Raw genomic sequence first — 72,089 nt, forward strand, 5'->3', positions numbered from 1 at the left:
TTAATGATTCATTTAATATGCATTAAAAAGATAAAGCAAAGATTAATAAAAGATAATTTTGGAGTTAACTCAGTTGAGCAAAGAGTCTTCTCGGGTGAACGCACAATTAGTGCCCCGATTTGAGGAGAAAACTCTTTATCACACTTTGGGGCTTCATTTTTAGGGGACACAAAAATTTGGACAAGGAATTGGGGGGGAGACAGAAATTTTGGGAGACACCTTTTGGAAGCAAATTTTAGAAGGCGAATTCTAAAGAAGATTTTAAGAAGAAAGGTTATCGAAGAGGAGCGAATTCTCTTACAGTTTTGGAGATTGCAAGATAGCATCAGGTTGAGGTAGGGTCTTGTGTTTGATCACGGGTTGAATTATGCAAGTTGTTATTCTTGTCTTCTTCGTGCCTGTGGATTATAAATCCGAATTGTCTGGATTCCACTGTTTGATCCTTTTGCTCTCTTGTTCTGAACCTTATGATACTATATTGTATTTCATCTATATAATAGAATTGGAAGAATAAATCAATTTGAAAACCCTCGTTCTAGATGATAGAATTTTATAAATTAAACTAGGGAGAGCTTTTGATAGAAAAGAAAATCTTGATTGGAAAATTTTATTAAAATAAAAGAGAAGAAATTTGTTATATAAATTTTATATTGAAAAGAGATGATATTCTTTTAAGGAATATTTTAATTTAGAGATCTGAGTGGTTAGTTCTATCAGATTAAAATTTCAATCATATATATATATAATGGAAAAAGAAGATTGTTTAAAACGATGTTTATAAAATTAAATATATATATTTGAAAAGTATTAATATAAATTTTTAAAAAAATAAAAATATTGTTTTTAAAAAAAAAAAAAAAAATTAATTAATTATAAAAAAAAAAATGATTGGGCAGGGATTAACCCGTACCCCGTCCCCACTCACCTCTGTTAGCGCCACTGCTGACGCAGGCTGCGACAGCAGTGGTACAGCGTACCGCTGCTGGCGCAGACCTGCGGCAGCAGGGTACGCCTTCGGCAGTCCCTTTAAGGGAAGGCCATCGGCCCCTTTACCTTATTTTATTTATTTTTTTACTTTTATTAAAATTAAAATTTTATTAAAAGTTTTAAATGCTATTAAAATTAATATTATTTAAAGTTCTAATGTTATAATTTACTTTTAAATATTATTTGTTTCAATTCAATTTATTAAAAGTTTGAAATTTATTATAATTAATTAATAAATTTATATAATTAATTTAATAAATATAATAATAATTATTATTATTATAATAAAATAGAATTTAATGGATATTAGTTTGCTTAAACTAAAATGAAATTTAATAATTATAAGCATTAGTTAGTAGGATAGGAGATCTTTTTCTTAAAAGATTATTCAAATTTCGATTCTAATAGAATTACAATTATTTTTATTGAGAATCAATAAGAATTTATCTTAGTAAATTTAAGCATATATTTATAATTTACCCTTAGAATATTTTAGAAAATCGATTTCAAGAATTATGGGAATAAATCCTTATTTTCATTCAACAAATATATGGGTTAACTATAGGGTAATAAGAGAATCTTCTTACTTAAAACATACTTTGAAACGCAGACTAAAACTTTACTTTTAACCTTACTGTGTATTTGAAATCAAATCCAAGATAGGAACTGTACTGTTTTATTGTTTTGTATGTGCTTTTGGAGTTTTGGGGATTGTTCTAGTGTTGACCAGTTTAGGTTGTTACCAGAGGCTCGGGGATTATGTGAATGTGATGTTATGATGATTTGGTCTCGATCTTTCTTAACCCAACCATGGTAGTGTGATTGAGTGCTCTATGACATGATTGTATTTATTGTTTGTTATTGCTTCCAGTTTCCTGGTGTGAAGCTGAAGTGTATGTATATAAGATACCTGACTTAACCATTTTTGAGTCATCGATCAGTTATATTGGATAACCATTTTTGAGTCATCGATCAGTTATATTTGATAACCATTTTTGAGTCTCGATCAGTTACACTTGGATTGCTTTCGGTCGCTTGAGAGGACTGAAGTGTTTGTTAAGTTCTTGATGATGTCATGTGTTGACTTGACCATTTTGGAATCTTTGATCAGTATTGTGATTTATCATTGATGCCTTCAGTTGCTGATAGAGAACTGTTGTGATCATATGATTATTATTTGATGCTTACCTGTTGCTCATGAGAAACTGATGTAATTTTTGTGGCTTATCTTTTATGATGTTTTTCAGTTGCTTGTATAGGACTGAGGTGATTTTATTATGATTCTTTGATTTGTGACTTCATGAGCTTAGGGTAGGTTATCTATGTGTAGTGTCGGGAAGTGGCTTGCAATGGGGATCGGGGCCCTAAGAGGCTGCCTGGAGTAACCCATTGTAAGTTGTGTTAACAAGTGAAAACATCTCACCTAAATACTGACTTAAATGAACCTAATAAGATAATTGTATGTTCTCTCCCATGCCATGAGTGCTAGTACAGGCTAGGATGGGGTAGAGAGAACGCTTGGTTACGACCTTGCATTCCGCAGTATGCCTCGTCAGTACGAGAGGATACTAGTGGCCGCAGGATCACTAGGGACCCGAGATTCCTAAGGGATTGCTCGGGTAACTTCTACGTGACTTTTGTGATGACACTTTCCCGCTTGCATAGCAGGTTTCCTACGTGTCTTTGTGGTGCCTCTGGGTCTAGATGTCTATCTATGTTGGAGCCTTTGCGTTAGTGTACTTTTAGGATTTCCTAGACTTAGAGAGTACTTGTGTTTTGTGTTTGATACCTTGTTTGGGACTTGAGACTATCTCCTCAGCGCGGTGGGAGTGGACCATTTAGGTTCCACGCGGTCGGGTGGTAGTGCTTTTTACTCTTACCATTGAGATCCATCCGTGGTCACCATGGCTGGAGCTTTCTTGGTTGGCATTTACCTTCACTATGTTCTTGGATTACTATGATGGATGGTTAGATTTTATGATAGATGTTTTATCATTATGGATGTATGGATGTATCAGGTATGTTATTAGTTCCATTTATTTTACTGTACTTTGTATCATGGATTTGAAGATGATGTATCTTTATCTTTACATATGTATATTCTTTTAAGCCTTCCATACCCTGTGACATGTACAGTGGATGATTGAGCATTCCGAATTAAATTGCCAAGAGGCATTCGGAGCAAATGTATATTATGGACATTGGACTTTCTGATTATTCTTTCATATGTATGTGGTAGTTGTTAGACTTAGAATTAATTAAATTTAAATGTGACTCAACGTCTTGGGATCCTTAAGGAATGTAACTTGTGATGTATGTTTGTTGATGATTACATGTTATTGCTTCCGCTACTATGTGTTTGATGTGTAAGTTATACATTCTTACTTTAAAAAAAAAAAAAAAAATGTTTAGCAAACTTAGTGAAACTCTAGGTTAATTCTTTTGGATCCCTTGGCGGGGCGTTACATCTGGTATCAGAGCCCGAGTTTCTACATTGGGAGCTCTGGGTATATTGGAACGCCACTAGTGTTAACTAGTTGAACAAAAATGAAAACTTTAAACTATTATGTGTATCTCTTTCAAAATGAAACTTGAAACTAGTTGAACTAAAACATAACTTAAATTGTTAGTTGCATATTTTTCATACTTCAACACTTAGACTTCAAACTGAAATTATACTTAAACCAAAATTATAGACAAACTGAAAATTGAAACTAGCTTGTTTGTAAAACATGTATCTGTTGTCTATGTTTTAAAGTAGTGTTCTTTTGATTATCCTTGGGAGTATTATGTTGATTTTTTTTAGAGAGTTTAGGTGATCGATTTCAATATTTTTTTAGGAAGGATGCATGTTGGATCAATATGGTTTTTGGTTTATTATTAAACCAGAATTATATTGCTCTAAGTGATTTAAAGTTATATATGTATGCTTATGATACCATCTTGTATCTGGATATTATTGTAGGATGATATCTGGGGCGAGATCTTCTGTTATAAGCCATAGCCCAGACCATGGTGAAGGCCATGGACGAGACAGAGCTATCAGTTTCCATGAGTCTATCCATGAAGAACCTATCCAAGATGGGAATAGGGAAGAGCATGTCCGTGAACATCAGGAAGAGTACTGTAGAGAGCAACAAGTTGTCTCTGAGGAGGTTGAGCTGAGGCAAATGTTACAGACCATCATTGATCGCCTACCTCCTGTTCATGACCATGATAGAGCACCTCGGGCAGGACTTGAGCATAGACCTAAGAGCATGAACTCTCGTCAAGCTTGTAATGCATGGCATAGTTAGCGCCACCAGCGTTACCAACCATATCTGGGTAATCAAGGTGTAGGTGGCAATAGGAAACCTCCTTCTGGGGGTAACCAACGGCAGGAAGGTACTTATCCTCCAGCACAGTGTGGTGGCGATGGTTCCAATGCTAGGAACTATCACAAGGTTCATCGCAACAAGCCCAACCAGCATGATCGACAGTCTCAGAGTGTTCAGCCTTATCCTAGTGGGGGTAGTTTCTTGCAGTCTAGTGCACCTAAAGTTCAGAGGAGCTTCGAGGGAGAGTGTTTCATATGTAGACAACGGGGACACGAGGTGTCTCATTGTCCTCAAAAGAAACCTCAACCCTTGGATCAGAGACCCGCAGCTTCAGAACCTACGGTTGGTGATATGGGTAGATCCCAAAGAGTGTTCTCAGTGGAGACATATCCTCCTGCAGGGGAAAGGTTTCCATTGGACCCACACAGCGAGACCCTTAGTTTTATCATTCATGTACGCTTCCAGGAGTAAGCTTAAGTCTAGGGGGGGTGGATGTAGTGCCTACCCCTAGTTCACATTTTTTTTTAATTGCCAAACTCTTTTAGGCCAGTTTTATACTTGATGTTTAGTAGCATTACTTTCAGATTATCAGATGTTGTTTTACACTCAATTTATTATATGATGAGATGACTTGGTACTCTATATTTCATGCATGTATGATGATTATTCATGTTTTCAATTATCGATGATGATTAGTTAGATGGTTTATTCTCACATGTGCTTTCTTATGGATACTTACCCCATACTGCATGTGTATGGTGTGCGTGTTTGTTTTCTTTATGTATGGTGTTTCTGATGTGGTTAAGGAAGGGAGTCGTAGTCACCTGCTAGTTGGGATCTACACGATGCACCACTTCCTGCCATTGTCTGTTTAGCTTAGAATATTGTGTCTGTACATGCGTGGATTTTATGCAGGTTGCAGGTACCGGGTATCGACTTCCCTGAATTGCCAGGATGAGCGTACCCTATCGCATTATCTCAATGGTAAGAGAGGGGAGATAAACTCTTAAGTCCAATTCCTAAACCCTTTAGCCAATTGTCCTAATTGATAATTAGGGCAAGTATCTGAGTTAAGTACCCTCCGAATACATCAAATGATGTTATTTCGTGATTATAACCCTTTTGTTTGATTTAGTATGTATTTTTCTATGATGGGTTTTCGTATGTTGCTTTATGAGTCCTTGATGTATTTTCTATTAATTAAGTTTAATTAAAAGGATTAATTAATGATTTAATTTAATAGAAGATTATTATGATATTTTAATATTTGATTATATTTAATTAATTGAGAAATTAACTAAATAAAAAGAATTAAATTTGGAAATAAAAATTTTAAGTATAATTTAGAACATTATAATATTTATTTAATTTAATTTAATAATATATTTAGAGTTCATTTTTAAATAAATGCTAAATATTATTGTTATTTAAGTTAATTAAATATTTTATCAATTAAGTTCTAAAATAAAGTAAAAAGTGAAAATATATTAATTATTAAAAGTTGTAAGATTGCATGATGTGAGCATGTGTTGAAAATAAAGAAATTAATTAAAAAGATAAAATAAGAAGAAATTATAATATTATTTTAATCTCATAAAGTGCGCATGGGTTTAAAAGTAATAAAGATTAAAAATAGAAGTCAAGTGGAATATTAAATAAAGTTATTTAATGATTCATTTAATATGCATTAAAAAGATAAAGCAAAGATTAATAAAAGATAATTTTGGAGTTAACTCAGTTGAGCAAAGAGTCTTCTCGGGTGAACGCACAATTAGTGCCCCGATTTGAGGAGAAAACTCTTTATCACACTTTGGGGCTTCATTTTTAGGGGACACAAAAATTTGGACAAGGAATTGGGGGGGAGACAGAAATTTTGGGAGACACCTTTTGGAAGCAAATTTTAGAAGGCGAATTCTAAAGAAGATTTTCAGAAGAAAGGTTATCGAAGAGGAGCGAATTCTCTTACAGTTTTGGAGATTGCAAGATAGCATCAGGTTGAGGTAGGGTCTTGTGTTTGATCACGGGTTGAATTATGCAAGTTGTTATTCTTGTCTTCTTCGTGCCTGTGGATTATAAATCCGAATTGTCTGGATTCCACTGTTTGATCCTTTTGCTCTCTTGTTCTGAACCTTATGATACTATATTGTATTTCATCTATATAATAGAATTGGAAGAATAAATCAATTTGAAAACCCTCGTTCTAGATGATAGAATTTTATAAATTAAACTAGGGAGAGCTTTTGATAGAAAAGAAAATCTTGATTGGAAAATTTTATTAAAATAAAAGAGAAGAAATTTGTTATATAAATTTTATATTGAAAAGAGATGATATTCTTTTAAGGAATATTTTAATTTAGAGATCTGAGTGGTTAGTTCTATCAGATTAAAATTTCAATCATATATATATATAATGGAAAAAGAAGATTGTTTAAAAAGATGTTTATAAAATTAAATATATATATTTGAAAAGTATTAATATAAATTTTTAAACAAATAAAAATATTGTTTTTAAAAAAAAAATAATAATTAATTAATTATAAAAAAAAAAATGATTGGGCAGGGATTAACCCGTACCCCATCCCCACTCACCTCTGTTAGCGCCACTGCTGACGCAGGCTGCGACAGCAGTGGTACAGCGTACCGCTGCTAGCGCAGACCTGCGGCAGCAGGGTACGCCTTCGGCAGTCCCTTTAAGGGAAGGCCGTCGGCCCCTTTACCTTATTTTATTTATTTTTTTACTTTTATTAAAATTAAAATTTTATTAAAAGTTTTAAATGCTATTAAAATTAATATTATTTAAAGTTCTAATGTTATAATTTACTTTTAAATATTATTTGTTTCAATTCAATTTATTAAAAGTTTGAAATTTATTATAATTAATTAATAAATTTATATAATTAATTTAATAAATATAATAATAATTATTATTATTATAATAAAATAGAATTTAATGGATATTAGTTTGCTTAAACTAAAATGAAATTTAATAATTATAAGCATTAGTTAGTAGGATAGGAGATCTTTTTCTTAAAAGATTATTCAAATTTCGATTCTAATAGAATTACGATTATTTTTATTGAGAATCAATAAGAATTTATCTTAGTAAATTTAAGCATATATTTATAATTTACCCTTAGAATATTTTAGAAAATCGATTTCAAGAATTATGGGAATAAATCCTTATTTTCATTCAACAAATATATGGGTTAACTATAGGGTAATAAGAGAATCTTCTTACTTAAAACATACTTTGAAACGCAGACTAAAACTTTACTTTTAACCTTACTGTGTATTTGAAATCAAATCCAAGATAGGAACTGTACTGTTTTATTGTTTTGTATGTGCTTTTGGAGTTTTGGGGATTGTTCTAGTGTTGACCAGTTTAGGTTGTTACCAGAGGCTCGGGGATTATGTGAATGTGATGTTATGATGATTTGGTCTCGATCTTTCTTAACCCAACCATGGTAGTGTGATTGAGTGCTCTATGACATGATTGTATTTATTGTTTGTTATTGCTTCCAGTTTCCTGGTGTGAAGCTGAAGTGTATGTATATAAGATACCTGACTTAACCATTTTTGAGTCATCGATCAGTTATATTGGATAACCATTTTTGAGTCATCGATCAGTTATATTTGATAACCATTTTTGAGTCTCGATCAGTTACACTTGGATTGCTTTCAGTCGCTTGAGAGGACTGAAGTGTTTGTTAAGTTCTTGATGATGTCATGTGTTGACTTGACCATTTTGGAATCTTTGATCAGTATTGTGATTTATCATTGATGCCTTCAGTTGCTGATAGAGAACTGTTGTGATCATATGATTATTATTTGATGCTTACCTGTTGCTCATGAGAAACTGATGTAATTTTTGTGGCTTATCTTTTATGATGTTTTTCAGTTGCTTGTATAGGACTGAGGTGATTTTATTATGATTCTTTGATTTGTGACTTCATGAGCTTAGGGTAGGTTATCTATGTGTAGTGTCGGGAAGTGGCTTGCAATGGGGATCGGGGCCCTAAGAGGCTGCCTGGAGTAACCCATTTTAAGTTGTGTTAATAAGTGAAAACATCTCACCTAAATACTGACTTAAATGAACCTAATAAGATAATTGTATGTTCTCTCCCATGCCATGAGTGCTAGTACAGGCTAGGATGGGGTAGAGAGAACGCTTGGTTACGACCTTGCATTCCGCAGTATGCCTCGTCAGTACGAGAGGATACTAGTGGCCGCAGGATCACTAGGGACCCGAGATTCCTAAGGGATTGCTCGGGTAACTTCTACGTGACTTTTGTGATGACACTTTCCCGCTTGCATAGCAGGTTTCCTACGTGTCTTTGTGGTGCCTCTGGGTCTAGATGTCTATCTATGTTGGAGCCTTTGCGTTAGTGTACTTTTAGGATTTCCTAGACTTAGAGAGTACTTGTGTTTTGTGTTTGATACCTTGTTTGGGACTTGAGACTATCTCCTCAGCGCGGTGGGAGTGGACCATTTAGGTTCCACGCGATCGGGTGGTAGTGCTTTTTACTCTTACCATTGAGATCCATCCGTGGTCACCGTGGCTGGAGCTTTCTTGGTTGGCATTTACCTTCACTATGTTCTTGGATTACTATGATGGATGGTTAGATTTTATGATAGATGTTTTATCATTATGGATGTATAGATGTATCAGGTATGTTATTAGTTCCATTTATTTTACTGTACTTTGTATCATGGATTTGAAGATGATGTATCTTTATCTTTACATATGTATATTCTTTTAAGCCTTCCATACCCTGTGACATGTACAGTGGATGATTGAGCATTCCGAATTAAATTGCCAAGAGGCATTCGGAGCAAATGTATATTATGGACATTGGACTTTCTGATTATTCTTTCATATGTATGTGGTAGTTGTTAGACTTAGAATTAATTAAATTTAAATGTGACTCAACGTCTTGGGATCCTTAAGGAATGTAACTTGTGATGTATGTTTGTTGATGATTACATGTTATTGCTTCCGCTACTATGTGTTTGATGTGTAAGTTATACATTCTTACTTTAAAAAAAAAAAAAAAAATGTTTAGCAAACTTAGTGAAACTCTAGGTTAATTCTTTTGGATCCCTTGGCGGGGCGTTACAGCCATCACAACTTGCAACAACAAAAGTTTGATGCTCATCTAACGGGAGCTAATTCCTCTTGATGTCAGTTGGGCAATGGGTTACTATCATAATTTTGATGATGTGTTGTCACAATTCAGGCCCAAATATAGTACTAGACCACACCAACATGCAATTCTATATCGCTCGAATGAATTAACTAACCAACCCCTTTATCCAATTTGGAAAAATGGAGTCAACCTTGCATGTACGTATTATCAATCTCTTACAGAGATGGTTGGCCACACCATCAACTACTGGATAGAGAACTTTATTAAACATGAAACCCTAATCTAATGAATTTAGCCCCAACTAAAGGAAATCAATTAGCTAGATACAATATGAAAATATCTAATAATAGAGAGTGTTCATGAAGTTCGATCTATCTAATAGTTGGATCCAAAAGGACAATATAGTAGGCAAGTATTGAAAAACCATCTAACCAAATTGAGAAATAACAAGCATCTTTTATTGATTCAAAAAAGGAAGTACAATTGAGTCGTGTTCAAGTTGCATTACCTAATCAAATTGCTATAAGCATCCATCCAGTGTGTGATAAAGTATGATATTTATCTATGTAACTATCTATATCTAATGTGAATAATCCTAGTATCCTTTATAGAAATCCAAAGGATGCATACAAGTTTCAGATCATCGCAACGCTTCCTAAGTAAAACCTAAAATGTAATTGAACACTTTAATTATAATCTAATACAAATATTTAAATAATTAATCAAAGAATTTGGCATTGTCTCCAACTTCATGAAAGGTCACATCCTTTGGATTGAAAATTAATCTTTTGATTAAAAAATGCATCATAATGCTCCCTTTGATCTTTCTCCATACTTTTGATTAAATAAATCTTTTTATGCTCATGATATTGTTCACATAAAATAATTCAACGAGATACTTTATCTTTAAGAATTAAATAAATTAAAGGTGTACCTTTGATTTTGATTTTCGTGCAATAATCCTTATCCTTTTTTGTTTCCAATCACTAGCTAAAAAATATTTCATTTATGATAGAGATATTCAATTCAACATATCATACTTTATCAATTTAGAGTAAATATACAATATCTTTATGCCCAAAATATACTTTAATATACTTTTTAATTCTATATAACTTTTGTAAGTTCTTATAATATGAAAAAGATAAAATATATTTTCTAGCTGAAGATCGATTATACGTTGTTCATATTTGTTCATATTGAAGAGATCATTTAAACAAAGATTCAGTGTAAGATTAGGGTAAAAAGTAAATAAATCAAAATACTTACCCTTTGGAAAGATATACATTTGCTTCAAATGTGATAAGGATCGGGAGCAAAGAGTAACCATTTTAATATAAAATATTTCTATCGAGACTTATTTCATCACGTTAGGACAAGTAATTCAAGATTAAATGAATATAATACTTACCCATCATCAAATATATGCATATGTCTTTAATTTAATTAAAAACTACATTCTCAAAGTAAAGATAAAATATTTAAATTAGAAAATTATTTTGGAAAAGTGATATCATTTACTGATTTGTAATCTCAATAGACAAGAGCCTACAACACAACAATAAATTGTGAGCCTTTAATAGAGATCTTGAGTTTGAATCTAATCAAGCTTAACCAATACTTAAAATAATTAATTACAACAAATAATAATAATTATAATTAAAAATTACCTTATCAACTTGGAAACATGCAAAAACAAAATGTTGTTTAATCAATAAAAGTTTATTAATACTTTTTCTTTAAACTTACCTTTCGCTATTACCTTTTGCAAATTCGAAGTGCTTTTTTCTCATGCCCTCCGATTTTGTGACTTTGGAGGGATTATAGAGTTTTCCTTACAGTATCATAATTTTGCATATCATTCTAATATGCTCTTTTGATTTGACGATAGCATTAGGGTTAGGGTTTCACAAAACACAATAAACTTGAGAAAAAACATTCATCTGAAGACCCGATTGATAATACATTTTCACTGCTCGATAATCTAGTGGTTCGAATATTTATTTGTGTGGAATTTGAGACACATGAGTTGGGGTGGCTCAATGTATAATTTAAAGGTAGATTTGAAAAGTCTAATGATGAACTAAGACTTACGAGCAACTCTCCTATGTCTTCATTGTCAATCTACTCTAGTTGAACAAAGTAGGCTTTAAACTCAAAGCTTTGCACACAGTAATCATCAATACTGTACAAAGCCACTTCAAAAATCCTCTTCATTAAATTCTTACTCCATCAGGATACCAGATCATATCATTTTCTTAATCCTTTGAACATATTGATTGCTGTTTTAAGTCTTGATGCATTCATTCTCCTTGTGCAGAAGATGGATGATTTCAATCTCCATATATAGTAACACTCCAACTCATCCTTGACGATGCATTATCATTTTTTATTCCGAACAATATCGTTTCAGAGAATATGCATTCCAAAATTGATTGCCCATTTCAAGGTTGATGTCGCTCATTAGATTGATGTACAATTGTTTTATAATATCAGCAAATTGAAGACCTAGCTCGAAACCCTCTACAAAACAGTGAGCCCAATATATATCATATTTAACTTCATGTTTCATTAAATCACATATATTAGAGACTTCTATAAATTGATTAATGATATATTTGAGATATGAATGTAAATTTAAAGCTATTTTACTATATTAAATACAATCAAAGTTTTTGCGTTCATGTTTTTATGGTTGACTGAAGTAGTGGAAATTAAATTCGTTACAATTTTTCGAAAGAAGGAAAATATAGATTTATAGATAAGAAGGAAGCAAAATATAGATTTATAAAAGAAAGGTAAAAAAGAGAATGATATGTTATTATATGGACAAGTAAAGGTAGAATAATAGCAAGAGTTGAAAAGAATTTCAAAAATATTTATTATTTTATTATTTTAAAAAATATATAAATAAGAATAAAAATTATATTATATAAATGAACTACTCATTGCTACCAATTCAATTATAAGTTGAAATATTTAATTAAAAAAATTGTTGATTACTTATATTAAAATATCAAAATATGTAGTAAGTTTAAGGGGTAGTATTAATGGTATAAAAAAATTGATTAAAATTGTAAAATAGCAAAAAAACATTTTACAATTATCAAAAATAAACATCAATGTAAAACTAATAAGATATGAACTAATAAGATATATGTGTGTGTGTGTGTGTGTGTGTGTGTGTGTGTGTGTGTGTGTGTGTGTGTAAAGTAAGAAATAAAAAGTATTTAATTCTATATTTGAACTTGGTAAGATAGCTAGTAAAATATAGTATAAATTTAAAGAAAATATATTTTACAAATTACAAAAATAAACATCAATGTAAAACTAATAATAAAAATATTTAAAATAAGAAATATAAAATATTTAACTCTATATTTGATTAAAATATTCAAATTATACAACTTAAAAAACATTTAACTCTATAAATTCATATGACTTATTTTTCATAAACTATCTTAAATAATAAATATAAAACATTTAACTCTATATTTGATTAAAATATCTATATTTGAACTTGGTAAGAAAAATAGATAGTGATAATTAATTGTGAGGCCTCACCTCGACCCGTCATAACATGGATATTTTATTTACATTTTGGATATTCATGGTCTAGATATTATGACAGTTATCTGAGACTTGATGGATTATGGATTATTTATTTACGCGCCTTGATACTTAGTAGTAGTGGTTTACATTATTGTATGCACTTAGAACCTACTATTGTGCAGGAAATGGTTGAAATATGTGGATGCAATTTCATGAATTCATATTATTAGAACTTTGATGTGATGTTAAATGATAAGATAATTATGGATAGATGTTAATTTGGTTATGATGCTTTATGAGATGGATGATGATGATAGTCAGAGAAGCAGTTATGATAATTCATGATACACTAGTAAATGATAAATTGATTTTAATATGCACATAGATGTTTAACTGATGATTTATGTTATGTAGATTTGTTATTCTAACATCTTGGATGATTTAAATAGGAAAATAAAAAAAAATTAAAAAAATTTCCCGAATTATGACTATCACTACACACTTATATGTGATATGACTCCTTGGACTACTGATGCTCGGGTTTATTGTGCAGGAAGAGGAACCATGGAAATTCTTGGGGGAAACAAGTTCCAAACCCTGTGACATAGTTTAACCAAGGCGAATCTTTGGAAGATTCAAAAGCCTCATTGTGAAAGTAATTTTCTTCGTAATTGCATGATTGCTTGCTTGTGAACATGTTTAATCATAACCTAGGTGCATTAAGGGCATGTCAAGGGAAAAGTAATGTATTTATTTTTATGAGTGTATCACTTGACACTTATACAGTCTATGTGTTGATGACATGTCACCTATAGTGTTGATCTCAAGGTTGTCCAATCTTGGTCCTCTCCTTTCTTTTCAAATTAATGCTTAAGTACTCCCATTTGGGAGAGAGTGTATGGATGGGTCACATCATGTAGGAATTCGAATTCAAACTTGACAAGGAGTTTAGGGGACCTAAATGGGACCCTAAAGTGTTATCTTAGTGTTAAAAAGCCACCCTAATGGTAGTATAGTAGGTTAGGGGCCTAAATTTAATTATTTTGATGTTTTCCTAGTTTTGGGAACCCCCTTAAACAAGCTTACTTAGACCAATTCGAAATTTGGAGTTTTTCCATGATAGAACCCTCACAACCCCACTTGGTCAATCTTCTTATTTTGGAGGAGCAGCAATGTAAGGAAGGGAGGCTTGATGTTCTTACTAAGAATGGTTAGTGGAGAGTCTTTTAGGGGGGGGAGTGACAAGTTAGAGGGGGGTTCAACCACACTCTAATTTTAGAGACAGCTAAGTTTTGGGAGGAAGATTAAGGGAGCTTTTCTACAACTATCCTTGCCCTAGCTTGGACCAAGGTTGGTGACTTGAACATGTTCTTTTATCCTCCTTTTCTTTAGTATGAATAAGAGAGTCTACAAGTGTGGAAAGTTATCAATGGGGAATGCATTGCATTGTCAATCTTATGATAGGAGCTTGTTATTGTGTTGGGAAGAAATGAATGTGTCTTGTGCTGATGATTCCTTCTTAGTTTTATTTTCTTTTGTTCTTCCTTTGTTGTTGTTGTTTCTTGTTGAATGTGAATGTTGAATTGTGAATATGGGTGTGAAGGCTTCACTCACCCTTGGGAGGGCAGAGAAGCCTTGGGTGAAGGGCACAAGTTGGGCTTGACATTGCAAGTGAGAAAAGAAATCTTGTTCTTATACCTCATGATGAGGTTTGTTATCATCATGGAGCTTGGGCTCCATCATGGCCATGAATCTTGTTGTTTGGGAGGTACAAGGAGGTTTGGTGGAGGAGGAGAATATGGTTATTTTGAAGACCTTGAGAGGCAAAGTGCATTGGTAACATGATATGTATATTGTTAGAATTTCTCCTCCTTGAAGAGCCCACCTTCACCCAACGTTTTATGATTCCAATGGTGAATCATTGTGCAAGCCATGGAAGGGTGTTGTCTGTGTTTGTGTTGTATATTCATGCAAAAGCTTTTGGTGAATGTGTGTAACCTGTTTAGACCTTGTTTCCCCTACTCGGTGGGTGGTTTCAAAGAAGCCTAGGTTGGGAGGTGAGCCTCCATGGTTCCTATTTGTGTGTGTTATGTGCAGGTTTCGTGAAGATGTATGTTATGAAGTGATGGGGTTTCACCCTTGTCAAAAGGAGAAGACCCACAAAAGAGAAATAGGCTGATTGTTCATGTTCTCAATGCTTATGATTTTGAAGGACTTTTGTGTTGGCTCATTATGATGTAGAGTGAATGTACCCTTGTTACCATGGAAACTATGTAAGGGAGAAAGATTTGGGAGTGTTGTACATGTATGTATGTATCCTTGTTAAGAAATGATCATTTGAAGTTTTATGAGTTATGGAAGAGTTAGTTCATGATGTACAAGATATTTGTATCAGAGTTTATCACTGTAAGTTGTAGAAGGAAAGTTGAAGAAAATAAAAATTGTATGCTCATACCTTTATTGTAATGAAGTTCTTTATGTTAAATTTCATATGTCATGAAGAAAGACTGCAGTTAATTCTTCTCTTTGATGTATCATAGATGTGTATTTCTTTTTTAGTGACATGAAGATTTATGATTAGGAATATAGCTGTTAAGTATAAGAGAAAAAAAAAATTGTAGGTTGTGCACACTATAACTTAGGAATCATTTTGCTTAATAGTTCATTATGTATGTATAATCTTCATTCATGTTGAATTTTCCCTTGAAGATCAAATAAAATTGCTATTAGACAATACTATTCTACTATCCACTTAGAACCTTACATAATACAACCTTCATACTCAAAAAAAAAGTTGGCTGAAAGAAGTAGCATTTAATCAATTCAAATTAGACTTGCTGTAGACCCACATTTTCCTATCTGGAAAATGTATGGAGGAAGGAAAAATAATGCCCCTAGAATACAGACTAATAAAATAATGTGGACATGTACTTAAAACTCCTAGCTAGACTTACAAATTTTTAAACAATGACTTAAGCCTAGTATTACTAATACTAGTAGAACACTCAAATTCTTGACAAGTTCCTCTCATTGACAGTGACCAATATTCAAGACAATCTAGGAAACAAGATAATAATATTGATGGAAAATCAAATAAATAAATTAAATAAACTATCCTATGGTTTTCACCTATTTTTTATGCTCCTATGTTAACCCAATTTAAAAAGTTGAGTCCCATGTATTGGGTGCTCAAACTCACCAAGGCCTAGGAAAGCTTTTGGGGTGGGCCTACTTTATGAAGTGACATGAGGGCCCACTAAAACTGCCGCCCATGTCTACTTCCCATCAAAAAGGCGCTTGGGAGGCATGTAGCTAGGCAGCCCATGTTAACAAAATTTTGTTATTAAAAAAAACTTAACCTGCACCTAGCGCCAAGATAAGACACATCAATGTCTTTGGATGTGATGGGGGGAAAAAAAGGTACCTCTGACTTCATGTCAGATTTCCCATTTTTTTTGTGTTTTTTTTTAGCGCCTCACCACCGTAGGTTGGAAGGGAGCGCATGGGGTTTTGGGGACGTGTTCCAAGAGCCTAGGATGGTAGCATTAACCTTTTTGGTATTAAATTCATGTTTAATACTTAACCTCATTATTATAAATTATCAGGTAACAAACTTAGTGTTAATATATTTGCAATTTGATCCTTTGGTTTACAAGAAAATAATAACCTAGTAGGGTTTAAATTCTTTTTTAAATATTAAGTCATGTTGTTAAGGAATATAAGTGTCAGATTTTATGTGACAATAATATTGATCTTATGGAAATAATGTAAGATTCTAAATTTACATTATCGTTACAGAAAGGAAATTAAAATATATAACAAATGTAAGCTCTTGTTATTATTCTTAATAATAATGTTATAATAAATCAAAACACTAAACCAATTGTCAATAATGAAGCTTTAGTAAACTCGATTAAAGAATACCTAGTCAGGTAAGTTGAAACACTAGCTTTCGACGATGCTAAGATGTATTTAAATTATCATTGACAAGTTCTACGTCACAAGGATACATGTATAAAACAATGGCAATATGGTAACAAGTAAATAATAGCGAATCTAATAATTATATATATATCACTAACTCATGAGATAACCTAGTCTTGCACTATAAAGATAAATTAGTAATAATAATATTTGCGATAAATAGAAAATAAATGAATAAATAAACAAAAAAATAAAATTTGTTGTAATTTTGCTTAGCAATTTTTTTATGGGCATGACATTAATATTGATTAGACATTCATTTGTGAGGTGGAAGATAAAATGATTTTTTTTTTTTTAAAGTTAATCCACTTGTCACAAATGTGGAAAAGATAAAGTTGTAATTAATGCATTCATTAATAGATAGAGATGTTAGAAAATATTTGTATCTTTGTTGGAGAAAATTGAAATTTTTCATTGGCAAAAATAGAATGGTCCAATAGAATGAATGAAAAATGTGATTTATAAAATAATGAAAAATTAGAAAAAGATATAAACATTTGAAATTTCCTTTAATCTTTCAGATCCTATGAATTGATTGGTCAGTTAAATTGAAAAATTGAATTGAATGAAAACAATAGTATCCTGCCAAAGGCAGGAACTAATAACTTTTCCTTTAAAAAATATTTTAAATATAAGCATATCAATTAAGGGTATACACTATTTAATTCCTCTCAGTCTATTATGGCTCAAATATTTATATATCAGAACACCTATGAATATCATTTAATGCATTACTGAAAAATATTTTAAATTTAAAAAAACATAAATACATTAAGTTATATGTTATTTAAGCCATCAAAATACATCTTTTATAGATCCTATGAGATCAAAAAGATATTAGAGAAGGTTATTATGAATAGTGAACGATCCAAATATATGATCATCCTCATCTCATTTTGTGATAGTCGGGTAAAATTGACATAAAATAATCATATAAGAATATGAAATACTCAAACATAAAGAAATTATGGCTCAAGGGTGTATACCTTGGTGATTTCCTTTTACAAATATAGATACCTGAGAGATGACTCCCCAACAAATGTATCTAGAACTATTTAAAATTGCAAGGATATCACATGATTGAAATGGAAAGAACACTATCACTTAAAGGGGGAGTTTAAGACAAATTTCAATACAATTTTTATATGAATCGTCTTATTTCAAGACAAGCAAAAAGTTGCATATAATCTCAAAAATTGTCTCCAGACTAGTGTCTCAATAGATTGTCTTAGAAACTTGTCTTGTAAAGACAATATGAAAAATGAATATTTTTGTCTCTATAAGACAATTTTTCTTGTCTCCTTAGAGACAGTATTTCTTAAATCTAACTATTGTCTCTCTAAAAAGATGATATATGTTTAAAATGCAACTATTGTCTCTATAAAGACAACATGAAAAAATATAGTACAAAAAATTAACAATTTTTTAAAAGTGTGATTTTCAACTATCAATATTCTCAAATAGAAATAATACAATATTTTATATGCATGGATCATACACACTCTTAGTCATGAGTATGTTTTATTATCATGATTATTCTGTCATTTAAATCTAGCTTGCATAAAATTGATAGAAATTCTATATTTTACCCCAGACAAAGTTGCATCATTATATTACCAAACCAATTTATAATTTCAAAAAAAAAAAAAACAAATCTAATATTCATCATCTTTTCATAAAGTATAAAACATAAGAATATGTAAGCTTAGCTTACACAAATTTCCTCTTTCTTGTATGCACAATGAAATGGGTCCATGGATTGTTGTAGATGTTTTACTACCAATATAACCTATGAGAAGAGTATCTTAATAACCATAGTAATATTTTCTAAACTTTTTCGAGAAGAGTATCTTAATAACCATAGTAAGTTTTTCTAAACTTTTTCACTAAATAGTAGAGATGATTAAGCATTAGATTCCATAAAACATTTGCAACCTGAAATCTAAACTTTTTTTAGAAGAGTATCTTAATAACCATAGTAAGCTTTTCTAAACTTTTTCATTAAATAATAGAAATCATTAAGCATTAGATTCCATAAAACATTTGCAACCTGAAATGAATATTTTGTGTCGAAAACATAAAAAAGTGTTGTTCTAGATAATTTGATGAGAGTAACTAATAATAAATAAGTTGAAAATATACATCATAGTGATGAGAGTGACTAATAATAGATAAGCTGAAAATATACATTGTAGTGATCTACATTTAGAATTTAATAAAACTCATTGACCTCCATTGTATGTTGAAGAGTTTAACAAGTTGTTCTCTAGACTATACTTTCCATGAATGTTGACAAGGATTACTATTGCTCCGTCTTCAAGCTATAATAAACAAGGGTTGAATTAGGTATGGGAGTAGGAAAAAGTGTTGATTTGGCTAAGCATTGTATTTTTTATAAGAATAATTTAAGTTATAAAAGTAGTCCAATTCAAGAGAAGAAATACATGAGAAGATGACAATGGTTGATAAGAGAAAATTATGTTATAAAAGTAGTTTGATTCAAGAGAAGGAAGACATGAGACATGAGAAGATGATAACTATGGATAAGAAAAAATTAAGTTGTAAAAGTGGTTCAATTAAAGAGGAAGGAGACATGAGAAACAATAATCATGTTGTCACAATTAATTGTCAAGACAATCAATAATGCTAGTTATAAAGTAGAGATACCAAGGAGAACATGAAGAGTCGCATCATTTCCAAATCCTAAATTTTACTTAATCATTCAAAACATAATGTGTGGATGGGAATGATAAATTCATAATATACCTACCATAATTTGATCTCGATTCAGTTGGAAGCATTATAGATGTTTTTTGTGACAAATACGCACATCAAAAACACATGTTGTCCTCCCATCATTTCTAAGCCCTTCAATACTGATGTCAATTACACAAACTAAGCATTACCATTAGAATAAACTATTTACTAAACATTTATTAATCTCAAAGAAGATGTAAATTATTACCTATTTTAAATTTCAATTTGATAATTCAATGATAAATCATTGGACATGTTCCTAAATATTAAAATAATTAAAAGTAAATAATGTGCAATTATTCTAAATCATGGAATTGACCTAGGTAATAGTAGATAGCATGCACATTAATACATATGCTTCTTTTTTGAATGGGCATAGAGTTGTAACCTATAAAAAATTACAACAAAAAACTCTATACCACGATAAAAAATTATAACATATTTGAATGAATACAAAGTCATAACCTATAAATATTCTTATGCTATTAAAATATTTAAATTTTTCATGCATCAAATCTGTATGCTTATTTATAATATTATGATAATATAAAGGATGTACTAAAATAATACATATCTCAAAATTGAAATCGTATTTAAAATCCACATGCATCAAACAACACAACTATGATGTATCATTGAACAAGTATGATGATAGATGAAGTAGGTTTATAATAAAAATGAAAATTACATAAGAGTTGACTAAAAAAAAAATTTTTGTTCATTTGTTTCTATCAATTATATTCCTTTGTGTCCTCTTTCTCCATGGCACTAGTTGAACCAAGGGTTTTTATTGTTCATCACTTTGAGCACCCTCTTTGTTGTTCTTCTTTCTCAATTGTTGATATTCGAGGATGATTTCTTGTTAAGGTTTAGGAATGATAATTAAATCATTGTGTGCATCAAATAATTCATTATTTTCCTCTTAGTCCTCTTCATGGGCTTCCTATACACAACATTGATTAACTGATTAAAAAATATAATACCTATAATAAGATGTTTTCATGAACCATACAAGATTCTAATAAAATTACCTCAGATTCATGACCACTAACTAATTTCTCTCCTATATCTAGTATATTTTTTCTAAGTGATGCAAGGAAAGGATGAATAACTAGGGCCAAAGGCTCACCCAGCTATCCAAACCACCCTACAAGAGTTAACACAACAGAAGCAAACACAAAAAAATAGCAACCAAGGGAGGAGGAAGAGTGAAATACTTTTATTGATTCATCAAAATGTCTTCATACATGCCCAGCTGTAAGGCCTTCTGGGTTACAGCCAAATACAAATACATTCACATAGAAAGATCCAATAGAAAATTCACATTTTTAGTTTTGCTCTCCATCCTCTTTGAAAAATTGCTTAACTCTAAGCCTACACACTCTATATATACTTGCAAAAATTTCTTATAGATCATTCTAGAACATTACATAAGAGGAAGGTCAACCCAACAATAGTTTGGACACATCCCAAGAAAAGATCTTAACATAAATATTGCGATCGAAATAAATCTCACAAGTCGGCCTGTAGAAATTACGTCCAAATTCTAACACTTGGCATAAATAGGAAAACTCAACATATGAAGGGTCACTTGGCATACATTGGGTAACTCAGCACATGAAGAGTCACTCAACATACACTAGGTAACTCGATAGCAACTAGAACTCGGTAGCAACTGGCACTCGGAAGCAACTGGAACTCGGTAGCAACTGGAACTTATTAACAACTAGAAACTGGATCTTAGTAGTAACTAGAACTCAACAACAATTGGCACTTAGTAGTAACTAGAACTCGACAGTAACTAGCACTCGGTAGTAACTGGAACTCGAAAGTAACTGCCACTCGGCAGTAACTAGAACTTGGCAACAATTGGAAGAATGAACAAAAGAGTACAGGATAACAAGGAAACTCAGGATGCTCTTGCATCACTAAGGCCTTGGAAACCATGTGGTAAGGCATATTTTAAATCCTCATCTAATGCTTCTTTTTGGAATTGGTGCACCTACATGAATGAATAAAATTGAATTCATAAGGTATATATAAATGACTTGTGAGATACAATTAATTCATAAGTTTTTCATGACTCTGTTTTAAGAAATCAAAAATACTATACATGAAAATTTTCACTTACCAAGCCACCACGAATGCTATTGTACCCACCAAATCCTAATTTGTGGGATCAAATGCTTGACACCCTAGCTCAGGTTGTGTTTCTGTATCTCGAACATGTCTTTTAGTTCCTCCTTGTGTAGATGACAAATAATTTGGATTATTATAGGTTTTTCTCTTAAATTTGGCATCTTTCACAAGTTCATCCCATGTCATTTGGTCTATGATCCAAGCTAGACATGGGTATTTCAAATCTTTTGTCAACTTTGACCTTAAGTTGTATCTTTTAGAGTGGATATATTTTTGTGTGATATCTATGCATTCCTTATGAAATCTAGGATCTTCAAATTCTAGTATGACATCTTTAAATAGTTGATCTTTCTTAGAGTTGGACTATTTCCTCCAATCTACTTGAATAGTATTGCCAAATATTTCTTCTGCATGACGAAAAATGAAATGATAGAATTTTAGCCCCATTTCATCCTACAAGACTTCTCCTTCTGAGGTGAGCAAGATTGTAACTTCTTTCATTCCTTTTTTAGTTAGTGAGGATTTTTTTTGGTCTTAGTTGTTGAGGTAGATGCCCCTATAGGTAAATTAGTTACTTTTTCATTGACTTCCTATATTTTACAATGAGATTGTGAATTTTTTGAAAATTCCATTTAGCTATAAGCACTTAAGAGGTTCACATAATAAATAAATAAAAGATCAACATGGTGTTGAAGAGAGATAAAAATGATAAAATATGGCAACTACATAACAATGAATGATATTTCTTGGTGTGTTCTATAAGATAATGAACAACTACAAGCAAGGAAAAGAGGCTTGTGGGGTCTTTATAAATAAGGATGATGAAATGGACTTTTACATGGAGCTAAATGTGCATAGTTATATTAAGATAATAGGGGAAAAAATCATAATCAACAATGAGAGATCCTTTTTACTGAGAACATAAGAAGGGTGGCATTTGGATATGAACTGTTAAGCTAAATCATATGCAATATTAGAAGTGTACATAATTCAAAAGGATCCTTTATTCCAAGTTGTATAAGATTTTCATTAAAAACTTGTCTTCTATGTTTGACTTGTGGATTATTATATAAAAATGGTTTTCGTAATAAAATATCTCACAATATATTACAAGTTGAAAATGCTTTGTTCTTTATACTTGTCAAAATTACTACATATGCTAAATAAGGAAGTACTTTATTTTTTATGAATATTTGTGCTGAGAAGAATATGTTTTATTAAAAAGCCTATGAAGGTTGGGTAGTATATTAAAGGAAGGTCTACAAGTGGACTAGGTCGTTAGTAGGGAAGGAATCCCAAGGAAAGGGCTTATGAAGAAAAGAAAAAAAGTTAAGTAATGAGTATTATGTGAAGACAACCAGATGATAGTTTTCAATACTTAATACCTCTTGTTACTGTGTTATATTTAACTATAACAGTAATTGGTAAGATGATCATTTTGTAGTTATAAGGTCAATATTCAAAATTAAAACATATCTACTATATAAATAGTTAAAAATTTAATGTAAAAACTAATCCATTGTATTAACCGATAATATGATAATATTTTTAGGTAGCTTTACTTGTTCATTTGAAATACTCCCTGAAATCCCTAGCAATGTCCTCTTGTATAACTCTATTTTCTTAAGTATCTATTTTCTAGTTTCAACAACTTCAATCGTATCTAGTAGGAGCCTTAATATTCTTGATCGAGATTCTATAACATTCCTCAAGGTAACTTGCTCAACTGTTGGTGGGAGAATTCTAATTGAACCCATTTTTTATGGATTAGATGACTTCTCACAGGGGAATGGATTTCTATTATAGTAGGAACATAGGGAGAATCCATGCTTGATGTAAAGTGTGTGCCAATAGGTATTGTGATTAATGCCATTCTTGTGATAGTTGTTTCTAGGGTAGATGTAGATGACATGACACATCTTATTGAAGTATCCTATAAGGAAAAACTATAAGAGGTGTACTCAAGGAAATAAGAAAATCAAACCTATAAAAACATAAGATTGAAATATTACCTTCTGCATAATATTGGGGGCATCGGATGACATATTTGGATCTTTCATTCCTACAAGTTGTGTGCTTTGCACCGAGTTGCATTAGATATGTCCTCCATTCCACAAACATAAATTAACATAATATAGTAGAGATGATAAGATAATTGAACCTATTAAATAAAATTTTCAAACTTACCTCATGCACCATCTCAATAATATTTTTCCCTTTTCTATTCCTTAAAATCTCAATCAAAGCATTTACAATCAATGAATTCCCCATGGTAGAATCTTGGGCACCCATAGGAACATTCTTAAAGAAAACACATAGTGACATAAAATGATAAAATATAGATTAGAGAACATATCCAATTGATTAGTAACATCTAACACGTGAACAATAACATACATATTTTTCATTATGTTTTAATATATAAAAAAACAAAAAATAACGTTCAACTTCCAAATTTTTTAGCTTTATGATATGGTCTTTCGCTTGCCTATTTGTTCATTGTATAAAGTACCTAGGTGTTGATAGTGCTAAGTCTCAAAACACAAAAGTACCTTTCAAGTTAGTTTCTAAAGAATTAATAAAATGAAACAACTTATCCAATTGGCAAAAAATGCCACCCACCTCATCAAAAGTAGAGAATCCAAGAATTAGATTAATGTTGCAGCATACCAATCACTTAAAACATTCAAATTACTTAATTTCCATTACATGTTATCTATATTAAAAAAATAATAATAATTAAGCTATAAAGATTTAATTATATTGGATTGAATCTTCATAACCATGTTCATATGAATATGATGATCAAATAATGTCATTCTCACATAAAATATCCTCATCGGATGACATAAAGGGACCATCATAGATAGGCCTAAATCCACAAATAAATTAATGTCATTATTTCCATCGTAGTCTTCACCTTCAACTATAGGTAAATGAAAATCAATAAAATCATCATCTTCATGGACTTGATGCTCATGCGGTTACTCATATCCTTCATATAATTCAATAGTCTCATCATGATCTTCCTCTTGGTCATATACATCATTGACACTAAAGTTTCCATCATCACCATCTTGGTCATCTATGTATTCAAGGAGAACTTCTACATCTCCAAGTAAATCACAGTCCTCTTCATCTTGAATAAATGTTACTCTTCGTCCTCTTGGATCATAATCAATCACAAATGACCAACTAGGTTGTTCTAAATTTGGAATGAGAAACATCTAGTCACATTAATTTGGAAAGACATAACTTGGCTCAGACATGGCTTCAAACCTAGATGTATTAATCATATGGAATCCATTATTGTGCAAGATGATAGTTTTTTCTTCACCCACTTTTATAAGCTTGTATTTCTCAACACGAAAAAGAACTTTCATGAAAGATATAAAATCAAGCTCTATGATATCCTCCAATACTCCATAATAGCAAAGTGTTATTGTGATCGGTTTCCTATCATTTACATGTGAATGACATTCCACCTCAAATGATGTTGAAACTCCACAATCATAAGTTTTTCTCTTATCATCAACCTTTTTATTGCAAAAATGATGACCAAAATTCCACATTCCTTTGTAATATGTTACCTAAATTCACATGTATAATAACTTATTAGATTGAAGAATATAAAAGTTAAAAATAAAATGACTAAATAACTCAAATATGTTAATATAAATGTATCGCCTCCCCATGTCTAGATCCTTCAACAAAATCCATTTGTAGTTGTGTCACTCTATTCTTCCTCTTTGTTGTTTCATCATGCTCAATATAGGTCTTTAGCCAATGTCATGATCATCTATTAGGCCATTTTCTTTTATGGCTTCCTAGAATTCCTCGAGAAGTATTTGGACCATGCCTATTATATATATTCGCCCATGCAATTTCATCCTCTAATTTCTTTTGTTTAGTATACTTCTCCATCCATTCCAACATAAAGTTGGAATTGTATGGAACATACAAATGCAATGAGTCCCACACCTCAACATCTATGATGGAAAATAGGATGATTCAATATATTAATAATAATTTAAAGTTGTATTATAAAAAATAAGATAAAAATAATTACTTCCAAAATTTTCATGTACCTTGTATCCTCTTTGAAGTCTCTTGACCCTCTTATTTTTCTCCATCAAATGATTGAGGTTGTTAATAATCCCATAATCATGGTTCTTCAAGATGCAATTTGGGTAAGTACTCACTCAAATGAACCATTATCTGGAAAACCATGTACCCCTCAACCATGGAACCTTTGGATTGAGCATTTTGCCTCACAAATTATTTTAAAACCTTCATATATCTCTCCATGAGCCACATTGTCTGAATATGAATAAGACCACATAGTTCAATCTACTCTACTAGGTGTACAAGGTAGTGTTCTTAAGAATTGAAGATGCTTGGAGAGAACAACATTTATCACACATCAAAAGTGGGACATTGCTCTTCCAATAATTCAATTCATCTTTATGTATCTCTTTAGATGAAATCCACCTACAAATATTATTTAGTGTGTTATAAGGAAGACTTATTATTTGTTAAAAAATAATAGTATAAATATATATATTAAGATATTACAAATATCACACTTCAAAGGATAAGAGTCATGAGAGAGTATGCATAGGATGGATTCAAAATACCTCAAATATTTGGATAGCTTGTAACTGGTTAACGTGACATCAGGATCAATGGTGCTTGGTATTGTTGTAAGCAACGCATACTAGAAGACCATTTACCAAAACCAAGTTAAATTATGCCTGAATTTATTCTATCACTAAGATAAATAAATTTCTAGTTATGTTATAAATAACTAGAACATTCTACAAAGTTACCTTTATCTAGTTGTACTAGTCATGTGTTTTTAGCCCTAAGAACTCTAATCCATCTCTTGTGAATAATTCTTTAATGTTACACCAAAACCTGAAGGAAACCTTGTTCTTTTTATTGTATCAATGATGTTTTTTTTCTCATTTAATGTAAAAATCCATGGAACAACATCAAATGAGTTGTTTTCATGCAACCACATGTTTGGCATAATATTGGCAACTTGGAGATTTGTTGATAACTTTATTTGTGCTTCAAGATTGGTTCCATTAAGATGTTTCCACAAACACTCTGTCACATTTTTTCCAATGTGCATAGTATCAAATAGGTGGACTATTGACAAGTTCTCATAATATGGTAATTTGTACAAAATAGATAGTCTTTTCATTCCTAGTGGAAAACATGTCCCTTCTTTTTGTCATATAGTGTTTTCCACGTAGCAAGGGTCACCCTTCTCAGCTTCCTCATTTCCACTTCTTTTTTATTGAGCTTGTTTTTCTTGCACACTTGATAGTGATGATTTTGTGATAGAAATTGTCTATACTCATCATAAATAGTTTTACTAAGATCTTTTGACTGCCTATACCAAGTCTTTGACTCACATGATGGATAACCATGTTTCCCCTTTGTTTGCAAACCTAAAGTAAATATGGAAACCATGGTTATTGAATAGTAAAATGAGAAAATTAATTACAAATATAATTTATAATATACTACCACAACAATTTGAGAGCCTTTGGGCATCATGAATTGTCCAAATAAGGATTGCATGAAAAATGAAGTTTCCATCATTAATAGGTCTTGATACATCATGTATATTTACACCATCCCATAATTCATGAAGCTCATCAATAAGGAGCTCCATGTATACATCCATATCTTTCACTTGATACTTCCCTACGCAAACAAAAAATTTATAATAAGAAATTAATTGAACTAAAATATTCTTATATTATAATCCTCAAGAAAACACTTAACTTATAAGTTATAGTACCTAGTATGATAAGGGTTAACATTACGTGTTCCTTTTTCATAGCCATCCAAGGAGGAAGATTTTTGTTAAATATTAGAATTTTTCAAATAGAATATGTTGTTCTAAGATCTCAAAAAGGATTGACACCATCCATTGCTAGAAAAATTCTTGCATTCCTTGATTCATTTCTTAAATATTGTCATTTTTCTTCAATCTCTTTCCAATGTTTTTAATTGGTGGTTATACACATGACACCGTCTTGGCTTCTCACTTGTACATGATCATTTATATATTTTTCCAACTCCTTGCATTTAAACATCCTTTCAAACATTAGCTTTAGCGGAATGTGTCTTAGTACTTTATACTTGGAACCTTCTTGGAAACTTGATCTTGATGATACCTATCTATATGACACAATAGGATTTTTTTTAAAATTTCATTCTTTTCATAGTAAAAAATATTGTCATTGGGACATGCATCATATGTATTGTATTCCATTCAAATGTCTTTCATCATTAAAGATACTTTTCTATGTGAATGAGGCAACTTATTGTCCTTTTTTTACCGTACAGGGTAAAAGGATACTTGTCACATGTAGTATAGTAAGATATAACACAGAATAGATACTTCATTCATATATGCAATATGCTTATTACAATGATTTTGATTACCATGATGATCCAAAGTCCCTGCATCCAGATGGTGTACATATACTTTTTTGAAGGGGTGACTCAACCGTCACACACTCTTTTGGATACTATTCTACCTGTCAAGTATAATATAGAATTTACCGACAACATCATCCCCCCAAAAAGTAAATACATCTTTGGATGACAATTACAAAATATCTGAGATAGATTAAAAAAATAGAATACACTAACTATGACTAACTATAATAGGATAGATCTTTTTATGTCACACCTCTTTCACATTCATCCTATGCCTACACCAAACTGGTCTCCAAAACACATTGCATCTATAGCCTCTGCTAATACAATATTGTCTCCTTATCTAAGTTGACCTTGATAGCCACCTGTGTTGCCTTTTTTACTTCCAACTCCTAGGTACACTGAGCCAAGTGTCACTCTACTTCCTTCAATTGGATGATCAGCTCCTTCCGAGCTCTCTATGCATCCACAAAGATAGTCTCAAGTTGAATCAACACCTACTTTGAGTGCCTCAAAGAATAGCATTCTTCTCAAAAGGCTTGCTCTAGTGCTCTCTCCACCTTTGACATACAATGTCCTTTTGTGACCCCACGGGTTGTACAGTATCAACACTTATTTGCAATCTCTTTGTATTTAACATATAGTGTATGACACTCCATACTATTGACCACCTATGGTGCTTTGCATGGTTTCTCCTTAATCTGTATGGCTGTACAAAAAACCTTCCTCTCTATTTGTATGATAGACCTTTCTTTCGTATTTACTTATTTTTCTACTCCATACATCGTATGGTGCTTTCTTCTTCATATACTCTTCTATGTCTATATGATCATACACTTGTCTTCCATACTACAGGTCATATGGTGTCTCTGCAAGGTTTTTTTCCCTTCTTGAGCCTTCTGTATGAACTATACATTATGCCCATTTTTTCTCACCATTTGATCTATACGGTATACTCTAGCTTCCTGTGTGATGCCCCCTTTCTAATGCAATTTCATATGGTGCTTAGTGTACTCATTGTATGGCACTTCCATATCTCATTCCTACCCTTCTATCACTGTTGTACAATGTCTTCTTAAGTTATGCAATGCATTCTAAAGTCTCTCCTCTCTATGGTATGTTAGTATAAGGCTCCCAAAGATCATATGGTGCCTTCTATCATATTCTTACTTATTCCTGCTATGAAAATTTTTAATCCTTTATTATTATTTACACTTATTTTACATATATACACCAATATTTATTAGTTTTTCAACTAACTCTTAGTTGCTCATCCACAGAGGTGTGTTCTTTCTTTCATGGTAGACTTTTAGCTTTGACCCATTCACTACATCGGCTACTTCCTTCCCATCAAGAATCCATAATTTTAGTGTATATTATCGCCCACTTCACAGATTTTATATGGACCAACCCACTTTATTTTAAATTTTCTTGGTCTAATCTCATTGCGCCCATTATACTTTAGCACTATTTGTCCTGATTGAAATCTGTTTAGTTTCAAGTGCTTGTCGTGCCATGCCTTTATGCCTATTTTATATAAACTTCATGGCCCATTGTGCCTACAATTGTCGCTCGTCAAGTTTATTTAAATTATATCATCCCTCCCTCTATATCTCCAAGCTTGTTTTTTATTGCACTCCTCGAACTTGGTACCATGAATTTCATCAGCTACTACTCGTTGTCATCACTAACTGTATTCTTGATTTTAGAACTTTCACTTTGTTAGATTATGGTCACTGATCAGGAAAGTACTATACATACTTCATAAGTAGTGGGGTTCAAGCCGTGGCTGACATGGTAACTGACATATTATGGCCAACATATGGCCGACATGTTGTAACCCTAAAATGAATAAAATACTTGTATAAAAGGGTTTAGGGTTAGGTATTTTTCATTATGTTGTGATGCGAAATTGCTTCTTGTGGCGGTATTGAGCTGTAAGGGATTACGGTTTGTAATCAGGTTGTAATCACTGGATTGTAATAATATTGGACTTTGCTATTTGATGGATGTAGCCTAGGGATTGGGTGAACCACATTAAATTTTGGTGCCTTGTGTTCATTTCTGTGTGATCTATTATTTTCTGTTATTGGTTATATTTGCATGTAGTTTTATTTATGTTTGTGGTTTATCCTAACACACTTTGTACTTTTGAAACTTTTATTAAGCCCTTCCTCTTTATTTACTGTATAGATTGTATGATGTGTTTTCCTTGCCTCCAGTACCTCTCTACTAAATCTGTAGTGCATCATAAAAAATAAATCCACACGGTCTATTTATCGTGTACCATACAGTCAAATCTTTCTTTTTATTGGGTTTGTACAGTATGTTCTTCCCTTTAGCTTCAGCTATAACTACCTTTCCTTCTTTTGTTTCTCTATATTCCTTCAGACATTCATTTTCCTCTCCTTTCTCACCTTTGTCGACCCTTAACATATTACAGCTCGAAAAGAGCTTGTAATCCTCCATCTGCAAGTGGAGTAGGCCATTCACTGAGTCGAGGTCATCATCATTCGACCCTCCTAATCTCAACACTCCTTCTTCCAATTCCATTCTCTTCTTTCCTTCATCATCACCTTCACCTTCACCTTCAGAATTTGACGATGTTGCCTTCTCACCTACCATCTATGTGTAGGTCAATTATAAATCTTTGACCTTTGCATTCCATAGATAGGGTATTTCATTTCCATTCATGTTTCACTTTTGCCTGCACCAACCAACCTGATCCAAAGATAGCATCATACCCTTTTCTTTTCAATGGAATGAACACAAAATCTAATAAAAATGGTTTTGTTCCAATAGTTACTGGCTATGCCATCAAGGTTCCCAACAATTTGATTTTGTGTTGATCTATCATAAGTAATTGAAATGTAGTTGGCCACAACATAGGTTGTCCTGAATTGTTTCATATATCCTCTGGTAACACATTCATGGCTAACCCTCCATCCACAATTGTGTCTTTAATTATAGTTCCTAGGATACCCATCTTGACTAGTGTTTGATTCCTTTCCTTCATGAGTGCCAATAGGATTGGGTCTGTAGTTGTTTCCTCCATTGTTTTTGGAAGTGTGTCATATTCAAAATTGTCATCTATAACTAAGGCATTGTAAGAAGAAGGTCTTTTCATTTTATAGGGACTTCTATTTGCATTACCTGCTTTATCATTTTTTGTTCAGCTAAGTTCCTCTTCGAGGTATCGGCAATGTCTTTTACTTGCAACTTTCTTGTTTTCATTTGTCTGTCCAACTCTGTTTGTGCTTGCTACAACCTCTAATTTTCTTCTTCTACATAAGTGTACTTTTCTTTCTTAGCTTGCTCATATGTAATGGCTAGTACCTTCTCATCACATGCTTCAATGCTTAACAAATTTACCCCTTACTTTGAGCATTGTGAATCTTCATGATCTCCCAAACCACACCATCTACATAATAGATGTGGTGTCTCTTTTGTGGTACAATCTCTGGAAAAGTGCCCTAGAGATTGTACGCAGAGCACTAGATCATTGGTCATCCACTTGCATCATACTATATCCGAATCCAGCCTCCATTGTTATTATTGTTATTATTATTACCTCCCCTTCTGCACTATTTATTGTTTTGATAACCTCCTGAGGTTTCATCGTTGTTTTTCTTTGCTCCTGTAGGCACTTCTTGCATCAATAATGCTTGTTGGTATCTTTTTGACTTCATATTAAATAAGCACTCCTTTATGGAATGTCTTCTTCAAGCATGAGCCCTTTGTGTAGCCTTCCTCTTTACAGTGTGTACACCATAATTCTCCCTTCACTAAGTTAGGATTCTATTTCAAATTTTTTAATTCTTTCATCATCCGTAGCATATCCTTTTGTAACGCTCAAACTCTTTTACTTGATTCTTCATTGCTACTACTGCTTTCGAACGATAAATCATCTGAATCTAAAAATTTGTGCTTCTTCTTCTTGCTTTCTTTTTGTTTCCTCTCTAGATCCATTGCCTAATTATATGCATTTGTGTATGATGTTGTAGGTACAACCTTCATTTTCTTCTTAAAATTCAATCGTAGCCCCTCAACATACCATCATTTCTTCAATTTATCAATCGGTAGACTCTTCATCTTCCCCACCAACTCTTTTAGTCATCTTGTGTAAGCATGGATCATTTTGTTCTTTCCTTACTTTGTGTTGTATATTTATGCTATGATTTCATTGTTGTCCTGTAGCAGTCAAAACTCTTCTATGAACTCCTTTCTAATGTCTGCCCATGTAGTTAATTTCTAAGGTCCGCATCTACAAACCAATCAATTGCCACACCTCGTAGGGTCACTAGAAACTAGCAGACCCAATCATCCTCATCTATTACACCATTCATTATCCATATTGTTTCACACATCTTGCAATGTCTAATTAGATCTATCATTCTATCACCATTAAACTTTGGTGATTTCTCCTTTGGTCCTGTCATTGCTACTTTCTTTTGATTCTTTGGTACTTGCTATGTACTTGTGTTGTTCTGAGAACCCACACTATTTTGAGTACGTACGTTGTTCTGAGTACTCGTGTTGTTCTACACAATTGCGCTACTTCAAACAACTACCCTGCTTCCAACAACTGTGTTACCTAGTGAAAGAAGATCTTCCTCAAGAGAAGTTGTTTGATTCTCAACCTATATCTATTTTTCAGGTGTATCAAGAATGAAGAGTTTACTCCATGCTCATGCTCCTTCAATACTTCGAGCCATGCAAGTTTCTTCCCTTCCATTTAGATGCTCTACCCTCAACATATACAAGTTAAGGAACTCCTCCCTTGTCTCTTTGACCAAATTCAATAATTATTGAGTCACTTCAAGCAATTCCTTAGCACTCCTTAGTTTTCTAGGTGAATGCACTCCCTCCGTCTATGCCCCTTCACCCCCTTGGTATTTTTCGGTGATCTAATGAAGCTTTTTCCCACATTCCATCTATTGTGCTAAAATTAAAACTTCATGTGTTGTGTGTATCCAATCCTTATCTTTTATCTTATTTTTATCCTTGTTCAAAAACGTGACATTAATCTTCATAACATTTCCTTTGTTCCAAGTTCGATAGGAAATGATGCCAAATTTTTACCATACAAGGTAAAAGGATACTTATCACATGTAGTATAGTAAGATATAACATAGAATAGATACTTCATTCATATATGCAATATGCTTATTACAATGATTTCAGTTGATTACAATGATTCTAATTACCATGATGATCCAAAGTCCCTTCTGGATGGTGTAAATATACTTTCCTAAAGGGGTGACTCAACCGCTACACATCCTTTTGGATACTATTCTATGAGTCAGCTACAATATAGGGGTAAGTGCACCAAGTTGTGGTGCCAAAAGGGGGGTATAAGTGGACACCTTTTTTCTAAAATCAGCAATTTCCTAACTTCAACAAGAATTTGAAGATAGTTACACTCAAAATTTTAAGATATGACAAAAAAAAAAAGTAGTAGTCCTTTGAATCTAGTGGCTAAACTACTAATTTCTTTCAAAATGGTTTAGTTTTAGGTCCTCAAAAAAGGGGGCCATAGAAAGTGGTACTATTTATTCCAAAAAAACATAACATTGTACAAAGTGTGGCCCCTCTAAAATTTTAACTTTTTTTTTTTGAAATTCTTTAATTGCTCTGGTCAAAAGTTACCTAACACTATGTAGTTTATCCTAGATTTTTTTGGTAATATTATAATTTGTATTTTTAATTAGATAAATCCCAAAAAAGTTAAATATTTGTGTGCTCCCCTAGAAATGATTGAAAACTAATCTAAAATCAAAACTTTTTTTTTCAAAGTGTGTAGAATAGAGTCTAATTTCTAAAAAACTAAGTTCTTGCAAAATTTAATGAACGAGCTAAAATCTATAGCCCAATTAGTACATGTTGGTTTTTGACAAAAAATGGACATACATTCAACAAAAATTATAGTTGAAAGGCTTGAAATAGTTCAAATAAAAAATAAATTATATGGTTATATAGCTAAACATAGAGACCTACAATGTCATGTAACCAAATTTTATTGATGTTCAACCACAAGGAAACTTGAAGGAGAGAACACAAGAAAAATCAATCATTTTTTGTAAGTTTGTAGCAAAACACATCTCAGACCAGTTTACAAACTCCAAACCTTTGAGTTGGATCCCCAAGGCAAAACCAAGCCTTAGGCTTGGTAGAATGCAAAGCTTTAAATGGCATGTATGCCCTATAGCATGTGTGCACTATTTAAAGCTTTTTAAAATTTGAGTCTTAATAACATGTGTGCAGTTTAATGCATATGCACTTTAGTGTGCATGCACTATTAAGACCTAAATAATGCATAGAGAGGGAAGGAGAGAGGCAGAGTGAGAGCGAAAGAGGGAGGGCAGAGGGGGGATGGGTGTGTGTGTGTGTGTGTGTGTGTGTGTGTGTGTGTGTGTGTGTGTGTGTGTGTGTGTGTGTGTGTGAGAGAGAGAGAGAGAGAGAGAGAGAGAGAGTAGGGGATGCAAGAGGGGAGAGAGAGAGTAGGGGATGGGAGAGAGATCGAGAGTAGGGGATGGGGGGGGAGAGAGAGAGAGAGAAGGATAGGACTGAGTGTGTCAGAGAGAGTAGGGGATGGGAGAGGAGAGAGAGAGGGGGGATGGGAGTGTGTGTGTGTGTGTGTGTGTGAAAGAGAGAGAGTAGGGGATCAGAGAGAGGAGAGAGAGAGAGAGAGAGAGAGAGAGAGTAACCTAAGAGAGAGAGTAGGTGGTGGGAGAGGGAGATGGAGTGGGAGTGGGAGAGAGAAATGGGGGTGGGAGTGTGTGTAAGAGAGTAGGGCATGAGAGAGAGAGTGTGTGAGAGAGTAGGGGTGGCAGAGAGAGTAGGCGATGGGAGAGAGAGAGAGTGAGAGTAGGGGATGTGAGAGAGAGAGTAGGGAGGAAGAGTGAGAGTGAGAGAGAGTAGGTGGTGGGAGAGGGAGAGGGAGAGGGAGAGGGAGAGAAAGGGGGAATGGGAGTGTGTGTGTCTATGAAAGAGAGAGAGTAGGGGATGGGAAAGGGGGGAGAGAGAGTAGGGGATGGGAGAGAGTGAGAGAGAGAGAGAGTAGGTGGTCAAAGAGGGAGTGGGAGAGGGAGAGAGAGAGGGGGAGGATGGGAGTGTGTGTAAGAGAGAGAGAGTAGGGGATGGGAGAGAGTAGGGGGTGGTAGAGAGAGTATGGGATGGGAGAGAGAGAGTCAAAGTAGAGGATGGGGGAGAGAGAGAGTAGGTGGTAGAAGAGGGAGTGGGAGAGGGACAGTGCAAGAGAGATGGAGAGGAGGAGGATGAGAGTATGTGAGTGAGAGAGAGAGAGTAGGGGATGTGAGAGGGGAGAGGGGAGAGAGAGTAGGGGATGAGAGAGGGGGGAGAGAGGGAGAGAGTAGCCTAAGAGAGAGAGAGAGAGAGTAGGGGATGGAAGAGAGAGAATAGGTGGTGGGAGAGGGAGAGAGTGGGGGGATGAGAATGTGTGTAAGAGAGAGTAGGGGATGTGAGAGAGTGTGAGAGTATGAGAGAGAGTAGGGGGTGGTAGAGAGAGTAGACAAGGAGAGAGTGAGAGTGAGAGAAAGATAGAGAGTGAGAGAGAGAGAGAGAGAGAGTAGGTGGTGGGAGAGGGAGTGGGAGAAGGAGAGGGAGAGTGAGTGAGAGAGAGAGTAGGGGATGGGAGAGGGGAGAGAGAGAGGGGGGGATGGGTGTGTGTGTGAAAGAGAGAGAGTAGGGGATGGAAGAGAGAGAGAGAGAGTAAGTGATGGGCGAGGGAGTGAGAGAGGGAGAGAGAGAGAGGGGGTATGGGAGTGTGTGTAAGAGAGAGAGTAGGGGATGGGAGAGAATGTGAGAGTGTGAGAGAGAGTAGGGGTGGCAGAGAGAGAGTAGAGAGGGAGAAAGTGAGAGAGAGAGAGAGAGAGAGAGAGAGAGAGAGAGAGAGTAGTGGGAGAGGGAGTGGCAGAGGGAGAGAGAGGGGGGATGGGAATGTGTGTGAGAGATCTAGAGAGTAGGGGATGGGAGAGGAGAGAGAGGGGGGATGGGAGTGTGTGTGTGTGTGTGTGTGTGTGAAAGAGAGAAAGGGATGGGAGAGAGGAGAGAGAGAGAGTAGCCTGAGAGAGAGAGAGTAGGGGATGGGAGAGAGAGTAGGTGGTGGGAGAGGGAGTGGGAGAGGGGGAGAGAGAGAGGGGGGATGGTATTGTGTGTAAGAGAGAGAGAGAGAGAGAGAGAGTAGGAGATGGGAGAGAGTGTGAGACTATGAGAGAAAGTAGGGGTGGAGAGGGTGTACAGGATGGGAGAGAGAGTGAGAGTAGGGGATGGGAGAGGGGGGAGAGAGTAGCCCAAGAGAGAGTAGGGGATGGAGAGAGAGAGAGAGAGAGAGAGAGAGAGAGAGAGAGAGAGAGAGAGTAGGGGATGGGAGAGAGAGAGTAGAGAGGGAGAGAGAGAGAGAGAGAGAGAGAGAGAGAGAGATTTTAGGTGGTGGGAGAGGGAGTGGGAGAGGGAGAGAGAGGAGGGATGGGAGTGTGTTTGAGAGATCTAGAGAGTAGGGTATGGGAGAGGAGAGAGAGGGAGGATGGGAGTGTGTGTGTGTGTGTGTGTGTGTGTGTGTGTGTGTGTGTGTGTGTGTGTGTGTGAAAGAGAGAGAGAGTGAGACAAAGAGTAGGTGGTGGGAGAGGGAATGAGAGAGGGAGAGAGAGGAGGGATGGGAGTGTATGTAAGAGAGAGTAGGGGATGGGATAGAGTGTGAGAGAGTAGGGGGTGGTAGAGAGAGAGAGAATGAGATGGGATAGAGAGTAAGAGTAGGGGATGGGGGAGAGAGAGAGATTCGGCAGTGGGAGAGGGAGAGGGAGAGAGAGAGAGGAGGATGAGAGTGTGTGTGTGTGAGAGAGAGAGAGAAGGGGATGGGAGAGGGGGAGAGAGAGTAGCCCAAGAGAGAGAGAGAGTAGGGGATGGGAGATAGAGAGTAGGCAGTGGGAGAGGGAGAGAGGAGGGATGGGAGTGTGTGTAAGAGAGAGTAGGGGATAGGAGAGGAGAGAGGGTGAGAGAGAGTAGGGGATGGGAGAGAGAGTAGGTAGTGGGAGAGGGAGAGAGAGATAGTAGGGGATGGAATAGGAGAGAGAGAGTGAGATAGAGAGAGAGTAGGGGATGGGAGAGGAGAGAGAGAGAGTGAGAGAGTAGGGGATGGGAGAGGAGAGAGAGTGAGAGAGAGTAGGGGATGGGGGAGAGAGACTAAGAGAGTGGGCAGTGGGAGAGGAAGTAGGAGAGGAAGAGAGAGAGAGTAGGGGATGGAAGAGGAGAGAGAGAAAGAGAGGGTAGGGGATGGGAGAGGAGAGAGAGTAGGGAGAGAGTGTAGAGGATGGGAGAGGGGAGAGAGAGTAGGCAGTGGAAGAGGGAGAGAGGGGGGGATGGGAGTGTGTGAGAGAGAGAGAGTAGGGGATGGAAGAGGAGAGAGGGTGAGAGAGTATAGGGGATGGGAGAGAGAGAGAGTAGGTGGTGGGAGAGTGAGAGTGAGAGAGAGAGAGTAGGGGATGGGAGAGGAGACAGAGTAGGGGATGGGAGAGAGAGTAGGTGGTGGGAGAGGAAGAGAGAGTAGGGGATGGGAGAGGAGAGAGGTGAGAGAGAGTAGGGGATGGGAGAGGAGAGAGATAGTGAGAGAGAGTAGGGGATGTGTGAGGAGAGAGAGTGAGAGAGAGTAGGGGATGGGAGAGAGAGAGACTAGGGGATAGGAGAGGAGAGAGAGAGAGAGTGAGAGAGAGTAGGGGATGGGAGAGGAGGGAGAGTAGGCAGAGAGAGAGAGAGTGGGGAGAGAGAGTAGGGGATGGGGGATGGTGGGATAAGGAGAGATTATTTTTCACACAGTGTGTACGCACTATAGTGCATACATGCTTTATAGTGTTTACATGCTATAGTGTGTACACACTATATGAAAACACCAAAAAATAGTCATAAAGCAAGTGTGGGTTTGTATTGATCCATATTCTGCTTTTTGTCTATTGTGTATTATATTTTTTTGACAGAAAACATAGGTTTCAAGCTGTTGGAAGTTAGCAAACAATATTTAAAGGCTTTTTGAACATTCTTTCATTCTATTTGAAGCTAGAAAACACCAAATTCAATCATTGGATATGCTATTTGAAGGCTTTTTGAATATTCTTTCTATAGAAAAGGTTAGTGTAGTCCTTTTTAAATATTCTTCGTTGTTATATAGAGATAAATTCGATTATAATTTGACATGTTTAATATATAGTGAATTCATTGAAATTTGTATGTTTGAATAAATTGTTATTTGGAAATGGTTAGAAATTTGGCAAGTTGTTTAATATATATTGTGTATTCATTGAAATAATTGTAATTTTTATATGTATTTGAATGATTTGTAATTTACAAATTTTAAGTAATTCAGATGTTTAAATAATTTGACATATAAAAATCATCATCACGCCATGGAAGAAACCAAAAATTCAAACAAAGGAAGAGAGGGAGAGAGAGATTTGGCAATTAAAAGAGATAAAATGAAACTACCATGTGAACAAAGAAAATTGCAAAACAATAATGAAGAATTGACTTTTGAAGAGCAATAAGAACCATCAACACAAAGAAACAAAGAGGAAGAATTGGAAAGACAAAGAGAACAAATGAGACTATTATGCTCAAGAAGACAATTGAATTGTGAAGCTACACCATCTTCCAATGTTGGAGTCATATCATCCTCTCATGTTGAAGAGACGCTAATTTGTAGATCCGATGATGTACACACTCCATCATGTCATGTTGAAGGCACAACATCAACATATCAAGTAGGTGATATTCCATCTTTTGCATCTTATTACCAAGGCACATCATCTTCGGTTCAAGGTATGCAAAACACTCAACCTTATGTTGATATTCAAAATTTCAAGGGAATGGAAGAGATTATAACACCTTCTAGAATTCATTTTAGAAGATCAAAATATTTGATTGATATTGATACTAACATTTTCAAATCAATGCCTGACAAGATTAGCAAGTGTACTTGTCAAAGAAAAGTTAATCATATGTGGAGATTATTCTTTGAAGAATTAAATATTATAGGTTAATGCCAATTATTTTTTGAAATGATGAGGAATTTTAAATTTAGACCTATCATGAAGATTCTTGGGCTAAGAACGATCGACGATTCAAATGAAAAAAAATTGTAAAAAATCTAATGAGTGCTTATGACAAAGTGGGTTCTAAATTACGCACCAAAGATAGTAATATCACAAGACGAGTACTTACATCAACAATAGTAAGTACCCAAATGAAGAAATCTTGAATCATGAGAAAGACAAGAAAAACATTGAAAATTGGTAGAGGTACTCTAAGCAGAGCCATGCTAAGGCGTGAGAGATTGGAAGATCCAACAAAAAATGAGTTATGGACATTTAGCAGTAGACTAGTGTGAAAGGATAAAGAAATTAGTGAAGCTTTGAAATTATTGATCGAAGATTTTTGGAAAAATAACACACGTATTTCTCCTAATCAAAGAGATGTTGTAAGAAGAAGGATTGGTAGCCAAAATTGCGACCCACATGCAAAACATTTTTTGGACTCAACTCAGACACAATTTTTTGTAAAATTTATTGGTATGTATCCTCAAATTCAAATAAGTCAATTTTTTTTTAAGATGGATAAACCTTTTTATATGAATATAAATCACACACGCACAACTTGTTATTGTAGGATACATATTGAATTTTCTAACCATTTTGATGTTTTTTGGCATATATGTGTGTTTTTGCATTCTAAGTTTGTTTTGCAAGATTGTGACATGAATGAGCCACCAAGATCTTCAAGGGAATTCATATTCAACATTTTATGTGAAATAGGGGATAGCCAACAATTTTACAAGACATCATGCTTGGATGGTACATGCTTATTTTGTGGTTCTTTGCAACTTTTATCAACTTGTGAACATATGGATAGTACACATGCAATTGAAAATGAAATAGTAGTTTATGGAAAATATAAGATAGTGACATATGTTCTAAAAGATGGGAAATAGGCTAAAAGATGTGATTTAGTCATTGAAAAGATTCTAGTGTATGAGTTCATGAAGATTTTTCATAAAAATATTATTTACGAGTATGCAAAGCATACAAATAGAGCTCAATGACTGGATTTGCAATTCAAGTTGTGCAAGGATACATGTCCACTAGATACCATTGTTTTGACTATAGACTTCGTAGAGAACTACACACTACAACCACAAAATGAGGTGCAAGAAAAGCATTATACTTCTCAACAAGTTTCCATATTTGTTCACATAACATTCATGCATGCACCTACAAGTATAGAGGATGAAAAAAAGATTTTGAGGGAGTACCATTTTTACATCAATGATGATTGATCACATTCTACAAAGTTTTTACATGGTTGTTTTCAACTATTTTAGGGAGATTTGGCTAACAGGGGCATACCATATCGTCAGCACATTATTTGGTTAGACAATTGTGCATCTCAATTCAAGAATGCATGAATGTTTTATTGGTTGAGCAGGATGCACAAGTTGTGTAGAATTCAATATATGTGGAATTTCATAGAGGTTGGTCATGGAAAGGCAGAGCACAATGGTGCAGGCACATGCATCAAAAGAGCCTTATCTCATGAAGAAATAAAGTACAAAGATGGAGCAATATTGACAGATGCAAAATCCATCTTCTAGTGGTGTAATGCTATAATGGGTCCAGATAAAGAAGGTGAGTCTATGGTTCATAATTTTTTTGGTTGATAGATAATACTAACATTGCACCATATGAGGATTGTTGCATGCTAATAGGATCAAGTGAGTTGCACTCTTTTACAAGCTTTGATGTAGGTTCATGGAGTATCCACACACACAAAATGGCATGTTATTGTCCATCATGTGTAGAGAAAAAATGAGATGACTATGAGTCAACTGAATGGGTGGACAAATGGGATATATGGATTTTGGACCCAATTGACACCTATTATCTTCCAGAAGCACTAGAAATGGTAGAGATGGATTCAACTATTAACTTTGACCACTTGTCTAATCTAGTGCAACTTGGTAATATATATTTATATATCTTTTTAATTTCAATATGTAACTTTATAACTTTTACCTAAGTATTTTCTGAATTAATGACCATATTTTGTATATTTATCATTGCAAGCCGTGTTTTTGTTTTTATTGCACCTGAAGACAATGAAGAAGGGACAAATTATTATTTTTGTCATTGTCTCCAAGCCAAACAAAAATTGGATCACTCAATTATAGATGGTGAAGGTTTAGAGTACCATATCAGTGCGGTGGTTGTAACCGGCACATGGCTTAGATGATATTCTATGAAGAACCCTAACTTGTGGTTATTCAAAGATTGGAAAATAGAGAGGAAGATTATTCATTATTCAAACCTTGTTGTCACATCAAATGTCCACTTGATATGCTCTTTATAAATTTTGTGAGTAAGACCACGAGGCAATACTTGAGACATTAAAATGTAGAGCAAATCTAGTTGGTTCATTAGATTGAATAGGGAGAGAGGGAGAGAGAGAGAAAGAGTGATGTAGGGTCACCTTGAATCATAGAGCCATAACCTTTTCATTTTTGTTGTGTTATGACCCAAGTGAGCCTTGTAAGTAGAATAAGCATCATTGGACCTAGGTGTGGTAGTTAGGGTATTGGATGTCATTTAATGTCCTTAGAAGAGTCACTATTTTGGCCTAAAAATCAAGGCATACATTGCCATAGAGAAATGAGTAAACTAAGGGATTATTCATTAGCTTAGGGAAGGGTCCCTAGCATGGAATTGCTAAGTGATAGCCTAAATAACAAGTTAGAAGTGTTAAGACTTGAGCAAGGAAGAAAAATCTAAAAGTTGCTATATTGAAATTTTGTAATTTTTGCAAAATGCTGATTTTGCAAGAAATTGTGGATTTTCCTTTTAAAACTTTAAGGAGGCTGATGCAAACCATAAGGAAGAGGGGGAAAGACCTAGGAGGAGATATAAAGACTTTCTAAACCCTAAAATGAGAGAAGTTAATATCATTGTGTACTATCAGCATGCTATAGCATGATATTTGAAGGAAAAATCATGCATCAAGCTAGGATGGTGGGCTTCAATATACAATAAGTTTTAGAAATTTCAGTGGTTTGGGTATTTGGGCCTATCAGCAATCTAAATGCTCCAAGGAAATGGCTTATCAAGATTACCTTCAAGGATCCTAAAATGATGAATTTAGTTTTATAAGGCTTTCAAACGTCTATATTCAAGGAATTCTAAGATTTTACTTCAATTCAATATTCACTCTTCACAAAACTCCCTTACATTGAACCCAAAAACCCAATACCCTACCTATTAGCATGTTGCATACGTAGAATGTGAATAACTCTACTTTCTCTCAAAATATTTGCCGATCTAAGGATGTTTGTTGATATCCTTTTCAGAGTTCTTTAACCTACCAAAAGCTTTTATATGGTTATTTTGAACCAATACTCCTCTGCCAACTGGTACCCTATTTTTATGCATAAAAATTGACCTATTAACAAAGGACCTACACAAAAAACTCCACTTGGCACTTCCTACTCTTAAACAATGTTTTCTTATACCATCAAATGGTCAATTCCAAAAGGAATTAGTCCCAAGAGTTTTGTAACTCTAGATTCCAAATTCTTGACTCCAAACCCTGTTCACTAGGGCTCCCCCTTACAAAGAAAATTTGGTCCCTTTAGGACTTTTAACAATTTCTAGGATTTGCAAAATCAAAAAGCTATTATAGGCTTTAGTATTTCCCAATTAATTTTCCTTATCCTCTTATTGTCTTATTGACCCTGATTATGTATTCCATCCTCTAGATTTCCCTTGAGGTTCATGAAGGTCCTCATGATCTTTATCTTTGGGTTGTCTGAGGTGCTCTTGCACAAAAAATTATTGAGTTTCTAAGTTTTAAGGCACTATTGACATTTTTTTTTTAGACTATACTATTTTCCATGGTAGATTGGGTTGTTTAGAACAATTTTGTTTTAGGAAGTTTGGTTTGATTGTCTTTCTTTTCATAGTTGCTTGACAACTTTTGAGCAACTTCTTAAAAATTTGTTAAACTTTCAAAAAATCTTCTACAAAGTGCTAGTTGGTTCAAACCAACCTTATAACCATTGGGGAAAACCTATATTATCCCTTACAGGTGGGTCATAGGTATGATGTACTTATTTTGGCAAGAAATCAATAAAATAACCTATTTTCCTACAAAATTTTGTGTTTTAAAGCATTGTATGGATTGGTACAAATGTTGGGACATGTGCCAGTAACCCCAAGAGTTAGAGGGGTGATTTACCTTTCATTTTCACTTGGTTTCAATTTTTGATCCTTTGTAGTTTGCAAGTTATTCAAGTTTTGCTGAAGGTGCCAAGAAATCAATTATTCCATGTTCATTGTTCTCTTTTCATTCATGTTTGGGGGTATGTTCCTAGTGTAGAGCACCAAGCTACTTGGTTTATATTTTGGTTTTTATGTTTTTTTTAACCTATTTACGCTAGAATAAACAACCCTTGGATGAGAAGTCCATGGTTGTCAAAGAAAGACATCATTTTGTATGCTTAACGCACTTTATGCAATTTATAATCAAAAGTTGCTCATTAGAAAAATTTAAAATTTTTAATGTTTTTGGTCAATAAATCTTAGGATTAGTTTTTTTTAGTTGGTTTTAGGTATGTTGGAACCTTTTCCAAGTCCTAGAAGTGGAATCAAGTGAAAAATGTAGAAATTGCACTTTTTGTGCAAAGTTGCATTGTTGAAAGTTGTAAAAGTTGCTCAAATTTACAACTTAGTGGGAAAAGGGTTATAACTATTAAAATATTGGTTATAACCATTAGAATAGAAATAGGATATATATATACCTCATTTGTGAGGTTTTGAGGGCATTAATATACAGATTGGATGAAGTTGCAAAGAAAGAAAATTAGTTTTGGAATCATTTTTACTGTTGTTTGCATGTTGCAAAAAATGTACAAACTTTCAAACCAAATGTGATAGATTTTTGAGATAGAGATTTGAATTATATTTCTTTTTCTTTTGGTCTCATTGTTCTACATGTTTTCTAATTCAAGTTATTACATTTTTAGTAAAACTAGTTTTTTAGGACAGCATTTTGGTGCACACAACAAAAATGGGCCTCTAACTACAATTTCCTTCGTTGAAATTTCATGGACACTTGGAAAATGGTAGTTAGTAGGGTCCTTTTTAATATTCTATGGTTTCAAGATTGGAGGATATGTTTTGCAATTTTTCCAATCAAGCCCTAGGTCAAGTACCATGAAGGATTTGACCTCTTATAGCGTGTTGATTTGTGAATGGCAGGAGTTTGGGAATTGGTGAAGGGATGAGAATTTGGAAATAAGTTATTTTAGTGTTGTAAAACCTTCTTGAGCATTGATTTCATTTCCATGACCTTGTTTCTACTGGTTGATTTGTAAACCAATCATCTACTTGACTAGGACATGTTTGGGAATTGACAATCTCCATTTAAACCGAAGTGTCCATTTAAAGATGGCAATGATCTTTTTGTTGTTCTATTAATATCATTAATATATTTTGATGATAACTTTGAGGGATCATTCCCAGCTTGAGTATCCTGGCTTCCCAAGTCCTATAAATACAAGGCCATTGATGAATAGGCATTTCTAATTGAAACATTTGTGGTGTTTGAATGAAGTGCATGACCAAATTATTTACCTTCTAATGAGCTAATTTGAGGCTTCACTTCACATTTCTCTGTGGACAATTCTATAGCACTTTTTACTTCTTTATATGAAATTTTTTTGTCTGTGTACATGTGCACTCTTTCCCAATAGCTATAGGTTTTTTCTCTCCATCCTAAGTAATTGACGTACCCTGCATGGCACTGTTGGTCACTATATTAAAAAGGTACTTCTTGGCCATGCCACTAATGGGAATCATTTCAATCTTATTTTTAGAATCAGTACCTCATTTTTCTTGAAAGAACAATATATATTGTTGTCAGTGTCTTTGAAATATTTGAGGTTGGTATCCAATTTCTTATTCATTGTCTTTCAATATTCATGGGAAACTAAGATATTTGGTTACATAATAGGTCATAGGAATCTTAACTAGGGTCCTAGAATAATCCTAGGTGGACCCATTTGACCTAAATATGTAAAGAGCAAAAATTTCTCAAAAGTTGCAATGTTGCTCAAAAATTTGCTTGTTGCAAATGGAAGTTTGGGAAGTTGTAACTATCCATGCTCGAGTATATGAGCATGGGAAACATTTGCAAAAGGTTCCAAACTAATATATATATATATATATATATATATAAACACCTAATCCTAAGCTATCTTGACCAAAAACTCAAAAAGACCCAATTTGGCCTAATTAGCAACTTTTGCTCATATCTTACACAAAGTGGCCTAAGCATACATATCTTGCTCATATCTCTCTCACCATTCATCATGGGATCAAATTATCTATTCTATTATCTCTAGGTGATCAAGAAAACCCTAACCCCAAGCTTGTCTCATCATGTTGAGCATTCAAACGTTCTTGGGCACACTGAATCAAAATGCCCCTAAGAGTCACTAAATGCCATATGCCAACAATCTTTGATGAGGCATATCTCAGAGCTCATGTGAGGTATAGATACAATTATGGGTGCTATAAGACTATGTTGTATAGACCTACAATAACCTCTCTCACTTTTTGGAGATCTTACTCCATTTTGATTTTGCGACGCCATCTCGGGTGATGTTGAAACTTGTAGTGTTGGCCAGTACAAAGTTTCCAACTGCAAAATCTCCCTCACCATTCATTGTGGGATCAAACTATCTATTTTGTAGCTCTGGGTGGCTGAGTAAACCCTAGCCCAAAGCTTATCCCATCTTATTGAGCACTCAAATATTCTCGAGCATGCCGAATTGAAACATCCCTAAGAGTTACTAAATGCCATAGGGCAATGATCTTTGATAGGACATATCTCAAAGCTTGTGTGAGGTATGGATGTGATTCTAGGTGTAATAGGAACATGTTGTAGAGACCTGCAATAACCTCTATCACCTTTTGGATATCTTACTCTATTTTGATATTGTGATGCCATCTCGGGTGATGTTGAAACTCATAGTGTTGGCCAGTACAAAGTTGCCAATTGCCAAATCTCCCTCACCATTCATTGTGGGATCAAACTATCTATTATGTTAGCTTTGGGTGGCCAAGTAAATCCTAGCCCCAAGCTCATCCCATCCCGTTGAGTGCTCAAACATTCTCGAGCATGCCAAACTGAAACGTCCCTAAGAGTCACTAAATGCCATAGGGAAGTGATCTTTGATGAGTCATATCTTAGAGCTCGTGCAAGGTATGGATGCAATTCTAGGTGCTATAAGACTATGTTTTAGAGACCTGCAATAATCTCTCTCACTTTTTGGAGATCTTACTCTATTTTGATTTTTTGATGCCATCTTAAGTGATGTTGAAACTCATAGTGTTAGCCAATACAAAGTTGCCAACTTCCAAATCTCCCTCGGCATTCATTGTGGGATCGAACTATCTAGTCTATTAGCTCCAAGTGGTTAGGTAAAGCCTAGCCCCAATCTCATCCTATCCTATTGAGTGCTCGAACATTCTCAGGAACACTGAACTGAAATGTCCCTATGAGTCTAAATGCCATAGGGTGGTGATATTTGACAAGGCATATCTTGGAACTCATGTGATATATAGATGTGATTCTAGGTGCTATAGAACCATGTTGTAGAGACCTACAATAACCGCTCTTTCTTTTTGGAGATCTTACTCTATTTTGATTTTGCAATGCCATCTCTAGTGATGTTGAACCTCATAGTGTTGACAGATACAAAGTTGCCAAATACAAAATCTCCCTCATCATTCATTGTGGTATTGAACTGTCTATTATGTTAGCTCTAAGTGGCTAGGTAAACCTTAGCCCTAAGCTTGTCCCATCCTGTTGAATGCTCAAATGTTCTCGAGCACGCTGAACCAAAACATCCCTAAGAGTCACTAAATACCATAGGGTAGAAATCTTGGATAGAGCATATCTCGAAGCTCATAAAAGGTATAGATGTGATTCTAGGTGTTATAGGACTGTGTTTCAGAGACCTACAATAACCTCTCTCACTTTTGGAGATCTTACTTCATTTTGATTTTGTGACACCATCTCGGGGGATGCTAAAACTTGTAGTGTTGGCCAGTACAAAGTTGCCAACTGCCAAATCTCCCTCACTATTGATCAAGGGATTGAATTTTCTATTTTGTTATCTTTGAGTGGTTAGGTAAACCCTAGCCCCAAGCTTGTCCCATCCCATTGAGCACTCAAACATTCTCAAGCATGTCGAACTGAAATATCCCTAAGAGACACTAAATTACATATGGCATCGATCTTTGATGAGGTACAGCTTGGAGCTCGTGTGAGGTATGGATGTGATTCAGGGTGCTATAGAACCATGTTTTAGAGACCTACAATAACCTCTCTCATTTTTTGGAGATCTTATTCTATTTTGATTTTGTGATGCCATCTTGGGTGATGCTAAAACTCATAGTTGGTCTACCTCACAATTGCTATATAATAATCATGCTCAAGGCCATACTTAGGAATAGTGTATTAAATCTAAGGATTATTTTTTCCACTATGAGGTGCATTTAATCTTGTCAACCCAGGGACATATACTCAAAATGGTCAGCACAATATATGCACTAGGTCTCTTAATGAGTCATTATGCTTATGCTGTAGGAAAATAAATACAAGGAAAAGAACCTACACTATTGTTGTAGAAACTAACATACTTAACTCTTTAATGAAATGAATATTAGAAATGCAATAGAATGCTAACATGTATTCCAACTCAGTTCATCTACTATAATTATTCTCACAGATGCTGCAGGAACATTCACAAAGTATGATGCTATAGGAAGGAACTTACAACTTCTACCTACAATACTAAAAATGATTGAAAATAAATCTATACTAATCTAATATAATCCACTTCCCAAGTGGTCCCCCTTGGTTTACTTCTACTAATCTACTAACACGAGATAGAAGCCAAAAACTATTTCATTGCATTTCAAAAATTCATTACATGGGAACAATATATAGAACTGTCGAAACAACTCACTGCAAAAGTTAATAGTTTGTTTTCATAAAATTTCTTCTTCTAACTCCTAATATAATTGTTCTAATCCCTATATATAGAAGATCGACACTTATTCTTAAATAGAAGAGCAAACAAACTAGCTATAAATCCAAAGGTGAAAAAGAAGGAAAGATAATAGCTCAAGGTGGGAAGAAAAGATAACGGCTCAAAGTGAGAATAATAAAGTCTAAACAACCACTTGACATAATAATAAATGTTGAGAATGTAGTAAATCTTCATAGCTCCTCCATACTCATAGCCGTGTCCTTTGGTACCATTACAATTTTTCTCCATCGTGGCTAAACCTCAATGTCCTTTTCTCCTTGAATGTTATTGGTTGTCTTCAACATTCATCTTTGAATTCTTCCAATCATCTTTAGCTTCATTGCTAATAGGTTAGTTATAATGTAGAGATATTTGCAAATAAGCATTATCAAATTAAATTCAAATATAAGAACACACATTCTGATGATTATATGAAATAATGCATCATATATATAATATTGGCAAAAGATGACATACTATCTACTCATAGGTTAATTATTGGTTTAGGTAAACATAAGTTCACAAATGTCCTGATGAAAATAAAATAGAGTGTTCAACAAAGTGTTTAAAACTATCATAAAATAGAGGCAATAATTTTCCTCATCATTTTCCCTCTAGTAAACTGATGCTTGTCCTCAAGTATGGAATTTCTTAGTCAATGACCTAAATTCACCAACTTTAGTCCTTCCATTCTTGCTACTCTTGAAGAAATAATAGAATCCTTGTGTTCTTTCGCAAACCTCCCTTCTATTTTCCTTCTACAGCTTGTCAAGTCTGTTAGCATTAATATCATATAAGGGCCACATGAACATTAGAGGTTGCATAGTCAGTGGGCACCATAGTTCTAGTCTAGCATGTTTCTGTAACTCTAGATACTTTGGAGCTCAATGAAGGGCAACCTCCAAATTGATGGGACTATGTGGCTCTAACCTTTTAAGTGTCTCACGTAATCTAGCCCATCTACTTCTAACACCAGCCATGGCTCTTTGGAAGGCAAAGTAAGGTAGGTTCTCATAATTTGCATAGGCCTTGGTTCTAGCAGAAAAGATTCTATCCCTTACTCCCTTGTTCTTATCCCCATAAGTTAATCTAAACCAATCCGTAAGAACTTCTTTTGGTTTACTGCTCTCGGCTCTAAATGGTAGGGGATTTTTTCTTTCCTCGTCTCTATAATTAATTACTTTCCTATCATAGTTTGCTTCATTTTACATCTACAAAATCAAAGCCCTTAGATGTATATCCCCAATATAGAGTAAAGGATTCCATTGGATTTTTAATGGGATGATAAAATTGTGCACATATAATTCATAGAGAAAATTCTTTTGCCAAGATGGCAAAGTCTGGTATAAACCATAGAATTCTTGGGCTGATTTGGATTCTGCATTTATATTCTTAAGGGTTACCATAAGTTGGAATAAAATAAAATGTTCCTTTAAACAGAGAACATAAATCTACAATGGTGGTCTACAGGCAAGTGCTTCATCAACCAATTTGAGGGCATGACCCATCCTTTGTTTTTTATTTGCTAATTGCTCTTTCAAATCTATAATTTCTACACTTAGATATGCTATGCCTTTCTTCATTCTTTTCCTCTCTTCTTCCCATAGGGCTACAACAAACATATGTTGTCCAAACAACTGGAAAAGGAGTTTCTACAAGGTAATGGAACCATTTTCCTCTTCATCTTTTCTTTTCCTCTTTCTCTATTCCCTCTATAAATGTTTTATAAAATCAATAAGCCATGTTGATTTATAGGGAACTAGGGTAGTATTTGGATAAACTTGCTCAGGAACTGTTTCATCTCTACAACTTGAAGTTCCTGGTTGGCCTATTGAGGTATCATTTTGATTTTCATTGACTTCAACCCTACATTCCTCATTAGGGTTTTTAGGATGAGGAGAAGAGTTATTAGGAACAATTTGTACTAGGGATTCTTTAGTAGATGGCTTGGATGAAGTGGATTCTTTATAAATTTGTCCTCTCATTCTAGGACTTCTTCTTACAGGGGTTTCTTCTAATATCACAACCTTCTACCTACCTCTTCCTTTTGGTGTCTCTATTGTAGGAGTAACTACTGAAGGACCCATCTTAGTTCTCTTTTGCCTCATGACTATAGGGTTTGGCTTTTCTTTTACTAGAGCAAAGATCTCTTCTTGCAATTTTCATTTTCTCTTTGCTCAGCTAGAGGTAGGTTTATGGGTTTATTGAACAGGTAAAGGCATAGTTTCTTGCACATTCTCTTGGACATTTTCTTGGACATTACCTTGCACATTTTTGGTTTCAGCATCTTGAGTGCTTTTCTTAGTAGGTTCATTAGTGGGAACTACATTCTCTTTAGTGGGTTTTTCATCAAGGGCAGCCTGGGGTTGTAGGGTTTTAGCTTGGACAAATTTTTCCCATGACATGGGAGAAACATCCCTAAATGATCTTTCTATGAGTAATTTAATTAGGGCATGATGGGTGATGGAATTGTCCTTTCCCTTTTGGGTTTCTTCAACACTAACAAAGCATATTATACAAGAAATTGAAAACATTTACTAGATGGTTATGCCTTATAAAATTGATCAATTTAAAATGATGTGCATGTAAATATGAAAATCTTCCTTCACATGTGAGGTACCTAATAATGTACATGGCCAGTTCACTATATGTTGGCAGAAGAGACGTTCTTTTGCAACCTTGCTTGGTAATATCCAACTGAGGATTAGTTGGTATGACAAATTGAGCTCTAGCTGATCTTGCATAATGTGTATTAGGATAATGTTCTCCTATTGCTGATAACCCAGTTACTTCTACTATTTTCTCTTCTGTAGCAACCACCGTTAAACCCCATACAAAAGCTTCTCCTTCATCAAACATCCTTGTGAATTCTATGGCTACTTCTTCATCAAATGTAGTTAAACTTAAGAAATACCCTAACTAGCCACACACATTAAATCTCCTCACTGCGTCTACATCTGAGACCAAAATGATATGCTCCACTGGTTCTCATTGCTACAATTGTCCACCCATTTCTACTTAACACTTTCACTGTCTACACTTCTTGCACTATTTCCCCTATATGAATTAAAGCTTCCTTTGTTGTTTTACATACCCATTTTTACATTTCATTTGACAGGTAATAATGTCATAACAATTCATTATGAGCAACAATATGGCTTTAATGAGAGTAAATCATGGATGTGTGTGAAAATCGTCCAAAAATGGGATTCAAATCACTTGAAATTTAAATGCAAGTCACATCTAAGCCTGACAATAAGAAATCATTCAAGAATAAGGGGTAGGACAACTAGACACTTGCATACTTATGACAATTGAATTTCATCAATAAAGTAAATATGAAGATTTGGAAAAATCTTTACGAATAAATAGGAATGTCATTGGGTTTTAGTAACCTTCCCTACCCCCTACGAAATATGGACAAGTGTCCACACTTCTCAGACTTAGTACGGGGTATGGAACTAGCATAGCACTACCATAATATAAAGAATGTAGTATTAGATATAAGCAATGAAATTTGCATACTATAAATGAATAATAATTTGAAAATCTTATACCTATGAATTGATTGTTGCACATACCAAAAGATGGCAGAAGTTACATTAGCAATGATAATATCCATCAGCAAACTTGTTGTGTTTATTGAAAGTATTAGAAAATGATGACGTGGAAGGTGGGTGGGTGGAAGGTAAAGAAACGATATGAGGTGGATAAAGAAGAAATAAGAAAGTGAATGGAGAATTTTGGAACTTTATGTGCACATAAAGTTTTTACTATGAGCATGCACAAAGAAATTAGTGTTGAAGAGCAGCAGACGAAAGGTTAACACCTTTAGCTATAGGAAGAGTTACCTAGTTTGTATTTGAATTTGGTTGTTGAAACTGTAGCAAGAAGTCCTCTTTTGTTTGGGGTCATTTATATAACTTGAGTCTGTGACCATTGACTAATAATTTAAAAGGCACTAGATCAATGGTAGTTAATTGGACAACTTCATTGTCAAAGACATGATTAATTTCATATGGACCCATCCATCTTGTCTCCAGCTTGTCTGGCATATCTTTAAATCTAGAATCATATAGTAGTGCCCAGTCACCAACTTGGAATTGTTTATTGATAATGTGAGAGTCATTCCATTGTTTTCTTTGTTTCTATATAATTTTAGTATGTTCCAAAGCAGCTTTGTGCCTTTCATCCAAAGAGTTAAGATGTTCTCTTTGTGCTATAGGAATTTCAATGTCCAACTCTAGTGTAGTTCTTAAATTTTTATGTTCAAATTCAATGGAGAGCATTACTACTTTCCCATATAGGAGCTCAAACGGTGTGAATCCTATAGTAATCTTCCATGTTGTTCTGTAGGCCCAAACAACTTCTTGTAATCTGCTAGTCTAATCCCTATGGTGCAAATGAACTATTTTTGTTAGGATGTTCTCTAGCTCGTAATTTGTGACTTATGCTTACACATTAGCTTGAGGGTGATAAGGACTTGATTTTTGATGCCTGATGTTATATTGTTTCATCAATTCTAAGATCATATTAGAGGTAAATTATGCACCTTGGTCAGTGACTAGTTCTTTGGGTACACCATAGTAAGTAAAAATTTCCTCATACAGAAATTTTGCAACTTTTTCATCACAAGCATGCTTAATGGCTTTAACCTCAACCCATTTTGTCAGGTAATCAATGTACAGAAGGATATATGATTTCCCATTGGATGGAGGATCAATTGGACCAATGAAGTCCATGCCCCATTTTTTAAATGTTCTTGTTGGTCGGCTCATCTTTTGACACTTATCACACTTCTGTGTATAGTTGGTTGCATCTTTGTGAAGTGTAGGCCAATAGTAACTAGTTGTCAAGATTTTCAAGGCTATTCTTTTTGCTGCAAAGTGCCCTCCACATGGTTCATTATGACATGCATGTAAAATGTCATATGTCTCATCCTCTCTCACACATCTTCTCATAACTTGATCAGGTCCAGTGTAAAACAAGAGATTATCTATTCAAGAGAAATAGGAACTTTTCTCTACAAGCAGCTTCTTTTCCTTGTAAGAAAAATGTTCTAGTATTTTATTAGCTGCAATGTAGTTAGCAATTTCTACATACCATGAAGTTTGAACAGCAATATGAAATAAATGCTCATCTGTAAATGCATCATCTACTAGAGTAATGCCATTATCATCATGATGGATTCTTGATAAATAATCAACTACAACATTGGATCTCCTAGGCTTATCAATAGTTATATCAAATTCTTGCAACAATAGTAACCATCTTGCTAACCTGCCTATTATAGCAGGTTTGTTAATAAGATATTTAATTGTTGCATGATTAGTATGAACAAATATGGGATAGCTAGTTATGTAATGCCAAAATTTGTTTGAGGCATAAACTACTGCTAATAGTTCCTTTTCAGTCACTGTGTAGTTTAATTCTAGTCCATGAAGGCTCTTGCTAATATAATATATTGAATTTTCAATATTTTAAGATTGTTGTCCTAGAACTGCACCTATAGCATAGCCAAAAGCATGTGTATATATATGAAAATGTAAATTCCAATTAGGGCCTTGTAAAATTGGGGCTGTAGTGAGAAGTTTCTTAAGCTACAGGAAGGCTTCATTACATTCAGATGTCCAACTAAATTTAGCTTCCTTTGTGAGTAATTTATACAAAGAACTAACTATTTTTCTGAAATCTCTTATGAAACATCTATAATATCCAACATGACCTAGAAAAGATCTTACATCTTTCGATTTTGTAGGTATGGGCAATGTTTGAATTACCTCTATCTTAGTTGGATCCACTTATATTCCTACAATTGATATGAAATGACCAAGTACCACACCTTCCTGCATGAGCATGAAATATTTTTCACTATTAAGTGTCAAATTATGTTCTTGAAATATTACCAAAAAAATTTCAAGATTCATCATTGCTTCCTCAAAGGTGACTCCAAATGTTGTGAAATCATCCATATATATTTTCATACAATCATGTGATATATTAGCAAAGATGTTAATAATAGCTCGTTGGAACATTGTAGGAGCATTACATAGACCAAATAGAAAAACTAAGTATGTGAAAGTACCCCATGGGCATATAAATGTGGTTTTGTCTTGGTCTTCAGGGGCAATATTGATTTGATTATAACCACTATACCCATCTAGAAAAGAGAAATAATTCTTTCTAGCTAAAGTGTCTAGAACTTGGTCTATAAATGGTAAAGGAAAGTGATCCTGTTTGGTGGCCTTGTTCAATTCTCTATAATCTATGCAAATTCTCCATTTTCCTACTTTTTTGGGCACTATGACCAGGCGTGAGACCCATCTACTATCAAATATAGGATAAATAAAACCAAGATCAAGCAATTTTTGCAATTCAGTTTTAACTATTTCTCTAAAGCTTGGATTTATCCTTCTCTGGGGTTGATGGAGTGATAGACACCCTTCATTGATGTATATCCTATGGGTGCACAATATAGGACTCAACCCTTTGATATCACCATAGTCCCATGCAAAAGCTCTTTCATGCTGTTGAAGCAATTTTGTTAACTGTTCCATTTGTGTGGATGTTAATTTGGGGTTAACATGGAGATTATGACCTGTGGATAGTTCAACAGTAGTGGTAGACTCTACCATAGCAGCTTTAGACATTGGACTTGCTTCTAATTCACACAGTAAGAGTGGATGAAGAATGTCAAATTCTTTGAGCAGAATACAATTCTCACCACATTCCTAATATGTGATTAATTCCAACGCAAAACTTTCAAATACATCTTTTTCTACCACACAACTGTTACTAAGAATACTCTAAAGTACTAAATCTTCCTCCTACAACTTTAGAAAGGATTTTCTATGTAATATCATGAGTTGTACTATAGAATTTAACTCTTCTTCTTCATCCCCTAAATCTAGCCAAATAGATGTGCTCAAATCTGGTAATGGTTATGCTAGAGGATATAAATCAAATTTATTTGTTGCTTGGACATTAGATATGGTCATATTCCCTAATGTAAAACTTATATTTGGATCATCTGTAACTAACCATGGTCAACCTAGGATGATAGGGTAACTAGATATATTAAGTTTAGGGGATAGAATCGTGAAGTCTGCAGGATACTTTAGAGAGTCTAAGGTTACAACTATGTTTTCTATCATCCTATTAGGGGTGGTAGTAGAACTATCTACAAGTTGTAGAATTTTTGGAGTAGCTCTTAATCTTTCTATTTTTAACTTCTTCATAGTGTCTTTAGTCATGACATTTATAGAAACACCAAGATCTATTAAAGCATTTTTAATAGACTGTCCATTTGTACTCACATCCACAATTGGACTATCTCGATCAGAATATTTTGGTGTGATCAATTTTTCTAACATAATGTCAGCCAATTGTCCCACAACATGGACTATGGTGGTGTCCTTTTTCTTCCTTTCAGGCTTCTTTAAGAAGGCATCTCTAATGGCTTTTCCATAGATTGGAACATCTTTAATGGCTTGGAATAGGGGTATTTGGACATGCATGTTCTTCAACTGATCAAAAATATCAAAAGGTTGTTCCTTTGTTTGTATAGGTTTATTTTGTATAAGCTTTTCCTGGAAAAGGAGGTTCCACCACTGGTTGAGCTTGAGTTGAAATGGTGACATTGGTTGGGTCAACCTCTTTAGCGACTAAGGGTTTTGATGCTATAGGAGTATCTAGTACTTTAGTTGTAAGAGGCAATTTAGGCACTGGTAAAGTTGTACCAGATCACAGATGTATATCTGCAACACTCAAAGCATAAGTAGGATATTGCTAAGCATCTACACTATACATGGGTTGCTATAGTTGTTGGCTATTTAGATTTGGCTAAGGTTGTGATGGTAACTATGTTTTCTTTTGAGGTCCAAGATTTGCAAGTGGTGGCATTAGAGTAGGTCGTTAAACTGGAGGTGGTAATTGTGGAGTACTAGTATTTTGGTTAGGCCACTATTGATATCCCCTCCATTGTTTTCTAGACTACCAATTCCCTTGGGGTGGTTGCCATTGGTTCTGTTGGTTTTTCTAGTAGTTTTGTTGGTTCTACCATTGGTTATTCTATTGGTTGGGATAGGACGGTTGGGAATTCTGAGGCCATTGGGGTTGTTGCAGATTGTTTTTCCCAGCATTATTCCAATTAGGTTGATATTGTGGAGGACCTTGGGGATTATGGTTTTACCATTGATTACCATATGAATTTGAATTTTGCAAAGGGTCCTAAGGCATACCTTGATGTTGGGCCCATGGCCAGTGTTAAGCAACAAAAAATACTTGCTCATCATCTCAATCTATCTTGAGGTACTCAGTTGGAAGATGCTAGTTCTCCATGCTTGCAACCAGTTTGCATTGGTAATCCTTCTTTTGCTTCTGACAATGAGGGCAGTATTTAGCTAGTTGTAACACAACTTTTGCATACTTCTTCTTTGTAATCATTGTGTCAAGATATTTAGCAACATCATTTATGATGTCCTACTTGAAATTTGACAATAGGTTAGATATCTTGAGCTTTGGATTACCTTGGTTGATTCCTTTAGTGATTTTGGAACGAGGTCCTCAGCCTTTCCTCATAGTTTACCTTAAATTATTTGGATAGATCTTCTTGAGGTAATCCCAAGAAGCTTGATATACATCACCACTAGCCTTCAAGTCTAGTTCTTCTAGATAATTATCATTCACACCTCTCAAAAATACTAGCATTTGTGAATCCTCAGACAACACATGCTAAGGGTTCTTTTGTAGTGTATACAAGAAACGTGAAACATAGTCTTCCAATGTTTCTTCCTCCTTCAATGATATCATGAAGACATCATCTCCTATTCAACCAAATGTTTTGCAATACTCTTTATATTTATCTAGAAACAAAGTTTGCATTTCATCCCAAGTTCCTGCTGCATTGGCTCCTAAGCCCATGAACTATCATAGAGCTAACTCTTTCAATGTTGTTGGAAATAATTTGAGCTTATGGGCATCAGTGTTGTAGTTGAAACTATGAAAGAGTATGTCAAATTCAAACAAGAAAGTATCAGGATCTTCAATTGTAAGGGCATAGAACTTTGGAAGAGTAGTTGTAGGTATATTCATGAGATTATCAGTATTTATGAGGCTTGGGAGAGGAAATGGAAAAGTAGGTTGTGCCATTACTAGAGGTATTAGATTATGAGGTTGTTGTTGAAAAGGAACATTGGCTACTAGATTATTAACAATTGGTTGATTTAAAGCAGTATTATTAAGGAAACTAGCCAAAATTTCAGCAAAAGGTTGAAGACCACTTGTATCTATAGGTTCTACTCTTGAGGATGATTCTATAGGAAAAATAGGGCTTGCATCTTCAAAAGGAAACTCAACTTCTTCTTCTTCAATTTCTTCATTCAAATTAACAGACTCCCATGGAATAAATCTACCACATTCATCTTGCCATATTCCTCTTCAATGCATGTAATTGAATTCTTCACATTGGTGAAGAAAACTTTAAAACTAGAAATTTCTAAAAACTTGATCTAAGAACTATGACTCAAGAATTCTCCTAGATTGACACCATCCCCAGCAATGGCACCAAAAATGGTTCACCTCACAATAGGTGTAAAATAATCATGGGCAATGCCATGCTTAGGAATAGTGTATTCAACCTAAGGATTATTTTTCCCACTATGAGGTGCATTTAATCTTGTCAACTCAAGGATGTATACTTGAAATGGTCGACACAGTATGTGCACTAGGTCTCTTAATGAGTCATTATGCTTATGCTATAGGAAAGTAAATGCAAGGAAAAGAACTTACACTATTGTTGTAGGAAACTAACATGCTTAACTCTTTACTAAAATGAATACTGAAAATACAATGAAATGCTAACATATATTCCAACTTAGTTCATCTAATATAATTGTTCTCACAGATGTTGTAGGAACATTCACCAAGTATGATGCTATAGGAAGGAACTTACAACTTATACTTGCAATACTAAAAATACTTGAAAATAAATCGATACTACTCTAATCTAATCCATCTCCCAAGTGGGCCCCCTTGGTTGGCTTTTTCTAATCTACCAACATGGGATAGAAGCCAAAAACTATTTTATTACATTTCATAAATTCATTACATGGGAACAATATATAGAACTGTAAAAACAATTCACTGCAAAAGTTAACAGAGTATTTTCATAAACTTTCTTCTTCTAACTCCTGACATAATTGGTTTGATCCCTATATATAGAAGATCAATGCTTATTTCAAAACAGAAGAGCAAACAAACTAGCTATAAAACCGCAGAGGAAAAAAAAGGAAAGATAATAGCTCAAGGCAGGAAGAAAAGATAACAGCTCAAGGTAGGAATAATAAAGTCTAAACAATCACTTGACATAATAATAAATGTAAAGAATGTAGTAAGTGTAGACACCTAAAAAATTCTTTAGAAAATAAAGTATTTTTATTTTCTGAAAAAGTTTCTGATGACATCATCATTTATTAATTAATATTTTAATTAATTAATTAATTAATTTTTATGCCATTAAATCCCTTTATCTTAATTAAAAATATTTAATTAAGGAATCCCTCCTAAAAATGTTTAAATCTTATTTAAACATTATTTTCTTATTTATTAATTATTTAATTAATAAATTGACCAAAAAACCCAAAATAAATTAAAAATTTATTTTTTGCCCAAAACTTGGCCAATTTCCTTAAGACCACTAACCTCTTCCAAAATCTTCTAATCCTTCTTTAATTTTGATTAAAGGCTAATCCCATCATTTCCTACCCTTAATCCCAACTCAAAATATTTAATTAAGATTAAATATTAATCCTCATGTTTATTAAAAAAGTTTTAATAAATATCTCCTCAACCCAAACCCTTGAAATAAATAAAACTTTATTTATTTCCTAAAAATCTAATTTATCCTCATCCTAAGAAGTTCTAGACTCTTCTAGAAAGTCTTCATCCTCATCCTAGGAAGTTCTAGACTATTCTAGAAAGTCTTTATCCTCATCCAAAGTCTAGACTCTTCTAGAAGATGTCTTTAAACCTAATCCTAATCCCCTCCTAACCTTGTCACATTCCCTAAACATGAGTTAAGACTTACTAACCCAAGCCAAAGTTAACAAATATCTCCTCCTTCACCCACCCTCATTAAATGCCATCCACTTACTTGTCCCTAAGCTAATCCTAAACCATCCTAATCCATCCTCTAATCATTTACACAATCCTAAGCAAGCTTAAAACCTTCCTAATCAATCCCAAGTCAAAATTCCTCTCATCTCCCTCAAAATATCCCAACCATAAAACTTTATGAAGCCCACTAGGCCATAAATGACTCTTCCAAGCCCTTTGATTGCTCTTATAAGCCATTATGTGTCTTTATGAAGATTTTATCCCTTGAGCCTCCTTTGTTGACTCATCCTTCCCCTTTCCTCCATCCTCTCACCCTGTGACATGTGTCACTCCTTGATTGGCTGTAAGGAAGCACAATCCATGTGCTCTCCTCTCATGCAATCTAGGCCCTCCATGAGCTTTTCCCTATCATTGCATCTTAGCCCTCAATCCCTCAAGCCTCTTGCCTATAAATTGGATCCTTCCCCTTTACAAAAGAACACAATCCATGAAGTAAAGTCATAATGCCATTTTAAGAAGCCATTTTACATCAAAACCATACACTCACACCCAAATTCCAACTCCATTTGAAGCCCTTTTTGAAGCATAAGCTTGAGTATACATCCTATCTATTTAGATAAAGCCACTCAACAAGAGAGCTTCTCATTGAGAGAGCCCATTAAGTGCTCATATTCTCAATTGAGAGCTCATCTTAGTCTATCTTGAAGTTTATGAATTTTTTTTAGTTTGTAGAAGCTTTATTTAAATTTGGTTTTTATTAGCATACTAACATTGCTCATATACATTTTGGCATGCCTGGTGGGACCTCGCATGGGTCATCTTCATTAGCTTTTTTAGTCAAGTTTCATATGTCATTTGCTAATTTTGGCTAATTTTGCTTGTTTTTGTGATTGGTAAGATTGTATAAATTGGTTTTGTAGGTCCACATGAGCATGAAGAAGACAAAGGAACTCATAGTCTATCTCATAGTGTTTGTAGATTTTTCAAGCTTATAGGTGGACAAAGCACTTGAAATTCTTCTTCCTCTTCTTGTCTATATTCTTCTTATTCCATCTACTTCTTCTTCTTCTTGTGGGAGATCTTGGCCATTTTTTTTTAAGGAAGCAAAATCATACACACTTCTTTTTAGTGCTTAAAATGAACCCCCAAATCATACTTAAATCCATTAAAAACTAAAAATTTGCAAAAAATAAAAATAAAAAAAATTTAACAAGTGAAACTAAACCAATCCAATCATTTGCATCCTTGCAACATCAAGGTTTTAGATGCATTCATGCAAAGTTAGGAACACTTCATTTTTGGGAATTTAAAAAGAACTTCAAGTTTTCATTTCAAAAGGTTCAAAATCAACACTAAGTGCACACTAAAATCTAAATCAAACTCAAAGCATCAATCAAGGATAAAATGAACCTCATTTGCAAATATTTTAAAGTTCTTTTAAAAATCTCATAAAAACTAAGAGTCCTAAATGGTTGCCAAAATTTTCCTAAAAGCTTTGTTATTTGTTCCAAACAAATGTCTTGTTGCAAAATCTTGAATGTTTCTTAGGTTTTTCACGCATCAAAACAATCTAGGAATATCATTTTTGGGCTTAAAACATGCAAACTAGAACACAAAATCTTGAATGAAAACCAAAGTCTAAAGAATTCATTTTCACTTTTGAGTCAAAAACAATCTTGAATGATCTAAGGTTAAAACAAAGCACTTCAAAGTTCTTAAAACAACACACAAAATCTCAATCTTGAATGCTCAAAGGAAAAAACTTGAATATTTAATCACTTGTCTTTGAATGCATGTTGCTAAAATCACTCTTGAGTGCCATGGATTAAAATCAAGTTTTTTTTTTTTTATGAATGCATGATTAAAACAAAAAATCCAATCTTGAATGCAAAAGGTCAATTAATCATTACAATATCTCATACTTCATCTTTTGGGGTATAAAAACAATCTACATTTTAGAAACTTTCTAAGTTATGAAAACAAATAAAGACACTTTGAGTGAATTTGTTGTTGGACTCACCCTCTTTAATCACCCATCATTCTAACCATTGGTTGCAATATCAGCACCATATATGGGGATGGGTCTACCTAAGAAGGTGTTAAGTGCTCCACAAAAATCAAACTCCACTCACTTGAGTTTTTATTGGTTTTTCTAAGTTAGAACATTTCTTGAATGAACAGTAGTCTCGCTAACACTTCATTTGAGCATAAAAATTGAACAAATCTTCACGTGGAGGGCCTTTGGGCATGTGCTTGAAATCGAGTTTTACACATCTTTATTTTTGGGCTTAAAATAAACTCACACTCAATCTTGAATGCCTTGAAGAAAAATCAACCGATACTTGATGTGGAGGGCCTCCAAGCACGCAAGTTTACTTTTGTTGACCCTAAATCTGCTTGGTGTATTCATTCTTCAATCAATTTTACTTTTGTTAACGCTTCAAGTTTGAATTGAACATTTGCATCCTAAACATGTTTGTTTGCAAGGTCTAGATCAGAAAAACTTAAGCGTCAGTTGGAAAAGAATTGTCTTTTAGCCCAAGATCATCCAAGTCTTCTCTCCCTTTGTTGTCTTTCGAGGCCATCTTGGGTGTATAAGATTAGGATCCAAAATCTTGTTTAAATTTTAGGAGGCCTGCTTGCGGATTTCATCACCCCTTGGGATGACCTCAACTCCAGTGTTTCGGTGGAGTATAAAGATCGAGAGGTGAATCCAAAGACACCTCTCTTGGGATCAAGATTTTGTCACTCGGGCTAAGCCTCAAGGAACTTTATACCCTTGAGAAGTGAAAGAGGAGAAGTGGGTTACTGCTTCTCTTGGTTGTGTGACATCTTTTTGTTTTCATCTATGGATTTGGGCCTCACGTACCTTGGGTATATTGAAGACTCCCTAGCTAAACCAATTGTCAGCCTTGCAGACAACCATCTAGGGTGTTAATGTGTTTGAAGTGACTGATCAAAACATTTGTAAAACATACACACTCCTTGGCACAAGTATCACATTCTGAGAATCAAAAACTTTTATCTGGTTGTTCCTATCTATTGCTTGATTTTTTACTTGTTCAATGAATGTTTGCCAAACTTGGTCAATCTTAGCTTAGGGCATACTTAGCGTAGTCACTGCCTGTTCTAGTTTTTGAACGAGTTGAAGAAAAACAACCACAATTTCTCTAAGCCAAACAAATTCAAGAATTTATGTCAGAATAACCCAAACCCAAATAGAAGTTTCACAAAGCCAAACTCAAGCCATCTCAGGCATACCAAGAAATTGCAGCTAAGAAAAAGGAAGTAACACCAAGCCCTCGAATTTCCAAACTCCATAAAGCAAAAGAAAAAGCTGCCAACAAAGCCCTTCAAGATGCCTGGTTAGATTGCACTATCAAATTTAGCAAGCATCCAAGAGTTAACCCTGCTTATGCCTTACCAACTAGGCATAATTTCTATGATTAGGCCCCCTTGTTCCTCCACATCTTCTTGCATAAGCTCCACTTTAGAGTCATCCTTGTAGGTAAGCCAGCCACCCTTAGTCATCCCCTTGAGAATTTTAGCTCACCCATCTCATTTAGATCTTTGCCTTAGAACCAAACCAATCCCCTCAAACCTAGCTAACATCCCAAAAGCCTAAACTTCACATCCAAGCCTTCAAAATTGTTGTCACCTTGCCAAAACTCTGCCATTCCTACCATCTTGTGAATCCACTAGCCTCACCAAGGTTATCCCTTTGATAGAGCTTTGTCTAGGGTAATCTAGCTTTGTCACTTGTCATCCCTCATCACCTTGAGCTAAAGGTTGGGATCCATAAGTGGTCAATCTCATGTTCTTCCTAAAGGATCATTAGTCTATCCTTAAGTTGACACAATCACCACCAAGCTTGCACATAGGAAAGAAGACCTTTCATGATTTGGTGACACATGTTTGAAGTTAGAATCCCCAACCCAATCCTCCTTAGGTTTGTCATATAGCTTTGCCTCAACCTAGAAAATCATTTGCATAGAAAAGCCTTCCACCTTTGCATCCATCAACATTGTTGCATCTCATCCCGAGGAACATTTTCATGCCACCCATCACTCACTTAGCCAAGAAGAAGAAGGAAACAATGGAGCCCTATCATTTGGATCAAACAACATCGCTCCCCTTGAGCACTCAACCATCCTTCAGCCTAGAGAACACTATACCATCACCTACTGACATTGAAGCTTTCATGAACCAACTAGGAAATGCAATATTGATGAACACCATTATAGACAAGAACAAAGAAACAATCATGGCTAACTTTTGAAGGGACAATATAGGAGCTTTCGACTTTGGAAGACCTCCTCCTTTATCAAATCTATCTCACCCGTTCTTTGGGCAATTGCCACCACCCATAGGCTCTTAGGATTTAGATTATCCTCAATATGTGCCAAAAGAAGATCCTCAAGCCAATCCTTTTGATCCAACAGACCCAAACATACCATCCTCCACCAAAGTTGAAATCTCCATTCCGTAAGCCAATCCAGCCACCACCACTCCACCCTTGGTTCATACCTCACCACTCCAAACTATCTTTGCCCAAAACACCTCACCATTAACTCCCTTCACTATTGTTGTTGCTGCTCTCCAACCCAACCTTCCAAATTCGCCCATCTCCCAAATTAGTGCTAGTATCTTTGGCCAACCTCAGCAATATAAAATAGGGATGCCACCCATGGGGCCAAGTAATCAACCTTTCATCACCCCTTCCTTTATTACCTTAGCTCAGAACATAATTTCATCATTTCCACTAGGTCCTTGGAGCTCAGTGCCATCAGCCAAAAATCCACAAGCTACTACCCTCACTCCATAAAGCTATCAAACCCCACAAGCTACTACTAATGTTCTACCAAGCTCTCAAGTGACCCAAGCTCCTGCCACCACTCTACCAAGCTTTCAAATCTAGCCACCAAGCTATCAAACCCCATCAGCTCCATTCCCAAGCTTTCAATTCCCACCACCTCCACCACCAACTAATCCATTACCTCCTATTACCAACTATTTTTCTATGCCACTTCTAGGAGGTAATCCACCACCCTCGCCAACCACCAATTATTTGCAGATACCTTCCCAAATGGGGGCATAGCTCACATATATTGGTCAAACTCATCAAATCCAAAGTCATGTTCCACAAGCTCTCTGATCCTTTCCCCAAGCTTCACAACCATCTTATACCTTACCTCCACAAAGCAATCCATTTATCCCATAGCAAGCCTCACAACACATACAGCAATATGTGCCACCTCCACCTCAGCAACCCATCATCCACCATTCAGTTTCCCAAGCAATGTACAATCCCTATCAGCAAGTCCCCCAAAGTCATCCCTATTCAGTAGCCCCATCTAGCACATACCAACCTCAAAGTGCTCCTACATTGGGGGCACCCCAGCCATCATCCATCAATTCAGAATGGGAAGAAATGAACACAGCTCTGAAAGCCATCCAAGAAGGGAATGATCCAAAGACATTCAAGTTTGAGACTATGTTTCCTTATCCATTTGATAGAGCCATTACTATGACTCCATTTCCCAAACACTTTGAGATACCTAAGTTTGACAAATTCAGAGGAAAAGGAGACCCTATCACACATATCAAAGAATTTTACATGCACTGCCAAGAAGTGGCATACAGTGACATCTTCCTCTTGCGTCTCTTTCCCAAAAGCTTGGCTGGACCAGCTCTTGAATGGTTTTATAGAATCCCATATGGCACAATTAAAAAATTTGCTGAATTGTCTGAGGCATTTGTAGCCCAATATGCCCATCTTGTTGAAATAGAGCTCTCACTAGTTGATGTTGTCTACACTAAGAAAAAAGGTGGAGAAAGCCTTCTCAAATATCAGCAAAGATGGCAAACCCTTACCACCCACATATCTTGCACCTTGCCAGAATGCCATTTGGTGAAAATATTTATTGATAATGCCCATCCCAACTTGGCTCACCAGATGACCATGAATTGTTTGTAGACCTACAAAGATATCAAAGAAAAAGGAATGATCCTTGAGCAAGGACTCATTAAAGATGGTGTGGTCAAGATTTACAAGGAAGCCAACCAAAATCAATCACATTCCAATGACAAGTCTAGGTATTGGAACAAAAACAAGCACGTTGCAACAGACGACATCACTGACACCAGACATGTGAATATTGTTGGTCCTTCCCAAAATCAGTCCAACCCACCTTATCAACCAAACAATCAATAAGCTATCAACTACCAACACCAGAATCACCAAAGCTATCAAGGCCACAATCCAAGACCCAAATTTCAAGGGTCTAGCAATCAAGCTAATGCCATCAATGTAGCTGCAAGACCAAAGCCCAAGTTCCAACATGAACCTAGAAATTATACACCCCTTGGTGAGCCATTGGATGTCATTTCTGAGAAATTGAGTAAGGAAAACCTCATCAAATTTCCTCCTACCCAGCAAATTGACCCAGGCCAATCTAAAGCTACATGGTACAAAGACAATGAGTACTACAAATTTCATAGAGTAAAAGGTCACACCACCCTGAGATGCATGAAATTGAAAGATTATGTGAAGGACCTCATTGATAAAAAAGAAATCACTGTTGGTGCCCAAACCTCTTCCAATGCAGGCTTACAGATTTATCAAAATGCTTTTCCTCCTCACAACAACCAAAATCTTGGAAAAGCACCTATCCAAACCAACAACAACAACACCAACAACCACCAGCCAAACCAATAGCATGGGAAGAACAATGACCATACTTCATCCTATATAGACTATGGTAGCCTTATAGGTTGTATATCCGAGAAAGAGCCTTTTGTCAATGTTATCAATATCCAAGGACCAAACAATGAGTGTGCAGCCACCACTTGAAGAGCGCAATTTAACATTGCAGGCCCACCAGTTTCACCAACACCATTAGCTCCATTAAAAAGTCAGTATAATATCTAAGAACACCTCAAGAACATGCCAGCCCAAATCTCCATTTTACACCTTCTCCGCACCAGTCCTCTATACAAAAACATCCCTAAAAGTGCTCTCATAGAATCTCGTGTCCCTTCAGATATCAACGCTACTAATTTTCATAATCTAATTGGACACCTATCCTCCTCATGTGCCCTATCATTCAAACCCACCGACATACCCATGGTCGAGCCAGATCACACCCTTCCACTTCGCATAGCCATCATGGTATCCAACTTTTCCGTAAAAAAAGTAATGATAGATAATGGATCAGCCTTGAATATTTGCACCCTAAAATTCATAAAACAAGCTGGGTATACTGAGGCAGATATCATCAGTGAGGTTATCACCATCAAAGCTTATGACAACTTGGAAAGAACCATAGAAGGAACTATTTTGCTACCAATCAAGGTTGGGCCAGTCATCTAAGAAACACTCTGCCATGTTATTGATCTAAACCTACCATTTAACATCCTCCTTGGTCACCCATGGATTCATGCCATGAAAGCCATTCCATCCACTTACCATCAGTGCATCAAATTTTTGCATCAAGGCACTGAGGTAACCATCCATGCTGATCCAGAACCCTTTGCTTACTACAATGCAGTTGAAGCTTCATATACAAACCATTGCCCTGGAATTGATATTGGCACAACCATCGCCAACTCATCCCACACTTGTAATAACCCAGAAACCATCCTCGCCTCCACCCTATCTACTGTAAAGATCAATAACAAAGGTTGTGGAGAGTATAGTCTGCCAGATGCATTTGTTGTTGGGGCACTCCCACTTGATCCACATACCCATGGATGACTGACATATCACAAAGCTAAGGAGATTCCACCTCCTCGATACAAATAGTTTGGCCTAACAACCTTTATATCCTCGAAAGTCCCTCTTCATGAGGAGCTCACTCTAGATGTCAATAATTGGTTACATAAGGATGCACCTCCAAGAAATCAAGCATGCCTTGATCACTTCAACCAAAAGTATCCCCAAGAACATAAGCTCATCATTGAAAAATGGAACTATCAAGGTGGTGGTCTAGGACCAAAGGAAAGAGGCATGCAATGCCCCATTGAAACACAGAATCAAAGTCAAGTCTTGGCTTTGGCATACCCAAAATTGGGGGCACCAATGAGAATGGTCGTGCTATTTAAAACATTCACTGTGACCTTGTCAAAATTGAAGACATTCCTAAGGAAGTTGAAAAGAGAGCCTATGATGATATCCCAGGCAAAATCTTCCTCGGAGATTCTGTTCTCCAAGAACTATCCATCCATTTCATTGACCTACCACTCGCCCATCCACAACTCATAGATTGGGACCAACCAAGTGTCATACACATTGATGAGTTCACATCAGAGAAAGTGCTTCTGAGATTCATGGGAGCCAAAACTCCTCACAAGTAAACAAAGCCAGATTTTGCCTATATCTATAAGCTAGATCCCAAGGGGTATTTTGGAGAAAATCCCCAACCTAGTTTCGATAAACCCAAAACTAGAACTAAGGTGAATCTGGGACTAGCTAAGGAAGCAAAGAGAACCCCTCAACAAGAAAACCTAGAGTCACAAGTAGAACATGAGGCTTTAGCATTGCCTCCTCAAGATAATCGACCAGAGGTGTCTTCTATTCTAATTGAGGATACTAGAGAAGTCAACATTGATTCTTCAGAGATCCCCAAACTTGTTCACATTATTGCATCCCTATCACAAGACTAAGTTGACCTCCTCTTTGAGGTATTAAGAGAGAACATTGGCCAATTTGCATGGTCATATCAGGACATGCTAGGACTTGATCCAAAGCTTTTAGTTCATCATCTTGCAGTCGATCCAAAGATCAAGCCTGTCAGATAAAAGCTTAGAAAATTGCACCCCAAGGTGGCATTACTGGTCAAAGTTAAATTAGAAAGAATGTTAACTGCTAAGGTTATCTGACCTATCAACTAATCAGAGTGGATCTCCAACATGGTCCCCATCACTAAGCCTTTCGGTGACATTAGAATCTGCACTGATTTCAGAGATCTTAACAAAGCTTGTCCAAAAGATGATTTTCCCTTACCCAACATAGATATGATTGTAGACCTTACAGCTAGACATGAAATTCTATCCCTCATGGATGGATTTTTTGGGTATAATCAAATCAAGATTGTAGAAGAGGATCAACATAAGACAGCATTCACTACCCCTTGGGGAACCTTTTGCTAAAACATGATGCCTTTTGGCCTAAAGAATGTTGGGGCCACCTATCAAAGAGCTATGACATCCATTTTCCATGATCTTATCCATAGAATTTTGGAAGATTATGTGGATGATATCTTGGTTAAATCTCACACCTTAACGGATCATCTTGTTGAACTAGAGAAAGTCTTTGATAGATTAGCCAAATATCATCTCATGTTGAATCCCAAGAAATGTGTCTTTAGGGTCACATCTGGAAAGCTTCTAGGCTTTATAGTTTCTAAATGAGGTATAGAGATCGACCCCAAGAAGGTCAAGGCTATCTTAGACATGCCTCCTCCCCTGACACTATGACAGCTTTGCACTCTTTAGGGAAAGCTTCAATCCGTTTGACACTTCATCTCCCAGCTTGCAAATAAGTGTAAACCATTTGCACATTTACTAAAGAAAGATGAAAACTTCAAGTGGGATCCTTTATGTCAACGCAGCTTCAATCATCTCAAGCAGTATCTTATCGATCCCCTTATCTTGGTTCCACTAGTTCCTGGTCGTCCCTTGATCTTGTACATATCAACAACGCCTACTACTCTAGGGGCACTTCTAGCATAGCTTGATGACTACAGCAGAGAAAGAGCCATCTACTACATCAGTAGAACCCTAGTTGGTTATGAACTCAATTATACTCCTATGAAAAAAGCTTGTTTGGCAGTTGTTTTCTCAACTCAAAAGCTTTTCCACTACATGCTAAGTCATACCATCCAACTAGTCTCCAAGATCTACCCTCTCAAGTATATGCTCTCCAAAATAGCACTTACAAGCCGTTTGGCCAAATGGGTTATGCTCCTTAGCAAATTTGACATCCAATATGTGGACAAAAAGGCAATCAAAGGGCAAGCTATAGTAGATCACCTAGCTAATGCACCTCTAGTAGATACATATCCCTTGATCACAGAATTTCCAAATGAGCATATCTATCTAATTGAAGAACAGCCCCCATGGAAACTTTATTTTGATGGCCCATATACATCTCATGGATCAGGGGCAGGAATATTGTTGGTCACACCTCAAGGAGATTACATTCCAAAAGCCTTCAAGCTACAATTCCCTAGCACCAACAATATAGTTGAATATGAGGCTCTCGTAGCAAGATTAAAGGTAGTTGCAGCAGAATGGAACATCACTAAGTTATAAATCTTTGGCGATTCTCAGCTCGTCATCAAGCAAGCCCTAAATGAATATCAAACCAAAGATGAAAAGCTATTACCCTACAAAGAGCTAGTTGATCAACTAACCCAGCATTTTACAAAGCTTCAGTTTACACAAGTGCCTCGAATGCAGAACAAAGCAGTAGAGTTGTGGCTACTATCAACTTGCTCTTGGAAATTCCCCAAGCGGTTATGCAGTATGAGTTTTTAGTTGAGCAGCTCCTCACACCTACCTATGCGAATGATGACTCAAATTGTGTTTGTATCTTGGTTGGTCCCCAATCCCCTTGGTACCATGAGATTCACACTTACCTTAAAGATGGTATTATCTCCCCTCACCTCACACGTACCCAATGCCAAAATCTCATTCGAAAATCATCCCACTATGTTATCATAGCCAATACCCTATATCATCGGGGTTATCATGATACTTTCTCTTGATGTTTAGATGAAAATGAGGCTGCAATGGCGTTAAAAGAAGTACACTCTAGATTTTGTGGTGCCCACATAAGTGGTATTGTCCTCGCGTGACAAATCCTTAGAGCAGGCTACTATTGGCCTACCATTGAAGAAGACTCCTATGAGTTTGTCAAAAAGTGTCTCCCATGTCAACAGCACGCAAATCTTGCGCACGCTCTAGCACAGGATCTACAGCCTATTGCACCACCTGGCCTTTCGCTTGTTGGGGCCTTGATCTAATTGGAACTATCACACCTCTCTCATCTGATGGACATAAATGGATAATAATAGCTATAGACTATTTCACTAAGTGGGTGGAAGCAGTCCCCCTAGTCTCAGCTACAAGAGTTCAGGTCTCCAAATTCATCTTGTACCACATCATTTGCCACTTCGGCATCCCATCCACCATCTTCACTAACAACGGAGGTAACTTTGAAAATCTCAACATGGAAGAATTTTGTACTTCCCTCCGCATCCATCACTACTTTTCTAGCCCATATTTCCCACAAGGTAATGGCCAGGCATAGGCAACTAATAAAACCCTCCTCAAAATCCTAAAGAAAGTTGTTAATGATTCTAGCCTCAATTGGCACCTATAGATTAATCCTACCCTATGGGCTTATCAAACTTCCTTATGTACATCCACAGGCACAAATCCATACTCCCTTTTCTATGGTGCCAAAGTGGTACTACCTATAGAGGTTGAACTTCCCTCTGTGTGCATATCTTTGCAATGGAAAATATTAGATGAAGAATACAAAGTATCCAGACTCACCCAGCTAGATCTCTTAGATGAGAAGCGAAAACAAGCCTATGATCATCTCACAGTCTACCAAACTCATCTCAAAAAGAATTTCAACAAGAAGGTACTTCCACGACACTTTCAGCCGGGTGACATGGTCCTCAAAGAAAACATGAAAGTCCAAGAAGATTGAGAAAAGAAAGGTAAGTTTGAACCTACATGGCTTGGTCCTTATGTTGTCACTGCCTCCTTTGGCTCCAGAGCCTATTAGCTATCTACACTGGAAGGAGAACTTTTGAATGATCCTACTAACATCATTCATCTCAAGAAGTTCTATGCTTGAAGATCCTTGGTATACCCAGCTTTTGAAAATACAAACAAAAAAAAATAGTAAAGAGAAATAAGCATCCAATAGTGAAAACTTGGCAATTCAAGCGCCTTGGATAGGTACCTTGGTGAAAACCTGATAATTCAGGCACCTTGTGTACTAAGACTAATCCATTATCTATCACTATCCTATCCCTCATCCATCCACTCACCATCCCATAAAATACCTTCTTGTTCCCTTGGTGTTCCAACCAAATATCCAACATCTAATGAAGCTTGTAAATACCTCCTGTACAGCTTGTAAATCTTGTACCTCAACTTGTAAATCTTGTATCATCCCTTGTATCATAGCTTTTATATCCAAATCTTGTCCAAAGCTTGTACCATATTCCAACTTGTATTATATGCCAAATCTTGTATCCTAGCTTGTATCCTATCACATGCACACAAAGAATCCCATTTTTCTTAAGCTTTTTGCAAACCATCTACCTATCTACCTATCAACTATTGCAGACATCCCACCCTTCACAAACATTTCCATCTCACAAAAATCAAAACATGAACAACCTTGTACATTTGTAACATATCTTGGTCCGTCAGCTTGTATATCCTCTTTAGCTT

Source organism: Cupressus sempervirens, chromosome 10 (genome assembly GCF_028749045.1).
Source record: "Cupressus sempervirens isolate cs-2001-9-10 chromosome 10, ASM2874904v1, whole genome shotgun sequence".
NCBI classification, from domain to species: Eukaryota; Viridiplantae; Streptophyta; class Pinopsida; order Cupressales; family Cupressaceae; genus Cupressus; species Cupressus sempervirens.